Genomic DNA, 71,607 nt, shown 5'->3' on the forward strand with positions numbered 1-71,607 from the left:
TCCCGAGGGAAAACACAGCCCTCGGGACACTGCAAGGAGGGGTGAAGACAACCCGTGAAGAGCAACATAGGCAAGGAAACAGGCCCAAACGTTTCCGAGGAAGTACTGTAAAGAAGCCGCTGTGAGGAGAACATGGCGGGGCCGGGGGCAGGGCGGGAACACGTACCTCGCCCCGCCCCTCCTTCGCCCCGCCCCTCCAGCGGTTGCCCTAGCAACGCCTCGGGCGGTGACCGCCCCCGTCCCACCTCGCTACGCGAGTTGGGAAAGGAAGGGGGGCGGAACTTCCGGTCCGACTCGCTCTCCTCGGAAATGACATAGGAGTGTCAACATGCAAGATGGCGGCGCATCATCGGCAGAACACGGCGGGGCGGCGGAAAGTGCAGGTGAGGGCGAGGCAGCGCCCGGCGGGGGCTGCGGGGGGGCCCGGCGCGGCGGGGCTCTGCCAAGGCCTGGCCCGGCAGGAGGAAAAGGACGGCTTGTGGCGGCGAGGCGGAGCGCGGCCCGGGAGAGGGGCGGGGTCAGCGGGCGGGGGCGGCGGGCAGGTGGCGGGGAGCGGCGGCAGGGCGCTGGGCCGGAGAGGGCGCCGGGTCATGGAGGGCTCCCCTCGGGGACGGCTCCCCTTCGGGACGCTGCCGCTTGGTCCTGAGGGGCTGTGGCAGCGACTGCCCTCAGCTGGGGAGGGGCAAGGATTGGGGGTTTCTATGGCAACGCAGTCGCCTCCTTCCCTTTCCCAACAACACTGAGGGGAAGGGGAGACACCCCCCAACCCCAGTGGCGCTCCCACACCCCCACTAACGTCCGTGGAGGGGGCGAGTGGCTCCCTCGGCACCGCGGCCTGGCTGGCCCAGGGGGACGAGGTGCTGCTCGCTGCCGAACGGGGTGGGGTTCCCCGGCCCGGAGCCACCCGGGTCTGCCCTTCCCAGCTCCCGTCAGCGTTTCTTAAAGGAAGACCGTGGCCTAGGCAGTCTGGTGGGTGTAAACCTTCTCAACTCACCTCAGAGAGGATCTAACCCTGTGGTGTGGGCTATGAGCACATTGTTGTAGCCTTGGTGGAGACTGGAGTTACTGAAATGTGGTGAAAGTTAAGACTCTTTAACAGTAAAAGTCACAAAAATGGTTTCAGTATGGTCTTCAACCTTTTTGGTTTTGTTTGTGATACTGCCAGTACTGTAAACATTTTTATAGCTTTCACTATGGAAAAGATTTAATGCTTTGTCAGTGTGTAAATCTGCCTACCCCTAGTGGCAAGTGTAACTTTCAGCTGTATCTGTCCACTGTCATCAAAAGAAATGATCAGGGCCTGTGGAGACAGGCTGGGAGAGTTGGGCTTGTTCAGCCTGAAGAAGAGAAGGCTCCGGGGAGACCTTATAGCACCTGCCAGGACTTAAAGAAGGCTTATAAGAAAGATGGAGACAAACATTTTAGCAGGGCCTGTTGTGATAGGAGAAGGGGTGGTGATTTTAAACTCAAAGAGGGGAGATTTAGACTAGATATAAGGAAGAAATTTTTTACGAAAAAATTGAAATTCAGTGGTGAAACAATGCAGCAGGTTGTCCAGGGAGGTGGTAGATGCCCATCCCTGGGAACATTCAGGGTCAGGTTGGAAGGAGCTCTGAGCAACCTGATCTAGTTGGAGATGTCCCTGCTTATTGCAGGGGAGTTGGACTAGATGACCTTTAAAGGTCTCTTCCAACCCAAACAATTCTGTGTGTCTATGAAATATTAATTAAGCCTGAAATAGCACTAGGATCCTTCCAAACAGAGATGGGTTCAGTTTTTGAACATTTCTTTTGCATTTCATCACACAGAGGAAATCTGCAGTGCCCTTTATAGCCTTTAGTGTTTTTGATGGTTCAGGTAAGCGCTCGATCAATACTGTATAAAGAATTCCCTTGCCCTTTCAACCCCCTCCCCCCTTTGACATGCTTTAAAATACAAAGAATCCAAAATATAATATCCCTTTATTGATGTTGTTGCCTGTGCCATAAACAAGTTTTTGCAGGTTGCTCTCCTAAGGAGGGGGATTTTATGATAACTAGATATTTCTTTGATGTAGTCCTAGTTTTTCATGAAGTATTATTTCCCTGACAGCTACATGTATCAAAGGGTACAGTGTTTCCTTTTTTACTACTACATTCCTTTTCCAAACATTACTTAGCTCAAAAGTTTGTTTTTACAGGTGGTTTTTTGCTGGTTTATGATGTTGTCTTTTCCGCTTTCATTGATCACATGATTTTTTTAGTTCATATACTGCTGCACTGATCTGCGTCTCAGCCAGTATATTGTAAGTCTAGATCTGCAGAGAATAACTTTGGTTATATTATAAGCATATATAAAACCTTAAGTAGAAGCTAGGTGTTTTCTTGTGTTCTTATTATTTCACCTACTTGGTTTGAGACAGGATTTTGTTCATGTAATGGAATACTAAGTGGCTGTTGTATCCATCAGCCACTGAGCATTTAGGGTGCTGCTACATCAAGCTTTTGAGAGAAGAGGAGAAATTTTTCCCAAACCTCTGAGGCTAGGGGAAGAAGCTTTTTTAAAAAACTACCTCTTGGGCGTGGAGGAACTTGATTCTTTACATGGCAGGAGAGCTGGCTGAAGGTTATGGAAATCAGAACTGTTAATATCTTGGATGCACCTGTTTTACTGGTAAGCAGAACCATCCACAATAGTCAGTTTAGGGTGCTTCTGCATATAATTTTATAAGAGTTAAATGAGAATAGATGTTTTAGCCCTCAAAATAAATTCCACGCATAAAAAAAGGTAAGAAGTTTAATGATTTAAATCTCAGGTGTTTGAAATGTCCAGCGGCAGGCTATTGGTGTGTCTTAAGCTTAGCTATGCACATCTGAAGGTGCATGGCACATCTGAAGGAGCACGGTTGTCTGATTTGGGAAGGGAATGAGGGTGCAGAGGTGTGTCAGACACGGCTGTGATCAGAGCCAGTTGGCCATATGCCGTAGCTTTCAGATATGTGACTGTGAATTAAGTCAAGATGAAGCCAATTTTCAGCAGGTGGCTTAAAGTAGCTGCCCATGAGGGACGGCATTGTAACTGCTCTCCCAAACTGGCTGCCTGGCCAGAATAAATTCACCCCCACACTCAAAACCTATTGACAGAATGTGGGAATTTTGCCATAAGTGATCTGGATCAGCATTTTTATAATAAACTTGTTGAATGAACTTTAATTCTTTTTTGTCTTTAAGTCGTGTACAGAATAAAAATATCTTTTTGCACTGACTTTGTCATATTTATGCACTAATACTGCATTATGACAGCAAGTAGAAAGTAGTGAAACAAAAAACCTTTACATTTAGAAAATGTTTCAGCTACTGATTTTGTTAATAGTACCATTTATTAAAAGCACACTAGATTTTGTGTACTGTAACTTATTAGATTTAATATCTATATTATGTATTTCATATATGATAAATATATAAATTATATTTATAAGTTATATTTATTTTATCTGTGATACTTAAGCAAATGACTAGCCAGTAAGTTGATTCCATTGTAAAAAGATAAAATGAACTTCTTAATACCTTCCATTATGTTTATTTTGGAGCACCTGATAAAAATTCACATATCACTATGTTCTTAATTTTAAAACTATTTTAAGGGATATATCTGCCCTACTAAGACACTAAGGCAATAATTTATTTTTTCTTGGTGGTTGACTGCTGCTTCTCTCATTTTTTGATGCAATTTCTGTCAGATCTCATGGAATCCTTCCACTGATTTTGAGAAATATCAGGGTTTTAATTGCTCTACAATATCATTTGTCTTTGAAAATTTTCTCTGCTTACAAACAAGGAATGAGTGCCGTCAGAGCTGGCTTTTCACAGTTTCCTGCACCATGATGGGGTGGTGGTATTTTTAAAAGCAGGTTCTACTCATTTATGCAGACAAAAAATGTTATAAGACATGTAATGTAACAAGGGTAACAAGATTTCAGATGAACTGATAGGCTCATCCATGAAGGAGAGACATTGTAGATCCTGTAAGAAATTCACTTGTGTTTGTGCGGTGAAACATATCTGTTGACAGTAGCTTTATCTCTGGAGCTTTTAGATAGTCATTAGAATGATTAGTCCTGATCCATTTAGGATACTGAATCCCATAAATTCTTTATAATGAGGGTCCATCACCTTGTAATGTTTGTGCACTGCTGTAGTGAAAGATTCTTATTCGTTATGGGAGTTTATAAAAGCTGCAGCAGTATAAATGGAAAAAGCCTTGGCCATTATTAAAATATTTCATATCCCACAAATCTTGCCCCTCCCAGACCATCATGGCAACAAAACAACTATGATCTGTATCATAGTCATTATTATCTTTCTGGTTTGCAACTGACTTTGTGAATCAACGCAGTGAACAAAATAGGAATGTGCTCTCGGTCTGCTCTCTTTGAAGTGAATGCCGGTTGGTGCTCAGAGTCATAACTTCCTGGTGACCTTCACAGTCCTCTCCAGACAGAATACAGTACCTTATCTGGAGCGATAAAAATGTCTATGCTGTGGGTCAGAGTTGAATTTTATCACAGCAATTTCTTCTCAGCCAAAAACCTGTTGTTTTTACGTTGTTTAGATTTGTTTGTGTACACACATGCTTGAAAACATACTTTATATTTTTGTATTTACCTGGAGTACTGCATACCCAGTACAAGAAGGACATAGAGCTGTTGGAGTGAGTCTCAGAGGAGGCCACAAAGATGATCAGAGGGCTGGAGCTCCTCTCCTGTGAAGACAGGCTGAGAGAGTTGGGGTTGTTCAGCCTGGAGAAGAGAAGGTTCCAGGGAGACCTTATAGCACCTTCCAGTACCTAAAGGGGCCTACAGGAAAGATGGTGAGGGACTGTTTATCAGGGAGTATAGTGACAGGACAAGGGGGAATGGGTTTAAGCTGAAGGAGGGTCGATTCAGATTAGATGTTAGAAAGAATTTCTTTACTGTTAGAGTGGTGAGGCACTGGAACAGGTTGCCCAGAGAAGCTGTGGATGCCCCATCCCTGGAAGTGTTCAAGGCCAGGTTGGATGGGGCTTTGGGCAACCTGGGCTAGTGGAGGGTGTCCCTGCCCATGGCAGGGGGTTGGAGCTAGATGGTCTTTGAGGTCCCTTCCAACCCAAACCATTCTGTGATTGTATGATTTGTTTGTATAGTTACTATATTTAGAAATAGTTCTTATATTTCTATACTCAGTGACAGTGAAATGTAAACAAACAAAAACCACTTTCTGACCTTATCTTTTTAATTTCCCAAAAATAAGAATAGAAGGGAGAACCACACGTGGATTTTCAGCAGTCTTCCTCGGTTCATCTTAGTGAACTTTTGGGTTTAGTGAATTTACCTGTTGTCCACCATTCTTACACAAGTGTCAGGTCTTTTAAATCAAGTTGCTGTTGCTTTTATTGATCCATTTTAAGTTCCCTGTGTGAAAAGTGGCATTTCAAAACCCTTTCGACAGACTTTGTGGAACCCTTGTCGCTCTGTGTTAATAAAAATTAATGTATTAGAATACAAGCCTGGATGCTTCTGGTGTTATACCTCTCTTTCTAAAAGGTTCCGTGTGGTATACAGCTAATGTCTTGAGGTTATTTTTAGATCAGACACATATTCTGTATATCTTGCTGGTTTTTGGTTTTGTTTTTTAATATATAAAATGTTTATTTCTGTCTCAATGACTGGTTTGCAGGAGTGGACCATTTAATGTTTTTTGGTTTGGATGAGAAAATAAATTTATTAAGTATTTCCAATGTAAGCAAGTTAGCAGGACGTCGTCAGGCCTCCAATGAGAGTTGGAGAGTCCATTTTTGTTCCATAGTCGTCATATTCCATTCATATTCTGTTCATGAAAAGTGGTTTGTCTTGTCCTTTCCTAACTGCTCAAATAGCACTATTCATTTGAAATTTTGGTGTGGTATGCAATAAACTTGCTGATCACAAAATCATTTTCTTTCATCTTAATTTTCTCCCCTTACGCTTTCAGTATTGGAAATAAAAAGAATTTTAAGGAGCACATGCTTGATTTGGATTAGAATCATCTTTATCATTGAAAAATTGTTGTCACAGTTTCTTCCAGTGACATGCAGAAAATTATCATTACCTATTCTTTATACAGCAGGGATTTTTTTCTTTCTTACTCTTTTATCTTAATTTTTTAAGACAGTTTATCAGGCAAGGTATATTATTCCTTCTGTGGATGGAAAATAAAACTTTGTAAAATTGTAAGTCTGAGGAGAGACAGTAGTAACTGGTTGAATTCTATGGACAATAGCAGTCACTGCTGGGTAGTTTTATAAGTGTCAAGCTTTTTTTGTTGTTTTGCCATCTTTTTTTCCATCAGAGCTGTCATGTATTAAAAAAAAAACAACAAAAAAAAGAAACAGTAACAAATAAGATTTTAATCTTTTTTAATTTAGTTGTTGCAGCAGAGTTCCTTTGTCAAGTTTCTCACAGAAAGAAAGAAGGATGATGTTGTATTTAATGCTGAACTGGGACTGAGATCTAGCATGCACTCTTCGATCTACCACAGACTCATTAACCCTGAAACAATACAATTCCTCTCTTTGTCTCAGTTCCCTTAAAATATAAACAATACTCGGCAAGAGATATTTGACTAAATTCGTGTGTGGAAGTTATTAAAAGGAATAAAGGACGGTTGTCAGTCTTCCCCCAGTCATGTCTTTGAACGATGGAAAAACAGCACCCAGTTGAGCCGACAGCCGACAGTTTTCGGGGTCTTCTAGATGGAAATTTAGTAGTTCTGCAAATTCCATTATAGAAAGAAGTGAAAATTATTTTAATGCATCTAATCTCCATGAGCTTTTTTTACTGCTAGTTTCTGTGTTAAGAACAATATTTAGTTCTTTATTTTAGCAAGAAAATATTTTATCCATTGCGTTTTAAGAAATTGTGAAGCGACTTTAATTCTGTCAAGATTAACATAGAAATAATGACTCTTAATTTCCACAGTCCTGTGAAAGTATCAATTACATATGAAAAGTAACTTATTTACTCAAGTAAGCCACCATTTACTTTTTTTATTTTTAAAATAGTTATTTATGGCTGTTCTTTGCTTGAACTCCTGTAAATTAAAAAAGTAACATTATGATGAGCTCCTTAAAATGCTTGGGTGACTAACATAGTTTGACAGTCTTATTTGAGTGAAATAAAGAGATAACTCTTTTATACCTGAAAATATAACAAATATGGGGGGTGACTAAGAGAAGAGGAACAAATCCAAAAATTGGGGATTTGTCAAAAAATATTCTGCTTGCAGTTTAGAGAAGCAACAGCTGAAGGGCCCCCGCTGATCTTGAGTCTGACGCTGTATTTCAGGAGGAGATTGTTCTCCCTGGTAACTAACATCAAATTTGAGCCACTGACCTTTAGGTTTTGAATTAATTTAATTTGTGTCTTATCTGCTCACGCTTTGTATCTTTAACTGAATATTTTCATTGGATTTATTCAGAGTTTGAAAGCAGTGTGAATTTGGCCATGTGTTTTGTATCATGTTAGACCTTGTCTTTGTAACATTCTTTTATTCAAGTAGTTGTGCGGGTCTACTAAACAGTGTAGACATGATATGGTCAAGCCCAGGTGAGGAGTTGCACGTACATCTTTGCTCTCTGCGTCACAAAAAAAAATATAAAAATACTTCAAGTATTTGAAGTGGTTTAACATAACACTATTATGTGTGGTTGATGGTGTCTTCTCTCAAGCACGTCTCTGAAGCTGTGTGTAGGTGGAGACTTGAGCATGGATAGAAACAATATTATGGATGAGTCTGGGATGGGTGAGAGAAGCCGAGAGTGTTGGAAATTAGGACACAATCTGAAATTGGGTGGAAGAGCTGTGACTCTACAAGGACTGAATGGCTAACAAAAACTGTAAGCAAGAAGAGCTTTAAGAGCACTGGGACATAACATAATAAATGTAGTAAATGGACTCGTGGAGTGGTAATGGAGAGTATCAAGGCAGAAGGATTCAGAGGCTTTTAATTTTGATCCTCCATTGTTGGTCTATAGAGCTGTTGCTGCTGTTTCTAAAACAGAGAATAGGGCTGGATGCGTGTTTTCTAGAAGCATCAGTTCTCTTACTGTGCTGCACTGGGATGGGATAATTCAGTTGAGGTGTTGCCCACGTTTCACCAAATGGATCTGTCAGTTCTTGTGGTATAGAAACTGAGACGCTGTAAAATGTTTCTTCAATGAGAAGGACCACTGAACATTTTGTTTAATTTGTTGGTTTTATTTCATGTAACTGAGGTCTGATCTGGAAAACATTTTCTTTATACTGCTATAATGCAGTTATTGGAGTGAAAAATTATTTTCAGATCTCCAGCCCAAGACTACTACTTGAAAGCATTTTCAAAGCAGTGGTACTTAGGTATCCAAATTATTCTTGCTCTGGGCAGATTGGATTATACCAAGCCTGAAATTTTACCTTGTTGTTCTGATTATATTTTATGGAATCTGGGAAGGAGCATAGCTGTCAGCTTTCCCACCTGTACGTGTGAGGGCTTTCCTCATAGCAATGCATAAACCCTGTGAGCAGGAGCGATGCAGCACGATGTGAATGGGGTAGCTCTGAAGAAACTGCAGTGACTTATAATCATGTTTACTGAACAGTAATAATGGAGGGTCCTGTAGCTTTTGCAGTATGTCTCCTTAAATGTCCTTTTAGTGCTTCTGAACAAAACAATGAAATAACCTATACACACAGTACTGTCAAATACAGAAGGAAAGAAAGTAAAGGAAGAATTTATCTGAAAGAGCAGTAAACATTTATACTAAATATATTATAAAGTAGGTAGTATTTAAAAAATTGGTTTCAAAATAATAGTGACACCTGAAATAAATAGCTAGAATTTGTATCTGTAGTCTTTCAATGCTTTGTAATCCTTAGTGACCATATCCTCTGCCTCATGAGTCTGGGAAATGCTGTCATCCCAGCTATAGAAACTGTGAAACCTACTTAAAAAGTGAAACACAAACTCAGCGTGTTGTCTAAGGTCACCCAGAATATCTGTGCAGAGCAGGGAATTAAACTAAGGATTCTCTGGGTCTAAGCTTGAGTCGTAATGATTAAATAATCCTTTGGGTTCCAGTTCTAGCTCTGCTGACAGCTTCTTTTCTATGATTCTTCCCCATTTTGGGGAGGGGTGAGGGGCATGGAATTACTGAGGTGGTGTTGGTAACTCTCAAACTGACAGACTTACTTAATGCTTGTGAAGCTCTCAGTATTTTCTACCCAACAACCTCACAAAGATGAAATTAGATGCTAGCATTTTATGGCCAAGGCAGTATCTTAATACCATAATTGGATTTGTGTAAATGTATTTCAGGTCTCCTATGTGATTAGAGATGAAGTGGAGAAGTATAACCGAAATGGGGTAAATGCACTTCAGCTGGATCCAGCATTAAATAGACTCTTCACTGCAGGCCGAGACTCTATTATAAGGATATGGAGTGTCAATCAGCACAAGGTAAGTCAAGAGAGGATTCCTACATCTAAACATTTTAATGGATTGTTAACTTTGGTCAATGAGCATTTTGTATATTCTGATATTTTGGAAGAATCTTCAGTCATCTTCTCCCCTTTATTGTTATCCTTACTTTCAAGGAAAAAAGGAAACAGCGATCAGACTCTGTTGGTCCGCTTATTTTCACCTTTGTGTTTAATAACTAAAGAAAGTTTATTAAAAGACTGTGTTGTGTTGAGAAGAGAGAGCTAAGTTAGCAGTCACAGAATCACAGAATGGTTGAGGTTGGCTGGGACCTCTGGAGCTCTTCTGGTCCAGCCCCCCTGCTCAAGCAGGGACACCTAGAGCCAGTTACCCAGGACTGTGTCCAGACAGCTTTTGAATATCTCCAAGGATGGAGACTCCACAACCTCCCTGGGCAACCTGTGCCAGTGCTCAGTCACTCTCACAGTAGAAGAGTGTTTCCAGATGTTCAGAGGGAACCTCCTGTGACTGAGTTTGTGCCCATGGCCTCTGGTCCTGCCACTGGCCACCTCTGAAAAGAGCCTGGCTCTGCCTTTTTCACACCCTCCCTTCAGGTGTTTACACACATTGATGAGATCCCTCCAAGCCTTCTCTTCTCCAACAATCCCAGCCCTCTCAGCCTTTCCTTATAGGAGAAATGCTCCGGTCCCTTCAGCATTAGGAACTTGAGCAGATTAGTGGAAACCAGGGCTTCCATATGAAGGGTGCAGAATCATTAAGTTCATGACTTGGAGAGATCCTGAGAGAACCTTGTGTTGTGTTTTGATTGTTCTGTTCCTCTTCACAGCAGAGCAAGTTCAATCCCATAAATGCAGTAATAACATTAGCTTGGCAAACCATCTTGTTTTGGTTATAAGTTTTTGTACCATGGAAAACCACTTTAATGTGAATTTTTATATGAAATGAAACTGTGAGTTTAAAATGTATAGGAATTCCACTGAAAACTAATTTGTGGTATCTTACATAGCATAAAAAAAATCTGGAATAATGACTTCAACTCTACATTAAGCAACTTTTAATCTGTTTGAAGGTTGAAGAAAATGTCAGAACAGGATCTGATAGTCACAGTCTTTTCCATTTGTGAAGAGATCTTATATTTTTCTTTTCTTAATTTGCAGCAAGACCCTTACATAGCATCTATGGAACATCACACGGATTGGGTAAATGATATTGTGCTCTGCTGCAATGGTAAAACATGTAAGTACGTAAATGTTTGAAAACTACAATGTTCAGAAATTGTGTATATTATCTACTGCTTTAATTATTTTCCATCTTTTAGCAGCACGGAAAATGAATTTCTGTGATTGTATTGTAAATTTGGTAAATAATGTAAGATCTTTTACTGAAAATTTAAATGTGTTTAGATACTATTCTTTTAATCTTTTTAAAAAGAAAATTAGAGTAGTATGAATATGCTTTATAGTAATATATAAGTCATTAAAGTTTGCTCTTTATTCTTTCCAATTTAGTGATATCTGCTTCTTCAGATACTACTGTTAAAGTGTGGAATGCACATAAGGGATTTTGCATGTCAACACTAAGGACACATAAGGTGAAAAACATTATCTATAAATGCTGTATGTTGTCACTGACAACCTTTTAAATATTAAGATGTAGACTTCAAATGGATAATGTTGTTGATTCATGTTGTTATATTTATTGTAGGATTATGTGAAAGCCTTAGCATATGCAAAAGATAAAGAACTGGTAGCATCTGCTGGGCTGGACAGACAGATATTCCTCTGGGATGTAAATACTCTAACAGCACTGACTGCCTCAAATAACACCGTAACAAGTAGGTACCTAGGGAGGGGAGGCAAATGCAATGCATTTTATTGAGTAGCATCATCTATGAGATCAATATAAGACTGTAGGTGCCAGTTTCTGTGTGTATGTAAAAAGTGTGCAAGAAATGTTAAGGTGGTTTTAGTATGTACTCAGTCCGTTTGTTGCGTTATGTAATAGCTAAAAATGTAGAGCAGCCAACAGTCATGGCATTTAGAGTAGAGAACAGGTCTCTGAACATTTTCTCTTGAAATGTAATGTGCTGGTAGTCTCTGAGACTTGATAGAGCTTTAGCTTGAGAAGCTTTTTGGTCTTCAGCTAACCTATTATAGAAATCTTCCCTTGGTTATTGGTATGTTTTCTGTGTATTATAATTTGGTTGGTTTTTGAGGGGTTTGTTGTTGTTTATATAGATGCTGCAAAAAGTGCAGCATAGCTCCTAAAGCAGAGCTTGATAAATTTATCAAATTTGCCAGAAGAATAAAGTTACTAGATAAATTTAGATTTAAAAAGCGTGAAGTAATACTAAGCACTGATTACATGTAAGGATAGCACACTAGTGAGATTTAACGCACTAGTTAGATATTAGAACGCAAGGGGAAACTGTTCTAGATTCTGCTATCAGGGTTAATTCCTAATGTCATCATCATCAAGTGGTCTGTCCTGCTTCTCTATTCCAATAAAGACTTTACAATAAGTTATGAGATCTTTCCCCATTGAGCAATTCCAGCACCCCTTTCTTAGAATAGTCAAGATAGAGCTGGATGTTTCTCTTCTGGCAAGTATGACACCAGTCTTCAGGTTCAGATAGATTTAATTGCTTGAGTGAATAACATAAATTTGGGTCATCAGCATCCTGGTTTGTATTGGCTATTTTGCAATATATTTTTTCAGAAAGAGGTCTAGTTTGACCACAGTGTGTTTTGCTGCTTGTATGTAGGTTGGAAAAATAGTGTTCAAAGTGACTGATCTCTTTCTTTTTATACTTGTTGTTTGATACCTGTTTAAACAAACAGCAGCAGAGTCTCAGATGTATGCACTGGGAAAGAACGTACCGTCTTGCTACACTGCCACTCTTGAATTTTCTAAATAAGACTGCTTGCTTCCTCATTCATAGATTAGGAATGACTCAAGAAAGATCTGCAAAACTAAAATTTGGAATTGGCACAGCAGACTTTTAAGAAATTCCAGGAATATGTGATTCTGTAAATAAGAGACAGGCATATAGTTGTTCTGGTGTCTTTTTTTGAATTAATTCTGAAAGGTGTGTTAATTCTATGGATTTGGTAGCTACAGAAACCAAGGATGCATCTGGTAGGCAGAACTGTCAGTTTTGTGTTTGTCTACAGGACTTTTTAATTCAAGTATAGCCTCATGCTGGCATGTCTGTGTAGCCTTCAGAAGAGAGATGGCTTCTAGTGAGCTGTGTTGGACTGCCAGAATAGTATTGGGATGGCACATGATGGCACATAACTAAGTAGATTTCCCTTATATTTCCCAGAAGTTTTCTTTCACTGAAAGTAGAGTTATTTTATCACCAAACTTTGCTGATAACTGTAAGTTATGCTATCTTCTGGTTGAACAGGGAGTTTTTGAAGGAAGAATGTATTTGCTGGCTCACAGGAAAATTCTGGTTTGGGGGAAGAAGAAAAAAGGATCGCAACAGTGATGCAGATCCAAAATGATTCCAGTGAATCATAATTGGAAGACAGGGAGTACTGAGGAGCTGACGCTTGTTTTGAGCCCAAGATCAAACAGCATTGGAGGCATTACCTCTAAGATGACAGAAATAAATCTGCATTTCTAGAGTTAAAACAGTAATGCTTCATAAGGGGGAGGAAGGGGAAGCAGAGGAGTTGATTTTTTTGCTTTCTAGTGCTCCCAACTAATGTGTTTCTATTGGGAAGAACATGGTATATGTCCTTAAGCTGGTTTTCCTCTGTGCTTTCAAACAATATTGATTTTTTTCAGAGTGCAAATGGAGATTGTTCTTGTGCATTAATTTTCTGTCTGATTACAGGGAACCAATGTACACAAGCCAGCATTAAAAGGAAGCCTGTTTTTAAAGAGTCTCTCAGTCAGCATAGCCATAAATTAAGTGGAGAGATTTTGCTTTTAAGAGGTAGACCCTTCCAGAAGAAGGTGGAGTCGAGCTTTGCTCTTGTTAATGGTGTAAATTTTGCTTCTGTACACTTAAGATTCTGTCTTCCATTCCTGATGTCCACCCTGTGATAACTCTGTGCATTATCCTTTCATAAATTATTATGGTTGTTGAACAGTGTGCTAACCTTCAAGAGTTTTCAGTTCTGCTTTTTGCCTTCAATTCTTCTCTGGGGACAGTGGAAGACTATTGCTTTATTTTGCCTACAAATAATAGATTTCATTTGAAAGTTTACATTTGGATAGCCATAGCTAGTGGTTATGAGGACCCTGAAGTAAAGCTCCATAATTGTGATAAAATGTTTATGATATTGGGTCAGAAATTGTGTGTTAGCAACTTATTTCCATAATATACCTAAATCATGATGACAAGTTTTTGCTGGCAATACAGTTCGTTGCTGTTCTCAGCCTTTTTTGGCATAGTGATCGTATGGTTTTGAGGCTTGATGAAATCCCTAATGGTGCTCTTTGAATAGATGATTTTCACTTGCTGTGTCTGTGCTTTTCCTGATTGAGGGATTGGTACTTTAATCTGTCCAGAACTAGATTAGGCTAGAAGGTACAGGATTCCTGGACTCTGTTGGTAGTTGTGATGCTAAGGAATTGACATATGGTTTTCACAAACACAGAGGTAGCATCTGTCCTCAAGTAACACATTTCAGCACCGCAGTGTAACTTCAGTAATGCACCTCTGCTGAACTAATGCAAGAACCTTTCATATATAATGAAATGAAAGGTTCATTATATATGAACCTTTCATATATAATGAAATATATAATTTCATATGTAATTTTACTGCTACTTGACTTGGGGAAAAAAAAAAAATCCAAATGCTATGTATTATAAGATCACATAGAAGTATCATTCTCTACCAAAGTAGTTGAGAAGAGCAATAGTACCTTGATGATCCTAGCACTGAATTGTGGTATGAAGACGACACCGGGATGGTAATGACCATAAGTCTGTGGGATTACTTTGTTTTTATGCCATAGTAGAGTAAGAATAGGGATGGGGTTTTCCTAGCCGTATGCTGTCTATAGTCTGTTTGTTTTTTTTTTAAAGCAACTCTATATACAGGGTAGAGTGGCACTATTTTCATGGATCAAAGGGTATTTAAAATACCCTGAAATACTGGCTTTGAGTGAATAGGTATGTTTTTTTCAAATGAAAGCATTAAAATTGAAAATGTAAATTTTATTTTGAAATAGCTTCTTCCCTGAGTGGGAACAAAGATTCTATCTACAGCCTTGCAATGAATCAAATGGGAACAGTTATTGTATCAGGGTCCACTGAAAAGGTAAGCAAAAATCTGGTAAGGCTTATTCCACTTCAGTTCAAAGTTTAGTATAGAGAGACAATTTTATTAATTTTCAGTGTCGTGTCTGTAGCAGCTTTTGTGTTTTTAATAGTGAGGGTAGACACTTTTTTTTTAAATTGGGAGTGTAAGCATAGGATACAAATACCTGCCTCAATCTGAAGATGTGTATATATCCGTATGGCTGTAATACACAGAAGAGATGATCAGATCATCTTGTGTAACCCTGTCTCTATTAGAGGTCATTAGATTTCACCACAAGAGCTCTGATTCTGGAGACGTATTACTCAGATGATTATAAAAACCGAAGCGTGTGCCACAGGTAAGAAAAGTGGTGCCAGCAATTTAAGGCCCCTGCAGGGCTGGTAAACGAAGTGAGCTAATGAAGTTCACATGTTCCCAAGAGGTAGCCCGTGTTCTTTGTTGTAAAGGAAGGTGAAGCACCCTAAAGTACCCTGCAAGTTTTTGGTTTTTTGTTTGGTTTTTTTTCCTAATCTAACCTCAAAAGAATTTTATATCCAGGTCATTATGAAAATAGGATACACCAGTCAATCATCTGAGAGCATTCTCAGAATTTTTTTTTTCCCTTTCCACTTTGCTGTTTACTGTCACTTCCATTCTTTAATTTCTTAAGACAATAGAAAAAAGCCTTAACAAATGAAATTACAATCAAGGGAAGAAAATCCACTTGATTATGAGATGTATAAGATCTAGTAATGTCTATCTTGTTCTAATGAAGTATGTTTTTGGTGATGGACGTCTGTGTGTTGGGAATAAGGGTCAGTTTATTCAGAAAGGTTTACTTTTCTGTAAAGGAAATATATTAGCGGGAAGAACGATATTAATGCCAGTTCTCCAATGTCTTTTTATGTAGGTTCTCAGGGTGTGGGATCCGAGAACTTGTGCAAAACTAATGAAACTCAAAGGGCACACGGACAATGTAAAAGCTTTGTTGTTGAACAGAGATGGCACTCAGGTATGTGCTTTAACTTGAGACAGAGGCATTCTACAGACTGCTGAAATGTCATTAGTCTTTTTCAATATGATAACTATTTTATGTCATAGATTACAGAAGGTAGCTTAACAGGTATTTTACAGATATTTAGTGATTAAGGGAGGGAGGCTGGTGGGTGAAAGCTCTGTTTTATTACAGGTCTGTCTAGGTGTGGAGGGAGTGGTTTATATAAAATATCTGGAAATTGTGACTAGAGTTGTTAACTGCCAGTCTTCGCTTAGCACCATCTTAACAGAAAAATATAATCATAAGAATTATGAAAGCTCTTTATGGAAAATAATGATTTTAAGACTTAAATACTTGCTTGATTTAAGTATGATGGTTGTTGTTTAGTGTCTTTCAGGCAGCTCTGATGGGACTATCCGCCTGTGGTCTCTTGGGCAGCAGAGATGTATAGCCACATATCGAGTTCACGATGAAGGTGTTTGGGCTCTGCAGGTCAATGAAGCCTTCACTCATGTTTATTCAGGAGGAAGAGATAGGAAGATATATTGTACAGATTTACGAAATCCTGATATCCGTGTGCTTATCTGTGAAGAAAAGGCACCAGTTCTTAAGGTAATTGATTTTAATTCAGAGAATCACGGAATGGTTGAGGTTGGAAGTGACCTGTGGAGCTCATCTGGTCCAATACCCCTGCTCAAATGGTTGCCCGGGACTGTGTCCAGACAGCTTCTGAATAAAGATGAAGACTCCACAACCTCTCTGGGCAACCTGTGCCAGTGCTCAGTCACCCTCAGAGTATAAAAGTGTAATTGTATTGCATGTCATTTGATGAAATAGCAGCTTGAGGTATCAGTTGATTAAAAGAATGTGTTTTGGGTAACACGTATTTACTACACTACACCTTCAGTATATTGGCTTTGTCTCCTAAATTACTTCTGAAACTTAATTGTCTGAAGAATATAAATGCTACCTAAAATATGCAAATTGAAATACTACTGAAATTGAATATGCTTCAAACATGAAAAATTTGTTTTTACCGGGTGAGTACAGTTTTAAGACACTGAGCTGGCATTGCTGAGGCTTTAGACAAAAATGGATGTTTCTTAGCAGCGATGTGTATGCAGAGGACTGTGTTAGAATACGTTGCATACTTAGAGGAACCAGGAGTAAAATGTATTGTGGGTTTTTGGAACACCTAAACACGATGTTTTCATAACTGGAGAAAACTGCATGCACAAGTCTGAGTCTTCTGAAGAGACTGCTTTTTGGAGTTTTTTTGCTCTCTGTAACTCTAGATAACATAACCTTGGAACACGTAGGTGTATAAGGAGTGTATGACTGAAACAAATACCAGTATATAAGCAGTCTGTCTTTCCTTGTGAGTGAACACTGTAGGCTTGGTATGTTCAGATAAAATCCTGGATATGTTAATGTAGTTTTGAAAAACTCAGAATATGGGAAATTTCAGCTCAAAAAGGAAAATGAAAGTTGTGGTCAGCTGTACAAAGATCAGCAGAGGTCTCTAATGTTGTAGCTACAGTGATTTGTTGTTGTTCAAGAAATGTAACAGCAGTCCAAATGTATAAAGTTCTGCTTTTTAATTAGTACAGAACTTCTTACATTCTCTTTTTAACCATATGAAGTATTTGAATGCAAAGTAATTTGGAAAATACTGTATTTACCAAACTGTCCATTAGACAAGATTGTGTCATGCTAGAAGCAGCTTTAAATACTGGCTGTTTAGACACATCGCACTTAACTGTGGTCCATGTCCAGAATTTGTTTGTTGAATGTTTGAAACAATTTCTCTGGAGTTTCAAAAATTGCAGTTTAGTTATTTTTCATTTAAACTTTGTATTTCTTTAGTAAACTGAAAGTAGTGCTGTTTCTGAGATACATCCAAGTATGGGAGCGGGTCTACACAGAGCGAATATTGATTTAACAAAGGAAAATTGAGTTAAGCATGCCTGACAGTATCTGTGGTTTCATTATTTAGATGGAACTTGATAGATCAGCTGATCCTCCTCCAGCACTTTGGGTCGCAACAACTAAATCCTCTGTGAATAAATGGGTAAGAGATATATCTTACGCTCTGTGAATTCAATTAAGTAGTCATGGGATTTGCAGTCTTGCTTTGGGAACTGTTGGACTGTTACTTGGGATTTTACTGTGACTTGCTATGATCTGTAAGCTTTCTTTAGAAAAAAACATAAAATGCTCATATTGAAATTGATCAAAAGACATTAAGCTTTGAATTACTTCCTTTGCTATCTATTTATGCTGCTTTTATAGGTAAGTTATCTTTGCACTGAACGGTTAGCATCTAAATAGCAGCATGAACTGGCAGTTGTTACTCACAGATGAAAGCAAATTTTATAGATTATTATGAATGTGTCATTATTTTGTTTCTTTCTTTAGACTTTGAAGGGAATTCATAATTTTAGAGCATCTGGAGACTATGATAATGATTGTACCAATCCTATACCACCTCTATGTACACAGCCTGACCAAGTTATAAAAGGTAAGCAGCTGTTTTTCAGAGTACCTTATAAAATCTGTTATCATTAGCAGAAATGGTAGATCTTTAAGACTGGCTCAGGTTTTTAGGTACTTGATACTATGATTTCAGCCGAAAGAAAGACAAAGTGGTTATCATCTATCTAGTGTTAGTTACAGTTAAAACAGTGTTTAAACCATGGTGATATCAAAGTCTTGCATAAAACAGTGAAACCAAAGAACAATCACACTTGTCGTGTTACGCGGTTTAATTTAATGTAATATTAGAAAAAAAAAATCACTGTTGTGACCTTAATTCCTGTTTGTTTGCTAGGCGGTGCTAGTATTATTCAGTGCCACATTCTTAACGACAAGAGACACATATTAACCAAAGACACAAATAATAATGTGGCATACTGGGATGTCTTGAAGGTAAGTATATAATTTCAGGTTAAACATCTACTGTTGGATGATTAATTACTTTGTACTTCTTAATATATATTATTTTTAATGCATGAGATTCCTATGGCAGAAAGTAAGGCATCCTTTGTCCCAAGACATAACGCAAAAATTGCTTTTTGAAAGGGGAGGGGCCATTTCTGAGCTTTTCTGCATCTGCCTGACGTGAGGCTGGGTATTGACATCTTCATTCACCTGAATTTCAGACCCTAGAAGTCTCTGCTAAAAATAGTGATGTTTGTTTTGATTGGGTTTTGTTTTGAAGGTGGCTTTTAGAGGCCCAAGGCATGTCTGGCCAATGCGGAGTGGAATAGCATACGAAAGCTTAGACTGCAAAAGAGAAACCTGTGCTTCACGTCCTGCTACAAACCCACAGATCCCAAGCGAGTGTGCTGACTAGCAGTCGGTGGATTTTTCTGGGAGTGCGAACTCACCGCTTCCCTTGTTGGCAAGATAGCAGGCAGGACTGGAAGGAAAGTTAGCAGGAGGAGGCATGGCTCCCGCCTAGCGTTACTTGCTCCCGTGAGAAGAGGGAGACTTGGCGTGGCATTTCTTTATCTTGCTTTACCCAATGATTGCTCAGAGGAGAGGGAAAAGAGTACAAAGAGAAAGATCAGTGAGATGGTCAGCAATTCCTTCTCTTGCAAAATCCTGTTTGAAATTCTAAATCAATTTTTTTTCATCTTGAGCTATGCAGTGCTCCAGCCAAGATTCAGTAATGGAGTAAAGCACTCTCAGTGAACTTACTGAGGTGCTGACTGAAGTGAGAAAGAAGGGAATTAAGTTGGAGAATGTGGATTTGTACTAGAAATGATCTAGATTACTTTTGTGGAAAAGTGATAGCTTTTCTTTCTTTCAGTTTACAGTTGATAGACAATTAATTACAGTGTTAGATCTCAGGACCAAAGTCAAATGCTAATGTGTAATTCATACTTTTATTCAATTATCTTTTTCTTTTGTTACTAAGAATTTCAGAAGCATCTCTTAGATGTGTTTAAATACATATTCACTTTAGAGATGGGGTTACTCCCCAGGTCAAAGTGTCATGTGTAGGATCACTGAACTCTAAAGCTAAGACTATTTATTGAGGATGCTGGAAGAGGGAGGGTTTTTTACCTGTAGGTACACCCTGCAATCTTTGCTTCCTGTAACTTTTCCTGGATTTTGAGGAAAGAAGTCTTGCAAGGTTACAATCATTAGAGTTTGCTTAAAGCGTGTGTTTCAGGATGACTCTGCAAGTGGATTACAAGAATTTGGGTGTTAACAGACCTACCTGAGGAACTTTAAAAATAATAGTGTAAACTAAAACAGGAAAAAAGAATCTGCATACAGATTCACTCACTGCTGTTCCCATTGCACTAGTTGAGCTGAATTTGTTGCTAGATTTGCAACAAATACTGGTATTTGATGGAGAGAAGAATGACAGGATGCTAGAAGACAGCTATCAGTGATAGGAAAATGTTTTTTTATTAATGTGAAGTAATACTTCCATACATCTCCATTGTCTTGATGCCACTACCTCAGAAATAAATAATAAGTAAAAAAATAAAAATTACTTACCACATAAACTATTGTTCAATTTTTTTGAGAAAAATGTGGACCTTTAATGTACATGTTTCTGGACTACAGTACTCACGGAGAAATCATAGGTCATAATCATTCCAAATGTATATGAAAGTCAAGTAAAAGATTTGAGGTGTTGATATGACACAATACTCAGAATTTAAAAACTTGTGTATTTCTTTTGGTGTACAGGCATGTAAGGTTGAAGACCTTGGGAAAGTAGATTTTGAAGAAGAAATTAAGAAGAGATTTAAAATGGTGTATGTGCCAAACTGGTTCTCAGTAGACTTGAAAACCGGGGTGAGATACAACTCCTGAATCTGTTGTTCTAATGTCAGATTTCATATATTTTCATATACTGTTTGTTCACAAAGGTTTTAGTGTGTTGTAAATTTTGAAGAATGATCATAATTTATCTGATAGATTAGGTTTATTTTGAAGCAAACCAGCAATTTTTACCTCAGTTCTTAATTTGAATAACGGATTTTTTTATATTTTTTTTTCTCATCGCATGGTCAGTTTAAATCCACCAATACTAATTATGAACTAATACAGTTTGGTAAACAAAGTGTGCTATCATGCATTTAGAAATTCTTTGTTTTGTATTCCTAGCTAAGTATGAACAAAATTATAAATTTATAGGCTTCATTCCTCTTTCTGGTGGTCTTTATCCAACAGATGTTGACAATTACTTTGGATGAAAGTGACTGCTTTGCAGCCTGGGTTTCAGCAAAAGATGCTGGATTTAGCAGTCCAGATGGTTCTGATCCAAAATGTAAGTTTTAACTAATATTAGTGTTTTATTGAGACAAAAAAAAGCAGAATGAATTCCTGTATTTATGTTTGAAAGTATTCCAGTGCCACATATGTCAGTAGCTGGTTGAATTTTAGGGCTTATTTTCTTGAGACTAAATTCTGCAGAGAATTCTCCAATGAGGATGTTTGCTTTTTTTTCCTGAAACATTTCAGTCATGTTCATGTTTTCTATTTAACTTGGTTTTGAATCTTCAAGCAGCAAAAGGGAAAAAGTAATATTCCTAAACTTGGAAGTATTACCTAATCTACAGAATGTTATAGCATGCGAGTGAACCAGCACTCACATAGTTTAGTGAGTTTAGCAATTCTAAAATCAGCTTTTTTTGAGAGATTGTAACATATAGCTCTGAGACTGGGATAAGCAGATTTCTGTGCCCATAAATAGTTTGTTTGGGGACCAGAACTACACAAACTTTCAGGAAAACTTTCAGCTGTGGATCAAATGTTAGAATATCATGATGCTGGTGGTTTTTGTGTAGCTGAAGTTCTACCTCACTATGTCTTCACAGTAAACCTTGGAGGGCTTCTGCTACAAGCACTTCTGGAGTATTGGCCTAGAACACATATCAATCCAATGGATGAAGAAGAAAATGAAATAAATCACGGTTAATTTTTTAATATTTTCCTTTTTTTAGGATTTGTTCATACATTCTCTTGGTTTATATTTCTGTTTCTTTAACAGATACAACTTGACTTGCTGTGTTATAACTGTCTCTGTATGCATTATAGAGTAATGTTTTTTTAATGCTTTTAAATTTGCTTTACACCAAAATTTGCAGAGTAGCTTTCTTCTGAAAGTGTCAGCGAAAGTCTTAAGAACTCTAGTCCGTAAAAAAGTAGGTGAATAGATGATTCTGAAGTTACAGAAACATGACGCCTCAATGAAAAACAATTACTGGCAGAAATAAGGCTTGACTTGGAAAAGAAACAGCCTAGATAATGACAGCAAAGAGCAATAGTTCAGTTATTCAACATTGGCCAGTATTTTCTTGACATAATTCCAGTTTGCTTTTAGGTATTACGAACAATACAAAATTAAAAGAAAGATTTACTGAAAAAAAAATATTTTCAATGGATATTAGAATAATACATGGGGTAGGTCTGTCCAAAACAACCTTAAAGAGTGGTGTTTTAAGGTAGTAATGTAAAGTCTAATCAGGCATGAGATAAAAAGCACAGGTATGTAAAATGTGAGATGCTGGCTGAATTTGGCAGAATAAGAGAGATTGTATAACTCCTAAGTTTGTAGATTATTTTGAAATGAATTCAACCTAGATCAGAGTTGACTGAAAAGTCTTGTCTTTGGTGATTAAGAAATTACTTTCTACAGATAATGCAATTAAGAAAACTGTACGTTCAGCAATATCTTGCCATTTTGTGACAGAGATTGTGCCAAGAATTAGCTACTTTGTTCTTTCAAACATGACCCCCGTGGAGGGTTACAGCACTTGGCAGGCTTTTCTGGATAAAGTTGCTGATTCTCATACTTTTGTGTATTGGCAAGCTACAGCTTGAGAGCCAGACAATATATGAGAAATATAACTCAGGCTTTTGTGTTGTTGGAACACTGATGCTGCACCACTTAACTTCTGGGAATAGCTGTGGATGAATGGAATAATGATTAGGATATTCACTACAGAATCAGTCTTCATTTTCCCTTTCAAAAGTAACAAGAAACTGACCCTGAACAGTGACTTAAGAAGAAAAAATGTACCTGTTGGACAGTAAAATTTGTGTAAAGAGACAAGAACTTAAATATACATACATATATATATGTATATATGTGTAGTATTGTTCGTCTCAATTGTTAACAAAACTGTTATAAAGAAATCTTTCAAATTGTGGGATTTTTCACTTGCTCTAACTTCAGTATCGTATTCATCCCCTCTAACAGAGAATAGATTTTCTGTTTTGATTTCTTTGCTTGATACGATTTTTGACCTTTCTTTCACTACATGTACTGCTAGTCAGAAAGCTAAGGAATTACTCATCTCATGAGTAATTTCAATTTCTTACGTTGCTTGAATTCAACATCATGTTCAAATACAGTAATTAGATGCTGCAGTGTAATCAAGATGATCGTTCTCAAGTGAAAGGAAGGCATCTAAATGCTCCTATATAGTGTTCCAAGATATCTGAATGATGACTAGAAGTTGTGCTCTTTGAGGTGCATAAATAGTGCTGATTTTTCTTTAATCATATCCTAAGCATCTGATGCAGAATCAGGTTCTTCAGTGTTTGAAGACCATACTACTATAACTAGCTAAAAATAAATTGAATTCAGAATGCAGTAACTTCAAGGAAATGTAGGTCTGAGCTTTACTAGTAAACTGTTTTGACATCTGGCAAATCCAGGTAGAAGAGCAAAGCTAATACCCTTCAGAGTTCTGTACTGTCAATGTAGGGGGGGGAAATAGTCTCGTCTCAGCGGAATCTCTTGAGTTGGTTTCTAATATTAATATTGTGCAGTTTGACAAATCCTCAGAATTCTGTTAATGAACTAGAGAAAACTAGTGATCAGGTTTTGGCTCATGAGCTCTATTGCCCTTTTCTTAAAGGCTTTTTAAATAGGCCTTCCACAAAATTGCATTGATCTCATTACTCTCTAGTGTTCCTTTTAATATACTTGCTCTGTGTTGGAAATGGGGATTTTCTTGTTTTATATGAAGCTTATGATTTTGTTAATTTATGAAATACATTAGCTGTAGGTGGAAAAGATGCTTTTTAGTCTATGTATACCAGATTTTAAGGCCTAGCGCAGTCTTACTGTTGCGTATGTTTTTTTTTCCAACAGTGAATGGTGAGCAGGAGAACAGAGTCCAGAAAGGAAATGGGTACTTTCAAGTGCCACCACATACACCAGTTATTTTTGGTGAGGCTGGAGGACGCACTTTGTTCAGGTATAAAAACCTCAAGAGTGTAAATTCAGTGGCTTAACAATCATTTCCTTTATGAAAGGAAAAAATGTTATCAAAATGCAATACTTGAATATACAGTACAAAAGGGATGCAAGACACACGCTTGACAGGTAAAATAAGCAGCTGTTAGTGCTAATTTTGCATTGTCCAACTGAACATGCGAGTTTGAACATCATCAAGGCGTGGAGTTTTGTGATGGCAAGAGTTTTACATTGTTCTTAGTTGTGTGTCGTAGCTTTGAGATCTCTTTGGGTGTCCTCTTCCTGCAAACCGATTAACTGAACTTAGTTTTAGAATGAAATTGTGTTACTTCAGATTCTTGTAGAACTTCTCTTATGGGTATGTTATGCTGGTCTTTAAGCATTAATGACTCAGGAGACCCTACTCACTAGAGAGCTGGTTTCTGCTCCCAGAATTAGAGTTGATGACCCAGTAGAACGCGCTCAGCTCTGGCAGGTAGGAACACAGGTTCTGTATTGTAATGTGTATATACTGATTACCCTTCTATTTCTTTTCATTCTGCGTTGAAAAGCCTGTGATATAGGAGACGTCAGAGACCGTTTAATAGTGCTGCAAAACAAATGCCTAACTTTAAAATACCCTGAAGCATTTAATACTTACTGACATAGTGGATTTTAAATTTGAGGGGTGAGGGATGTTCGATTTGTTGGTTTTGTTTCCCAGGCTGAATAGGCCCAAAAACTGTAACTTTTGGTCCATGAATTGGTCAGTAAAACAGGGTAACCTTTTTCAGCTTTGAAAACTGATGTTTTTTTCTGCAGTGTCAATGTATTTACATTGTAGCTGGAGCTTAATATTTGCATCCAATCTGTACTGGTGGAAACATAGGCTTGTTCTCGAGCCTATGCTGAAAAGACACCATTGGAGGGCATAAGCCATACTTACTGGACCTAAAAGGTGGTTTGCAGGAATCTCTGACAAAATACTTGATTGGAATTTATAAAATTATGTCTGACTTTGTTTCACCATTGTGTGTGCACATTTCTTAAAATTGGTTTTCTTCTTTCCATTTGGTGAGAGCTTAGCAGATGCTTTACATGCAAAGCTCATTTTTTCCAAGCAGAAAAGAATTGCTTGCTTTTTTTTTTTTTATTGCCTTTCCCCTTCTTACGACAGTTTTGTACCTCAACACACAATATATGCAATCCATGAGCAAAGTATGTTGTAGGGTGAACAGAATTTCTCTGTACCGTAGCCTAGGGTCTGCTGAGACACCTCCCTGTTTGTGCTTTAGGGATCTGTCTTCCTGCAACTACTTTTTCTGGACTTCATAGAAAATATGTGATCACTTCCCCAATAAGTGTGATGACGTAAAGGGCCAGCTAAACAGGTTCAAGCTCCCTGCCCATTAAAAGGGCAGGTCTTCTCCTGAAAGCTTTTTAACATGCATTAACAATAATTGTTTTCATTCACAAAGTTTATTTCTCTGTGTCTTAGGTTATTATGTCGGGATTCAGGTGGTGAAACTGAATCTATGCTTCTTAATGAAACTGTGCCACAATGGGTAATTGACATCACTGTGGATGTAAGTATCACCTGTATAGAGTTTGCCTTTTTGTTGGTTTCTTAAGGTGAACTACAATATTTTTTAACTGTACAGAATCTGAAATGACACTTTAAATTCTTACTCTGTTGGTATTTAAAATAAGTGATGTCAAGGTCTGTATTCAAGACCCTTTGAGATTCATTATTCTTTGATGTATCCAGTAAAGGTATTTTTCCTCACTTTCTTTTGCCAGAAAGTCTTAGAAAAATAATTCAAAACACTGCATAATTGGTATCCTTAACAAATGTGGAGCTCAGGAACAGAGAATGCTCTTCATACTGCTGCAGTCTTTTGATACTATCTAATTTCCTTTGAAATAAATGATAATTTATATTCAAAAGCTAGATATAATATGTGCATCGTCTAAATTGAAGCATCTCAGGAGTATGAGTAATTTGGAAGTTGGCTGGGGTGGTTATGTTGATTAAGGATCTCTCTTGGTTTTTGATAATTAGGAGCTGAATATACTTCACATAACAGCTGGTGGAAATAGGAGCTGATAACAGTTCATCTTTAATTAACACTTTTCAAATCTGTTTCCTTCTAGAAAAATATGCCCAAATTCAATAAGATTCCCTTCTACCTCCAACCTCATTCATCATCAGGGGCAAAAACTTTAAAAAAGTAAGTAATGCATATTTGCATTTTTATTTGTTATTATTATCATTACTAAAATATACGAACTATATATATTTATATTATGTTTCCTATTTCTAACCGTGAGGAATAATAGGTTTTTAAAAGGAAAAGGTACAAAACCTGACAGTAGGGAATGCAAGACAGTCTGCCTGTCGCATTAGCTGTAACTGGGAGCTATATAGATTAGAAATCAATGCAGGTTCTCAGATAGGAAGTCAGTGTCATAGACAATGTGCTTACCTTTTACATGCAACATTTTGGGGTATCCTCCACAAATGGCTATTTCCTCTTTAGGTCTTGTTGAATTCTTTACAATTTGTGAAAGAGGAGCTTCATAGACTTTTTGTGTACTTTATGGAAAAACTGCTGCTGCTTATTACTTCAGAATGCCCTTCTGTTAATGTCGTAGGGTGAACAGCACCTTCTGGCTTACCGCTTTTATTATTCCATCTCCTCTGTCCTTCTTTTACTAATCCCCTTTCTAGTGAAAGAATGAGAGTTGTGTACAATACTCTTCATCTAAGGTTTGATTTTTAATTTGGTCTTTTGAATATTTTACTGCTTTTCTGTGTCCCTTCTGCTGTGTAAATTTTTGGATAAATACCTGTTGTGATCATGGTATTCTGGATGATCTCAATTATTTACTATTAAACTTATTATATAAAGAGCTTATCTGGGTAGTTGCATAGTTTGCTACGTATTAAGGTATTGTGAAGATAAGAAATATAGTTTGTCACGTTTTTTCCTGCCACACTTTGCTTACCTTTGTATAGAGACCGACTGTCAGCAAGTGATATGCTTCAAGTGAGGAAAGTGATGGAACACGTCTATGAGAAAATCATAAACTTGGATAATGAATCGCAGACAACTAGCTCTTCCAATAATGAAAAAGCAGGAGAACAAGAAAAAGAGGAGGACATTGCTGTGCTAGCAGAGGAGAAGATTGAACTGCTGTGCCAGGACCAGGTAAGTCAGTCGGGCTTTTTAGCCTGTAGACAAAAGCTTGACAAATGCTATAGATGATCTATTACCTTTTAAACTACGTACATGTTTTGATGTCATGTTAACTAACTGCTGACGCAAGTTCAGACGGTTGCAGATAGCTGGATCAAAGAATTTTGTATAGTGTGCCTGTTTAATTTGGTCTAACTAATAGCCTTTATGGGATTGCTTGCTCATACTCAACAAATTGATTTAATACCATTCCAGAGTTCCATTTCTAGCATTTTTGGAATGTTTTTAATTCTACATTTCTAGCAGAATTTAAAATTTGTCCAAAATCCTGAATGGTCTAGTAAGTGTAATAAGTACATGAAGATCAAATATTGAGGAGGTGGTTGTAATACGAAGTTATGTGATACGTAGTAATAATAGAATCATGTAGCTTGGAAAAGACCTTTAAGATTGAGTCCAACCGTTAACCCAGCACTGCCAAGTCCACCACTAAACCATGTCCCTAAGCACCACATCTACACGTTTTAAATACCTCCAGGGACGGTGACTGCACCACTTCCCTGGGCAGCCTGTTTCAGTGATTGACAACCCTTTTGGTGAAGGAATTTTTCCTAATACCCAATCTAAACCTCCGCTGGTGCATCTTGACTCCATTTCCTCGTCCTATTGCTTGTTACTTGGGAGAATAGCCGAACACATAATGCGCCAGTTTTACTTGCTAGTTGGAAATTCTGAACCTTTGCATGGTTCATCTTTGATGCCAATTCACCCATAGGATTGTTTTGCCCAACCAGAGTGTTTTAGCTTTGAATTTCTGGCAGTCTTGCAGATTTGTGGAATAAAAGATGAATTTTTACTGTTTAGGTTTTGGATCCGAATATGGACCTTCGAACTGTAAAGCACTTCATTTGGAAGAGTGGTGGTGATCTGACGCTTCATTATCGCCAGAAATCAACGTGAAGGGAGTGGTGGACCCAAATGGTTACTTATTTACTTGACCATACTGTACTGGTTCCAAGAATAGTACTATAGAAGCCCACTGAACCCCTAAGGTAGATGAGACTTCTAATGACTCAGTATGGACGGAAAGTATACATTTAATTGAAGTGACTAATAGATCTGTAATATAGAGGAAAAAAAAAATCTATATGAGTTAAACTAAAGTCTGTCCTAGTCTCAGCCAATGAGATGGGAAGTCCCTGAGTGGTTCGTGTTGTGTGAGGTGTACAGAGAATGGATGATAATCCAGTGCAGACTTTTGCTTCCTCCTTTTTGCTTTTGTTTTTCCAGAACATAATATCCTCATCTGCTCATGCTTGATATGAAGCTGTTTTGGCCATAGTAGTCGCTGTGTTCACAATGTAATTCAGAACTGCACACAAGGTAGTTTTAGTACATTCCATTCATAAAGTTCCTACAATGATTTCTCACACTCAAACATGTCTACCACTTAAAGAAATTTGGAAAAGAAAAACAACAGAAAATAGGAATTGCATAATTGAAAGAATCAGCCTGTTTAATTGCAAATGAAGGGTTAACATTAGACGTGTTTTAATACTGCAACTCAATTGTTGCTTTAGAGAGCTATTGATGTGCAGAGTAAGAACACTAGATAAGTATTGTAGCAGGGTCAGTCCAATGATGCTGTGCATCATAATAGAGTGAACATGCTTTGCAGCAACTTAAGGAGATTTTTTTTTTTAAATATATATAACTACTTCCTATAACTACTGTGTCCTAGCTGTTCTAAAGATGCAGTAGTCTAATTTTTGGTAACTGTGCTCCAAAACTACATGACGTTTTGTTAAAACTTCAGACCATTCTGAAAATAACTTCTTATGTTTAATGTTAAACTTTAGAAACTTCTCAGCAGATTTCATATTCATGATATAAAAATACTTATTCTTCTTTTCTGAAGTTTTATATGCAGTTGTTCTTTTGTTAGAGATTTATGCGGATCTTCTTTTCACTGTTATTTCTAAAAATCTGTGACTGTCATAGACTCATAGTAGTCTTTTATAGAGTTTAACTTATTGGGGGGAGGGGGTAAAGGCATTTCAACTTTTCATGAGAAAATGTAGGGCTGTCCCGGAAACCCATTTGTAGCCAGAACAAATTACAAATCCTCATAAAGAAATTGTGTAAAAATGACTCTTGTCTGAAGCAGAAGCACAAGTGCCTTCAAAGGGCAGTATATTATTCGAGTTTCTTCAGGAGACATATGCTCTTGCCTTTCCTGTATCTTGCTATCAAGATTTAGGTTGAGGCCTAAAGAAAGTCCCAATAAATTATATTACTGGGATTGTATTCGTCAAACAAAAAATAAAATATTTTTCATCGTATTTTATTTGAGAGAAAAAAAAAAAAGTCAAATTATTACCTTCTGCACTCTTAAACCTAGCTGAACAAACTCATTGCTTAAACAAAAAATACGGTTCAGAACGAAGCTAGCAGGTCTTTTCCCTGTCTTTTGAGAGTCAGTTTCAGTTTTTAATCCCCATTTCTGTGGATGCTCAGTTTGACATAACTGTGCTATAACTACACATATTTGTGAATTAAATGGTTAAACAGAACTGCAACTTTTATTGATAAATTGTCCTGACTTGTATTTATTAATAGCAAGGGTCTACACTTGTTCCAATAGGCATTGTTTGCTTTGGTTTTTTTTCCTGGTTGTCTTGCTGTCCCTTTGTGTACATTGGAATTGCTCCCAGTAATTTTGTTTGAAATCAGCCAAGGTTGTAATTTTTCTTCTTTTTTGTGTTGTTTTTTTTTTTCCCTAACCATCCCGAAACACAGTTTCAGGAAAGATTGACAGAAGAGTCTGCAATGCCAGAAGGGTAAATGATGTTTCACAGTTGTATAGAATAAAAGGCTTTAGTTAAAATATTTTCCGGTTGTTTTGTGTATTGGATCAATTATGCAATTTTAGAGCTTGGACCGTTGCCACTTAACGGTTCTATTACAAAGGGTTTGAGAGTAATGGAACAGCTGAAGAAGTGGCAGTGCCTTAACACCACCCCTTGAAGATGATCTTGTAAGAGGGTTGGATGTAAGAATTTAGCAGGCATGCAAGCCTTCAAATGCAAGCTCTGAGATCCTGTGGAGGTGGAGAACGTGCTGGAGTAATGTCATTCGCATGGGCAGTGCTTTTCTGCTATATAGATACTTTGTGCTAACACCAGTGTAGTGCGTAAGAAAAGACAGCCCTGCTACCAGCGACTCCTGCGACTTGACACTGAGTTTTATGGCTGTGGAAAGATTTTAGCCCTGCAAGAGACAGGTGGGAAGCCAAGACTGGGTTTCCTGATACTGAAAACACCAGTACAGAATACTCAAAGCCTTTGCTGTAGGGACAGTTAACTGAGCTGCTCTTGGAGAGGATGCGGTAATTTAATTCAGTGCTCCCAGAGACTCCCAGCATCCATCTTAGATGGAGGGGCAAGAGGAGGCTTTTTTGCTACTCCCTTTTGATTTGTCACCTTTTTTTTGGAATTGTGCTGTCTGTAGAGTCCTGAAGTCAAGAGCAGGAGAGGCCCCTGCACAGCATTCAGGAGTTGACATTGTGAAGAGAGTTCCAGTTTGCCAGAATGATAGGAAAGGCTGCTCATTTGTAGAAGCTTCCTTAATTTCCAAGTTCATATTAGAAAGGAGTTGTAAATCTATTATTTAGTAGTGTCACCTGGAAAAACCTTTATCTATGACAAGTCTTTTTTTTTTTTTTGTCTTCAGGTGGGGTAGTGGTAAGAATAGGAGAGCAAGGCTCAGTAGTTGCAGCCAAAGCATGAGTATCATTTTAGGAAGAGAAGACCTACTTGAAGGATTTAGCATTAACTTTTAGAATCACTAAAAAAGAAAATTACTTAAAATAAGCCCTAGGCAGGAGATAATGTAGTTCTACCTTATTGCCAAGCGGTGGGGAAAATAGGGGACGGGGGATGTGCTAGTTTGATTGCCCATATTGTGGAGGAGAGGGGACCCGTCCTGTGGCTCGGGTCACACAGGCTGGCGTGTGGGCATCTGTTCAACATGGTGATCTGAGAGTTGCTGACTGGGGGAGAGGGAAGTTGCAGAGGTCAGTTTGAGGTGAGTTAGTGTGGAGGTGCCAGGGAAGGAGAGAGAACACATTTGCCAAAGGTAAAGGCATAGAGCGACTCTTAATGGTGTGATTCCAGTTAGAGCACTCCAGATTTTGGCCAGCAGATTACATTGAGGTAATTACACTTCTTCTTTCACAGAGGTCCCGTTTGATTCAAACTTCATCCATAGAAATTTCTTGAACTTGACATTTAGCACCTATCTTTAAGCACATGATCTTACACTTGGAGATGTAAATTCAAGTTCAGCTGGAACTAGTTCAGCATCCATATTGCTGTTAAGACTTGCATGTTTATCTCTAGGATGGTTGTTTCCTTATCCTGATTTTTGGGGGTAGGATCATTCCTCCTACAGGGTTATTGCTCCAAAGTTCCCGTGAATAGAGTAATTTACTTGAGAACAGAAGGATGCTGAAGTTAGCCTTGCTTGGGGCAGGGCTTGCCCAAGTTGCTCCAGCCTTTGTTGAGCAGAGCTGAGTACCTGGGTGGGTGCCACAGCCTCTCTGAGCACCCATCCTGTGTTTAACCATCATCAGCGCCCAGTGCTCTGGCTCATTAGGGTTAGCGGAGGCGCAGCTCAGTGGAGATGAGCTTTGCCTAATCCCTGCTGTAATACCTGAGCTCCCACTGGCCTCTTTGGATTTAATGTCTGCCAGACTTGATTATCAATACAGGAGAGCATCTCTGGGCTGGAAGCTTATCCTAGCACATCTGCCTGTACCAAATGACGGTGCAGCATCTAGCTACACATCCACTGCACCCAAGCTCACAAGTTAGTACAAAGCACTCTAAGGCAACAGCCTCCTCCCGGTTTTGCCCTCCTTATGATACTGCTGAAATCCCAAATACAAAAGCCATTTCACTCAAAAATAGCTCTGTCTTCCACAGCCATTCTACTTCTTTTTCAGATCAACATAACGTATCTCCTGCTCTCTAAGTTTGCGGCAACAGCAGGAGGCCCGTGGCTCCAGGAGTGGTTCCTCTCTGGATCCAGATGCTCTCAGGGGCTTCTACCACTCTTCTTGGGTTATATTCAGAAACTAAAAAATTCTAATCAGCTTTCTCACTTCTGCACCCATGAGTACAAGCATACATTCTACTGCTCTGCTGCAGCAGGGAGGTAGCTTTGGGCATCTCAAAAGGTAGCGTCCCAATTGTCAAGAGAAAAGGAATGTGATGAGGAGGTAAAATCTTCACCTCATTTAGCACTTAAATGATAAAGTTACAGCTTAGGAGAATACAACATACTACTGCTAGAGGTTTAACTTGCTGTTTGGTTTTGTGCATGGGTAGGTTAGACCACTGTTCAAAGAAGAATCAAGTCTTCATAAATATAAACCAGGTTCCCCCCTCCCCTCCCAGGATCCAGTTAATACAAAGCAGGCAGGACACAGACTGCCATAAGTGTTAAGCCATTTATTACTGAAATAATTATTTGAAATTTAGTTTGACTTTTGACACTCCTTGCTCTTAAATTTCTAAAGGGTGCTCATGGTATAGCTTCACTTAAATAAGCTACTACCAGCTTAAAGACAGTTTTGAAAGAGGTGTAAGACTAGAAACAGTCCTAAATAAACAACAAAAAAACCCCCAACAAATAGATCACCTAAGATGTCATCAGGGTCTGAGACCAAGCTTACCCATAGCTTAATTTACATTTATTTTTAGTGTTTGGCTGTTCACCCTTGTAACAGTCAGCTGGGGGAAGAAAAGAGGACATTTGAGCAGTATAGTAAAAAATCTGTTCACTATTAACAAATGATTTAGAAGACTAGATTTCTTATCTCTTCTTAATTCTACTACCTGCAGTAGAGCTTAATACATTCTTTAATGCAGAAGGTATTCTGACCATCCTGGCCAAAGCTACTGCATTTTATGTGAACACTGTTTAAGACTAACAGATGAAGGGATACAGAGGACTGATTTTATGTAAGCATATACTCAGCTGAAGACTCTTCCTGTGTTGCAACTTCATCTGCGGAGCAGTGACAGGCAAATCAGTGTGACCCAGGCTCCCGTACCGCACTGCCACTAGGTTTGAGCCTTACCAGTCATTTCTGCTTACTAATCTCCAGTGTAGAAACAGGGTAAGAGAAAAGGAAATTAGACAATATTGTGCTAAATAAGTATACTCTGGCTTAAAAACACACCCAACATTGTAGTTATCTTAATTCATGGAAGATTTTCACCACAGTAACTGTAGCAGCTATAGCAAATTTATTCCTAATCAGCAGATTTAAGATTCCATCATAAATCACTGCCCTGAGGGGTATGAAAACACCCACATCTCTCTTTGTTCATTTCATGTTTGCTACTACATTCAGAAGCTGTTGCAAGACAAGTGCAAACAAAACAGAGAAGCTAGAAAAAGCAATAGATAGTGCTGCACTAGTGTGTTCCATCCCCATGTCTTAAACCTAATGATTTGTATAAAAACAGAGAAGCACAACTAAAGAAAAACTATTTCTGTTACTACAGAAACCAAGATATATTCAACTCCACCAAAAAGGTCAATCACCCTAAAAACCACATGGGCTTGACTTAAAATGATCTTTGAATTCAGGTAGTTTCATCATTTCTCCCCCCCCCCCCCTTTTTTTTTAACTGTGAGACTATCATGTGGTCCATTGGAGAACTGAAGTGACCCACCCACACAATTTTGTCATGTCTATATGCTGTGACTTCAAACCATGTGGTACTTCCTTTCCTGCAAAAGTAGTTGTAGAGAAGGTACATGAATAACGGTTACAGAGGAGGGACTCTAAAACAAGAAAAAACAGAGTTTGCAGAGTAATAAGTAAAGATATCTTGAGATAGGAAATGCCTTGAAAGTCACAAGACCTGTCAAAGTGAGGCGTACCATTAGAAAAGCTTTCTAGCAAGTCAAAACCATAAATAATTTTTTTTAATGCCAATGATACTGAGAAAGTCATCATTAAGTGTCACTGCTCAGGCGGAGTGCCTTCATAAATACATTCAGGAGCATCTGTAGGCAAATTCAGGAACTTAGCATTTTGCCAGTCTCCAACTTGTTTCTGCATTAATTTCTCCATTAATTTGGTGATTTTAGACAGCATTCAAAGTTTGAATACAGATCAACACATTCAACAATGATTGGAAAAGGCAACAGGATGTGTATTTCATACGATTTTTTTATAGCACTGTCTACACTAACAAAATAGAATAGCTGTAATTCTTTCAAAATCAGAAAAATACTCCAAGATGTAGTATTACAGCATATAGCAGTCTGTAAACAAAAGCAGCACCTGTTTCACTCATCCTTTTGTGCAGCTTCTTCCTCTTTCTGTTCACATACTGCTTCATCCTCTGGTTTCACAGGAGTAGTGGTTAACAAGCGCTCAACGCTGTTTGAGAGCAGCTTTGTTTCTCGGTTATCGGGATCAGTTCCTAGTATTGTTTTTGAAGAAATTTCATTAGGAAGAGTAAAAGAAGGTAAAGATGGAACTGAAGGCAGCAGGTTGTCCAACTCAGGCTGCTTGACTGAGCCTTCAGAATACATAGTTACATCTTCAGGGTCCAAAGCCGTAGCACTTTCTGGAAAATAGAAATAGTTTATAAAAACCCAAAAACTGTCAGGATAACAGACAGTGCCTCTGGTTACCATACATCTAGAAGAATCAGCTTGAATGAGACACCTTGCACAGGCACATAGCCTGGTTCACAACTGTCAAATACACAGGCTGCTTTTACCCAATTCTCCCCAAATCCAGAACACCTGATGGTGCAAGTAGCTTTCTAAGAGACCACAAACTGTTTGCTCTGCTGTATTCTCATGCTAGAAATGTTTTATTTTGTGTTACAACTCTTCCCACCCTGCCTTTTAAAAAAGAAAGGCAGCCATAATAGGAAGGTTTTGGTGTTTGGCATTTTTTTTAACTAGAGAAGTCATTATTAAGATGACTGCAATTTTGTTTTCACTTTACAACTGTAGAGACAAGGCTGTGGTACAAAAATGCATTTACACTGATTATAGAAAGAAATGCCTACTTTTAACGTCAGTTTAATTTGGATCATCAGCATTTTCATTTAAAGAAAGAGACACCCATTCTATAATCTTATAAAAAAGCCTATTAGTTTTTGTCCACTTCTGCACCCGATTTCTGCTACTTCTTCCATCTCATTTTAGCCAATCCTCTTTATACTTTTTCTTAAGATCGGCTTATTTCTAAAAAGCATGATACTGTTGACCAGTCATAAGTTGGTGCCGTTCCAGGAATTGGGTCAGAGGCCTAAAGGAAATCTTGAATACACTTACCAAAATAAGCAGAAGCTTCATTGTTTGACAGTAACTTTTCGGTGCCTACTACAGCATCTGCTGCTGACATGCTGAAGGAGGCAGATGAAGACGTGTTGGACACTTTTGTTAGGTCAGTGAGTTCAGGAAATGAGATACCAGACATATCTAAAAATCCTGATGGAGAAAGCAAATATTACAGTACTGGTTTAGATATAACACAAAATTCTAGATTGAAAAAGACATGTTCTTATCCAGGCTGAAGTCAATGAAGTCCCCTCCCTGCTAAATGCAAATAAATTTAACCTAAAAGTTAACTGACATCAGTGGAAAGACTTCTGCAGAATGTTGACCTCAGTCAGGCTCACAGTACCCAAATTCTACAGCTCTGAAATCCAGTGAAGTCAAAAGCTTTAAGGAAAACAACTATCAATTCTCATAGTTCTACATTTATTAGTTTACTCAGATGTCCGCTAAAGAATTGCTGAAAAAAAGCACCTAAGAAAATATACCTGGATCCATAACTCTCTGGAGAGGGGGGGGAGGAGAAAGGGAGCTTTCTGGTGAATAACCACTCATTTCTTGATCTGTGGAATGGTCCGTGTTCATAATTATTTCAGAGCTGTCACTCTGAGAAGCAGGTGCCATTAACGGAGTCTGGAATAACACAGGAAGAAGGAAAAGCATCTTTTTATACTGAAAGCTTCACCTGAATATGACTTTCCTATGAAAGCATTCTGCCTCAGTCTCCAGGTGCACCAATTCAGAGAGAATCTATGATGTCAAAACTGATAGATTCGGGCATGTTCCCATGGAGCTTTTTAAAGCCAGTACGTTCTTAGAAGAATAGTCCATACTTAATTCTTGTAGGTGTATTTTATTTTTTGTAATGAGCAGGGTATTCTTCTAATGTGATTCTCAGTGACTGACGCAGCGTTAGTATGCAAGTCTTCAAAATAAGATGAAAATACCTGGCAAAAATTTCATCAGCCAGCGCTGGTGAAAGAGTAGTTGTAATATATGTAATTGCACCCAAATACAATGAGGGATATGGAAGAATTCTCAAACTTTCAGCTGGTAAATAAAGGGTACAGCTCAGCAAACAGAGTTTCTCACTTATGCTACCCTTCCAGTCATCTGCTCAGCATCATCAGTGCTCATCTTCCCTTCACCTAACTCCATTCTGTTCAAGCAAAATTGTATGCTATACAAAAATATTCTGTATTATGAATGTTCCAACAAGTAGAAAGTTTTGAAACTCCAGAGAACATAACAGATTTCCTACATACCTCTGTGTAACCATTAGTAGATGGTACAGGAGTTCCAGCTTCTGGTAAGGGTGAAGGTGGTTTGCTTTCTGGCTTTTTCTTCGATACTACAGTCTGTGTTGGAATTCTGTGCAAATAGCCATATCCAATACCACATCCTAAACTGTACAAGAAAAGTTAAACAAGACTTGAAAAAAAAAGGTGTTCTTAACACAGCTAGTAAGTGTTTAAAATTTGGACTCTTTAAAACAAGAAGAGTTTGAACCTATAGCAAGAAACACCTACCTGTAAGAATCATTTCACTTAGAGTACTCAAGGAGCACTCTGCAGTTCACATTTAGACATACATAGCTGGGCTTTCAGTTGATTATTTTTATACCTTTACAAACTAATAATCTGACCCAATTTAGATTTTGTTCTTGCTTTAACCAAATGTTTGACTGTGAGAGCGTGGCTAGTGAATCTGCTACCAGGGACATCAACATGGATTTGCCATTGGTTTCAGCTCAAACAGGATTAGATCCAGAACATGCCTAATTCCTAGTTCTAAGCTATTTTTTCATGAAAACATGAACAGTTTTGTGTAACAAGTGTAGGGAAACAACGCTTAACTTGAAAACAGAAAGATAACAACAATAACAATAATACTCTTAACAGGAGCTCATTTACAGTGAGTATATAACCTGTCATCAGCCAGTGACTGTCCGGAGATCAGTACCTTCCTTCTCCACCCCAAGCTCCATTGGGAGTCACAACTACCTCTCGAATGGAATCTGCTTCAGTGTTATAAACCATCAGCTTCAGTGGCTTCCCCTCATGGGATTCAATCAGTGAAAAGAAATCCTCTGACTAAGAAAAAAGAAAAAAGTACTAGTTATTAAACTCAAATGTGTAAGACAAGAAGCTGGAAGCAAGTTAGCATTTTATGCAGTTATTTACTACAACACAAGATACTAAAGACCCAAAGACAGACTAAAAATGCACTACTGTAGTTTGATCTTTGGGGCAACTTTTTTATTGTCAGATTTAAAAAAGATGATGTTTATCTCAACCATAAAGTATCTTGCATAAACATCAAAGCCTATCCCATGCATGTACATGCAATTAGATTTATTTAAAAAAAAAAAGCCACCCTACAACATACACTTGGCAGGCACAAAGACAATCATTACTTGAAGGAACACACGCCCTACCTCCTGAAGAATCTGATCAGATCCAACAATGTAGTCAGTGTACGGCTGGAGACCAGCTAGAGCTGCAGGAGATGCAGGTTCAACATCCTGTGAAAGAACGACACATGTCATCTGCACTGGCAGCAGAATAAACTAACTCCAAAAACAACAGAAGGAAGAACATTTTGTTTATGGGATAAAATAGAAGTCCTCAAACAGCCTACACTGAGGTGTGACACCTTGTAAAACACACTGAATAAGAAAGACCGAGATACTACCAATGCAAAAGGAGATATTGTGAAGAAGTGAAGTTGCATTTATTTAAAAACTAGAAACATAACAAAAGATTACATCAGTCTTTCCTAGGCTCTTCTACACTTGCAGCTCTCCCTCTTAATTTTAAAGTAATTGTTGGTGCTTTTCACAACACTAATATTACTGTGAGGCTGTTTAGCCAACACAGAGACACCTATCAAGCCAAAATCTTTTTTGCTTTTGCCACTGATTCTTTAATGTAAGATGAAACACCCTTCTCCCTGTCACATGCTACTTCGTACTAACAGTCACCCACTGCTTGTCCCTATTCAAATAGCTCAGACAAACTTTTAAGACCACGTTCTCTTCTTCTGTGTGATTTCAGCATTGTACTTCTACATAAAAAGCATTGTACTTCTACATACAAATTATTTCTAAACATTACCCTTTAAAACAAGGTTATATGAACACTAACGAGCTACCGAGGAATTCTGTCTCACCAAAACATGCCACACGTGTTCATTGGCTCCCTGGAAACTGCAGAACCTCACGCTGGCTCCAAGAAGACCTTGTCCTCCCCACATGTTACTGGGGATCACCTCCACCTCTCTTATTTTCATTGTTTTGATATTATACACCTCCAGCTTCACTGCTTTTTCAGCATTTGCCTTCAGCAGATCTTTCAACATATTGTTTTCCTTATTCTGTAGAGCACAGAAAGAGATATATAGTTAATATTTTTTCTAGCTGAATACAAAGAACCAAAACTGTCAAAGTTTAGGTTTCACGATCAGTCCCAGCAGTTTAATTTTCTTTTATTGGAAAGAAGCCAGTACTGTCAGTACATGTCCCTTATACAAGTAATTACTGTTATTCCATTTCACCACTTACATTCCTGTTCTTCACAACTGCTATTAAATAACATCAGCAACATTAGATCTGAACTATGTAGTCATAACAATAAGCAGCAACATTTTACTTGGTGCCTGTGATCCCAGTCCTTACTCAATAACCCTTCGAAGTCATCGCAGTTGACTGCGAAAGGACAGACAACCGGGGAACAGGTTAGAGAACTACCATTATTTCGGTCATGTTAAAAGATTGACTGTGATCTTCCATAATTACAATTATCATTTCCAGAAAGACACCTCCACTAATAAATGCAAGACAAACTTAATGAATTCAGCTTGCATGTAGCTAGGATGAAGCATACAGCCAAAGCCGTGAGCCTTTTAAACCAAAAACCCAACAAAACAAAATTCAACACTTGTTTTGTAAGTCACTATACACGAACTGTGTTCCCAGGTTTAAGTATAAGCAGACAGGCCAAGATTCTTTTTCATGTTTTATCAAATGTTGGAATAAGCTTGTTTAAACAAATGTTGAGCTCTTACCATTGAGCTCTCCAGTTCAATATTCACCTTGTGGCGGAAAATGAGTAATATAATAAACATTGTGTTAATCTGTTAAGAAGTTATGGTGACTACAGGCATAAATAAGACTTTCTTCAAATTTGAATCCAGCCAGAGAGGACTTTGACCACCACCAAGTTTTACTTTACCTTGTTAATGTCATATACAATGTCCAATACGAAAAGCTTTTTTTACTGTGACAGCTTTGGCTTCTACCTTCCATCATTACAACACCCATATTTCATGCAGGGGAAAAAAAAAAATAAAATAATGTGAGGCTTACAAGCCTAGTGTGTCCTATTGCAATGATGAAATCAAAGAAAGGTTCCAGTCCTCCTTGTTGAGCTGGGGAGTTTTCTTGAACCTGCAAAACATACATTTTTATTATACATTGATCTCTAGTTACATTAAGTGACAATGTTAATCTTTACACTTGATTCAATATTTACTTTCGAGTTGAACCAAAGATGAGATACCAGATGACAGACCTCAGGAAGCAGTCCACAATTGTGAACTTATTTTTATAGAACTATGAACAACTAGTTAAGCTGTAAAAAACAGGCACTGAACCCCATACAAGACAAGTATTGTGACGCAGAGCCCACAGCATGGAATTATTAAATATTGAGGACTTTGGAAAAGGGCTTAGTTTTCAAAGTGCTGCTTCAGAATTTTCTTCTACTTATAGCCTGAGCACATCGGAAGTCCCTAATTACATCACAGCCTTTTTTTTTTTTTTTTTTACATAAACAAAATTTACAATTAGGTTACCACAATTTACAATCCATTAGAATAGGAACACTTAAGAGAGGAAACTACAAATGCATGGCTAACCACAAGTACTGGTCAAGAAGATTGCCACCACTTACCAAAGATTCATAAGAAATAAGAGTTGCAACATCTCAATTTCATTATAAGCAAGTTATCGTAAAGCAGATATAATAACAAAATATAGAAAATAGCTATTAAAATGCATTCATACCAGGGAAAAAACCACCAGAAATTACACAGAACTTCACATATGTAGAGTATATCAGAGTATACCAACTTCAAGGCATAATAACAAAGCAACGTATTATTAAGGGAACCATTGCGAACATGCCAACAGCTCACACTGCTTGTACCTTTACTTTTTGTGAACTCAGCAGTACAGCCCATAACCTGCAATATATTTGACTTCTGAAAGCCACTCCGCAATTTAAGTGCTAAGTTAGAACCCATGCATCATCTAAACTAAAAAGTTACTTGCTAGCAAAGTTAAAAATGCTACATCTTATATTTTGTCTTATGTTACCAAACCACTTTATTTTATTGTTTTAAATAAAGTTGTATGGGTATTGGGGTTTTTGCTGGCATAACTGTCTATGCAAGTTATAAAATATAGATAAGTAACAGCATAGTTACTTCAGCAAAACCTTTTAGGGAAAAGAAAAAAAAATCATGCTTTATTATTAAACAGTCAAGACTGACCACTGTAACCACAATTGGGAGTAGGAAGTATTAACTGTCATCACAACCCTAAATTGCATCAAAAGCAAACAATCAGCTTACACTGAACCAAGGTGAAGCTTGAAAAGAGTTTACCCTACATCCCAATTCTAAATAACATGCAAGAAGCCTTACAATGAAATTATCACATAACGCAATGTCAAGGATGAAAATGTACACGGAAAGAAGTACATGGACGTTACTACAGAGCTCATTACGTTGTTATTCGGAAGTCCAACAGCCATACAGAATCCCACACAAAGCTGTAAGTTGTAAAAAAATCCTGCAGTATCTGGTTTTCAAAATGACACCCTATCACAAGTTGCCTGAATTCCCTGGAGAGAAAAAAAAAAATTACTTTGTCCCCTGCCTATTGTAGGTCACTAAAATCATCATTCAGTACAGACAACTGACACTATCCTGCACTTAACATAAAAGGAGGGGGCATTTCGTGACCGAGTGTCATTTCTGATGGAGTTAACTCAGTTAAGGAGACTGACAAAAGCAGATTACCCAACAGCACTGGTACCCCAGACACGTCTTGTGATGTTGAGAAACACAAACGGCTGATGAACTGGAAAGCCGCATGTGGCAACAACATTTCCATTCTTATTTCAAGGAGGAATATCACCAACTACATGAGATGGTAACTTACACAACAACTGTTAACTTATCAGCGATACCTCTGCCTATCTAAGCTCCAAGATACACATTTAAACAAATGCATGTGCAGACAGTTTGCCAGAGGAGTTACAACAAATTTACATCTACGTACAACGCCGTGAGATGTAGCCCCTCAGGAAAACACTGGCTGGAGTAGTAATTAATTCCCAGCCAAGATGCTGTAAAAATCCGCAGAGAAGTTAGCCAAACCTTCAAGTCGTGGGAATTTGGAGGGGAGCAGGGAGGGAGGGCTACACTAAACTATTAATCTATTTCAAATTCCTCGAAAGAAGCACAGAAGGCTCCCCTCGGTTGTCCAGCAGCCAAGACATCGCAGGTGGAGGCTCCGAGCCCGGTGAAGCCGCCGGGGCGGGTGTGAGGTCGGGCCGGGCGGGTACCCGCTGCCTACCAGGAGCGGTGCGGCCGCTCCTCCCCTGCCGTCGTGGCAGCTCCCTGGAAGGAGCCGACAGGTGGGGAGCAGGGAGGCCGTGGCCGCAGACCCGCCGCCCCCAGCCCAGCTCCCTCTCCCGCGCCGGGCTCGGCCTCCCTGAGCCACCGCGGGCAGGAGGGGAGAAGCGGGACCCCGCGCCCCGCCGGGCCCCGCCTCAGCGCCCGCCGCCCCTCACGGCCCTCTGCCCCCCGCGCGAACCACCCCCGCGGGCCCGGCGGCGGCCGCCTCACCCCGTGGACGTGGAATCCCTCGGCGCCGCCGTCGGGGACCTCGGAGCTCGAGCCCAGCCCCATGCCCACCACCGCGGGACCGGACCGGACCGGACGGGACGGGACCCTCAGGCGGGGGCGGCCGCAACGAGCATCGCCCTCCCGCCGCTCCCTCAGCTGCGGGCGTCGCAGGCCTGAGCAAGCGAGCGCCGAGCGCCAGCACCCCCGCGCGGCGGAGGGGAACACGCACGCGGCTCTACTCCGCTCCCTGCCGGCCTGGCGGGGTGCGTCACTCGGTGACGCCCTTAGCGACCGGGGAGGGGGCGGGGGAAGCGAGGTGTTGCTGGGGGAGGGCGGGAAAGGGCCACGCGGCTGCGGGGTAGCGCTGAGGGGAGGCGGAGCGCGCGGGGGTCGCCGATCCCTGTCAGGGCCGGGCAGAGGGTCTGTCACCGCGCTCGGCCGGGCTGCGGCTCCTCACGGCCCCTCGGGCAGAGGCGGAGACCCAGGCGCCGCTCCCGGGGTGGGGAGGCCGGCAGTCGGGGGGGGTGGGTCCCCGGGCCTGCCCTGGGGCTCGGGGTGCCCTGAGGTGCTGCCGTTTGGAGTGAGGATCGGGGGGCAGCCAGCATGGCGGTTTGGGTCTCGCAGGCTCTTTTTGGGCAGAAACACACTTTTTTTTTTTTTTTTTTTTAACGTATATTCTTACAAATCTGTGTTAAAAAAAAAACAAAAAAACAAAAAAACCCGTTAACTACTGTTCTCATTCTAACAGCCTTTTGAGAATTATACTCCTGTTAGTATAATCCAGCAAGAGATGATTATTTTTTACTAATACCTAATTTGCGCATTGCAAAAGAGCAAGTGTTTCTGTGCTGTTCCTCCCCGTAGGCATATGTTACGTATCTCATTCAAGAAAAGTATTTCCACCGGCTGAGACAATTTGCAGACTTTGAAGAAGCAAATCAATGATCCAGTGTTGCTGTTTCAAGATACAGGGACCCTTGTGTTTGGGTAATTATTAGGAAGTGGTGATATTTCCATTCCCCTGAAATTTCATATCTGTTCCACTCTGTTTTACCTAGGATGAATTCTTCTGATTCTGCCGTTAGCTCTGAAAGTTTTCAAAGTCATAATTTGAAGCATTATTATATTAGTAAAGTGCCAGTTATATTTCCTGCATGACTACTTTCATTCCAGTATAAAAGCAGCCATTTTAGTAAAACTCCCTGGTAGTTACTGCTCGCCTCACTTCCGAAGTGTCATTTTTCCAAAGAACCTATCCACATAATTCCTGTGGTTCAAGTGTGGCATGTAAAGACAGAAGAGAAAAAAAGCTGCTTTCTCCATCCTCTGCCTTTGCCTCTAACTCTTTCATTTCCCGTCACTTCAATAGCTATTTATGCTTGAAAGCTGTACATACCGGCTGCTTTTTTCTCCAAAGAAAGACCAGGATATTCTCAGAAGCCTTTTTAAGTGACTTTTTTCCAGTGTTATCTCTAAGCTGTGATTGCAGATCTGTGCGTTGTATTCACTGAGCATGTGGTAGAAGTGCATGTAAGTATACATAAAAAATAAAATTGTGTCAAACATTTTTCTGTGTTTTCTGTTACTGATTTGGGAACCTTACCACATAATTATATTTTTTCTTAAATTCCTTTTCTTCAGAATGTCTTCTGTAACAGGTGTGCAAGTGAAGAACTGCAGTGTTGGTCATGTGATTGTATTTCTATAAATAATAGAAATAAGTAATCTTTTTTCAGACGTACCAAAAGTAGATGGCAGAGAAGAGAGTCTGATCCCAGTATAAAATGAATACCTAGGAAATACAAAACCCTAGCAAAAAAAGCCAACAGGAATTATTTGCGTTTGTGTTTACCATGGAAGATAGTGAGGAGGTTCCCACCCCCAAACCTTTCCTTCTAGGGAGCTCATCAGAGCATCTGTCTTAATTTAAGGTGAAGGTCAAAGAGATTATGGAGCGGACAAAATGAACGATAAGAGTTTGCAGGAATAGGTGGTACTTACTCGATCTCTTCAAAGGGACTCGGGAATGAGATAGCACATGTACAAACAGTTGTATTTAACTTCTTGTTTAAAAGCACATTGGCTGCAGCGGACTAGAAAATACCAAATACCCTATTTTTTAAAAAGGATTCTAGCAGAAGTCTGAAGGGGAGGTCTATACGCCTCTGTCATCAAATAGAAACTGTAATAAATAATTGTTTCAGAGGGTAACTGAGCAATAGATTCTTAGGAAGAGTCAAGGTGGCTCTGATAAAGAGATGTCCTGTCTCACACATCTACTGGAGTTTCTAAAGGTGTTAACAAACATACAGAAAGGAGTGATCTGGTTGCTCAGATTTCCAAAAGTCCCTTATCAAAGCTTTATCAAGGGCTTTTAAGGAAACTAAGCAGCAATGCAGTAAGATACCTTTATTTAGATGAGTGGTTAAAAGGTAAGAAATAGATGATAGGAGTGAATGATCGCTGCTTGGAAAGATCATCCTAAGAGTTATCAAAAAGAAAACGTTTAGACCCTGCTTTTCTTCATATTCTAAAAGTCCTGGAAAAAGAGAGAAGCAGTGAGATGACAAAATGTACTGATGTCATGGAATTATTCAGAATAGCAAAACTAAGATCAGTTGCAGAACGGCAGAAGGATCTTAGAAGATTAGGTGGGCAATAAAATCACAGGTATAATTAAGTGTAGATAAACATAAAATCTTACGTGTGGGGAAAAATCCTGATTAATTCCACATGTGAAATAGTGGGCGCTCAGCTGTTCAACAACTGTCTGAAGTCAGATCTAGAGTTTACAAAGACATTTCAGAAATCAGAAATAGTCAAAAAGCAAATCTATTATTAAGAACTATCAGGAAAACAATGGAAACTAGAGAGAGGACATTGTTGAATTACTCTGTAAACTCATAGTTTTCCCACATCTTGTCCTCCCATTTAAAAAAAGTAAATAGTAGAATGGGAAGGACTGAAAAAGGGCAGCAGCAATGATTAAAGCTATCACTAGTTACCGCATAGGGAATGATTAAGTAAACCAGGGCTTCTTCATTTGGAAAAGAGACAATTGAAGAGAGAATGTGCTGTAAAATCATTTCTGGTATGGAGAGGGTAGTCAGGAACGGAGCGTTTGCTCTCTTTAATAACAAGGGAACAGTTGAAACTATGAGGGCACACATTCAAAGTAAGCAAAAGGAGGTGATTTTTCATGTGACAGTTAATTGAGTTCTACAACCCTTTACCGCAGGCTATTGTGATGCCAAAAGTTTATTTGGACCCAAGGAGGCAGTGGGCAAGTTCACTGAAGAAGAATCTGAGGAGTGCCAATAATTACACAGAAATCAACACAACAAAAGCTATTTTCTAAGCTGAAGCCATCTCAAGGCTGGGAGACTGTTCGAGGGAAGTATCATTTACACTTGTCCTAATTTTAGTCTTCAAGTAATATTTTGTCTAATTTTCTAAGTAAAATAGTACGAAAAATAGTGCTACTGTTGCTAGAATTACTGAAAAAATCTAATCATCTGCCCTGGACCACTCTTTTTCAACACATTTTTGTTTATTTAGAAAAATAATTTAGCTCATGTTTATTAAACACTTAAGAAGTGCTTCCATATTCAATTTGTCAGCTTATACGAAGCTCAGAGACTTCAATAAATTATTAAACAACAGCATTGCATAGCAGAATTCGTAGTGGTCACTTTATAGCATTCTCATGAAGAGAAATCAAGTTTTATTTTCATGAAACTACCTTGGAAATGATTCTATGCTACACTAAAAATTTATTTTGACTAGCTGCATGCGTGCTTCTAGAACATTAGCACAAGAGTATTTCGGACTGTAGAGGAGAACACAAACTAGTAGCTGGTTTAGAGCGGGAAAACAAAAGAAACAGGAAAAATGCAGGAACTAAAGATTTATATTATGCAGGAATGTTTTAATGGATAATGGATAAAATTTATGAAGGACTTGACAGAATGCCAAAAAAAGGCTCCTGGATCTAGAGACGTGTATCAATGGTATGTCATCCATAACAAGACAGAAGTTCTCACTATTTAAAAAGTAAAATGAGATCATCAGACTTTTAGCCAAATATAAAAAAATATAAATATGCAAAACCTTATGTATACTATACCTAAGATTATAATTATCTAGATTAGATTTCTTGTTTAATATAAAATCTGGGGATTTTTTTTTTTTTTTTTACTGGGTATTTCTACATTAATCGAAAACACGTTCTGATGAAGAATGTTTATTTTTTTTCTACAGTGGTAAAATAAAATAATGGTTGAGGGTAAAACTGTTTCATCAGGTGTACTTACATTGAGTTGTAACTTTGAAATTACTTGGATGTAATTATATGCCAGAGGCGAGGAGTCTGGAATTAAAAGGCTTTCTGAACAGGTCTTACAGACTACTCCAGTAAGAGGCCAATCCTGACCTACTGAGAAAGAGGTGCAAGGAGTTTAAGATGACTTTCAAGCCTCTTCTTCCTTATTTCTGTCTGTGATTCTGCTTCCCTCATGAACTGTGTTATCCAGGAAACACTCTGCTTTTAAAAGAGTTTCTGAAAATATGTGAAGAGGACTGTCCGGTCACATCTGTGACACGGCAAAGGTTGCCTGCCTGCATACTGATGTCATCAAAACTGGCTGCTCCATAGCTGATGTTGAGCTTCTTAGTAAATACTTTCTGAAATCTTACTTTTTAAATCTTGTTCTGTTAATTGCATATTAGACAATGAAAATAGGATTGTGTTATTTTTAGTCAACAGCTAAGAGTTTTATTTTAGGTATTCTCCAAAATACTTTGTCAACAGAGGATTTTCCTTTTAGAATACAGTCAGTACATGATAAAAAAACCAGCTAAGTGGTAATGCAAGGTTAAAAACATGACAATTGGCAGGTCATTAGAAATATATCCTGATTGTCATAAGGCTTTAAGCCACTGGAAATAATGCAGTGTTATGGCATTTTCATGCAATGATTTCTCTATGAGGTCTTTGCTTTTGCAGATACTGAATTTTGAAAGAAATGTCATTTATCATTCATGGTAATGGAACTAAAACAATGTAATATGGAACTGTCAAATTCTGCGATTACTGTAAACTTTAAATGCTTATTTTTCAAAGCTCTTTGTATGCTTAGCAATCACAGTCTTTTCTAAAGATTCCTATGTAAATGGAAGTTGATATGTGAAAGTTGATATGTGTGCTGACCGTTCTAAAACACATTTAGATATGTAAGTATAGTATAAAAAGCTGCACCTGAATTAGTCACAGGTTCCTTTTTCTTCAGCCAGTGGAGAAAAACAGGTGCTTCTCAGCTGTAGCTTTTATAATTAAGGATTTCTCATTCCCATTCTACAAGTAATTGTTCAGTATGGCAGAAGAATTGTGTAGTGTGAATAAAGATCTTTGGCCTGTTTCAGAACTGCTTCCTGTAGAACTCATCAGAAATTATAATAGAGTAAACATTCAAATTCAAAATTTCAAAGGAGTAAATGTTTTCAAACATAAACCATCTGAACTCAGTAAGCTTCAGAAGCAAGTCTGCAATTCAGAGGAAATTCTGTGAATGAGTTTAATTAGTTAAAAAAACAATCAAGGGTGATGAAAAATGTTAATGGAAGGTTAGTTCTTCACTCATTATTGATAGAAAGTATTTGTATGATAATATGCCTGTAATAAATTTCAAGATGATCAAAGAAGTTGACTCTAAACAAGCAGTAATGTTTTGGTCATTACAAATAATTGGGAAGATTTTTGGGAGGATAGTTGGGAGGATAGATTACAGAAATTCATTATTCAAAACTAAGAGCAAGAGCATCTAGTAGATCAAACCTGTTTAAACTGCATTTTCTTAAGGAGATTAACTTCATCTCAAACTTGTGCAGATGATTTACAAGACCTTTATTGCCCTGAAAATGTGGTTTTGTCCATCTCTTAAAGATGCTGAGCTTACTTCCAAAGATGCATTTTATTGCTTGGTGTGTTTCAAAAAAAAGTGAACTTGACATTGAGTTGGAAGCTACTGCATGGCCGTATTACTGTCCTTGGTGGAATAGCTCTTATTAAGATGTCTACATAATGCCTGTGGTGTGAATTCATTCGCTGAAACGTGGGTTTTCAGTGCCAGCTGAGATGCCTGAAGGTACTTGAGGAGTCTGAACGAGTGTTATCACGCAGGACTGACGGGATACCAGTGCCTTTCCGGGACAGGACCGGAATGCAAGGCGAAATACTGTATGGCATCTCAGACGGTACAAGACAGCTACGTGCAGGTAAGTGACTTGAGCCTTGGCTGTCAAAGCTCCCTTTACAGTCAATGGAGGTCTAGAACACGGAGAATTAATTCTTCAGCTCACCTCAGGTAGACACCTACATTAAGTCAGATCGACAACATTGTAAAACAGCTCCCAAGGGAAGGGGGAGGCAAGCCCTCGCTTCAGATACTTTGGGGGATCTCCAGGGACATGCCAATGCGTCAGCAGTTTAATTTAGTCCTGAATGATTATGTATCCAACAAGATTATCCACTTCACTGGCAAATATTAATAAATCTGTCAAGATCTTCAGTCATATTTGTTTATACCTCTTTGACAACATGGACAGGATGCTCATGAACAGGAATTCTGAAAGCACTTCTCTCCATAACAACGGTAAGACAGCATTTTCATACATACATCATACATAAAAAATGTAAAAGATCATCACCTTGTTAAGAGTATCAGCTCTTCAGAACTTGTAAAGAACTGAATCTCACAACCTTGGAGAAGAATAAATAAAGATATTTCTACAGATATGTCGTGGTTTTACCCCAACTGGCAGCTGAGCACCACGCAGCCGCTCGTTCACTCCCTCCCCATCGGGATGGGGGAGAGAATTGGAAGAGTTAAACTGAGAAAACTCGTGGGTTCAGATAAGGACAGTTTAATAAGTAAAGCAAAAGCCGCACACAAGCAAAGCAAAGCAAGGAATTCATTCCCCACTTCCCATGGGCAGGCAGGAGTTCAGCCATCTCCAGGACAGCAGGGCTCTGTCACGTGTAATGGTTACTTGGGAAGACAAACGCCATTGCTCCGAACGCCGCCGCCCCCCCCCCCTCTTCCTCCAAGCTCCTTATAAACTGAGCATGACGTCATATAGTATGGAATATCCCTTTGGTCAGTTTGGGTCACCTGTCCTGTCTGTGTCTCCTCCCAACTTCTTGTCCACCCCCAGCCATCCCGCTGGCAGGGCAGTGCAAGAAGCAGAAGAGGCCTTGGCCTCGTGTAAACACTGCTCAACAATAAGTCCATAGAACAAAAACATCTCTATATTATCAATGCTGTTTCCACCACAAATCCAAAACATATCCCCACACTAGCTACTATGAAGAAAATCAATCCTCTCAGCTGAAACCAGGACAACATAGAAGTTGCTATGCAGAGGCAAGGGTTCAGCTGTATCCAGTTTTGTGGATTTTGTTGCACCAGTGTGTTTCAAGCCTCCTCTTGTATTTACAAGAGAGAATTTCCATTTAGTAAAAATAACATATTGATGTTCACTGGTAAAGAACATTTTGGTGTTTCTAAAGCCCTAGGGTGCAACAGAAGTTAGTACTGTATAGTTATACTGCTGTATAGCATAGCATGTCTTTAATAGTCTTATTTTTCTTATTACTGAGACTTGCAGAAAGTAAGCAATTTATTCTTTTATCTCTGTTACCGTACCAGCATGCCAGTGCTATCACAGCTGCTAGGGTTGGTAGGCAAAGGTATTTCCTGTACCAACAGAGCTCTTGGAGGTGTTCCAGCACTTAAGCTGCACTGCTTGAGGAAGGAGCAAGCTAACTTTTTCCCATTGATCCCGGTTTTGCTACATCCATAACCTAATTTGGTGTTTCTGATGCCATTACCTAGGCCTTATGTGTCATCACTGATACACTTAACTCAATGTTGTTGACCTTCCAAGATTCTGCTCCGCAAAAAGGTCCTCAGTGCTCCCCTCCAGGCATCTGAGGGTCACCTATTTCTCAAGTAACTCCCTGTGAACACCCTGCAAAATCCAGCCGTCCCTCGTGGCATTATCTGTAACATTTGTCAGCCTCTCACACTTACCATGCTTGACAGTTTTTAATGTCATGTCCAGTCCATGTCCAGATGTGTTCCATGCACCTAACTTTGTTAGGTTATGTGATATGGCAGGGCAACCCCAATAATGCAGTCTCAGAAACAGCCCTCCTACCCTGGCTCCTTCTGGGGCTGTCACAGGTGAGCCATACCCCTCTGTGCTAGGGGTGAAGCCTGACATCACAAGTCAATGCAGAAGGTTCTCCGGAGCATCTTTGGACCAAGGGGGGCTACTGCCTGGGGGATCTGGGACGCATAATCATAGAATCATAGAATGGTTTGGGTTGGAAGGGACCTTAAAGTTAATCTAGTCCCAACCCCCCTGCCATGGGCAGGGACACCCTCCACTAGACCACATTGCCCAAAGCCTCATCCAACCTGGCCTTGAACACTGCCAGGGATTGGGGCATCCACAACCTCTCTGGGCAACCTGTTCCAGTGCCTCACCACTCCAACAGTAAAGAATTTCTTTCTAACATCTAATCTGAATCGACCCTCCTTCAGCTTGAACCCATTCCCCCTTGTCCTGTCACTACACTCCCTGATAAACAGTCCCTCACCATCTTTCCTGTAGGCCCCTTCAGGTACTGGTAAGCCACAATTAGATCTCCCCGGAGCCGCCTTTTCTCCAGGCTGAACAATCCCAACTCTCTGGGATGCAGAGGAAGAGCATTGGGGGTTTTACAAGATTTACGAGATGTTTAAGCAGAGGGACCAAAGCTGGGGAAAGGGAGTGTGGTGGGTTGACCCTGGCTGAGGGCCAGGTGCCCACCAGAGCCGCTCTATCACTCCCCTCGTTCACTAGACAGGGGAGAAAAAGTACAATGAAAAGCTTATGGGTTGAGATAAGGACAGGGAAAGATCATTCACGAGCAAAACAGATCGAACTTAGAGAGGGAATTCGTCTAATTTATTACTAAGCAAAACAGAGTAGAGGAATGAGAAATAAAACCAAATCTTAAAACACCTCCCCCCACCCCTCCCATCTTCCCGGGCTCAACTTCACTCCCAGCTTCAACCTCCACCCCCCCAGCGGCACAGGGGGACGGGGAGTGGGGGTTACGGTCAGTTCATCACGCGGTGTTTCTGCCGCTTCTTCATCCTCAGGGGGAGGACTCCTCTCAGCGTTCCCCTGCTCCAGCATGGACTCCCTCTCACGGAAGACAGTCCTTCACCAACTTCTCCAACGTGAGTCCTTCCCATGGGTTGCAGTCCTTCACAAACTGCTCCAACGTGAGTCTCTCCCATGGGGTGCAGACCTTCAGGAGCAAACTGCTCCAGCGTGGGTCCCCCACGGGGTCACAAGTCCTGCCAGCAAACCTGCTCTGGTGTGGGCTCCTCTCTCCACAGGTCCACAGGTCCTGCCAGGAGCTTGCTCCAGCGTGGGCTTCCCACGGGGTCACAGCCTCTTTCAGGTGTCTCCACCTTCTCTGGCATGGGGTCCTCCACAGGCTGCAGGTGGAATCTCTGCACCCCCTCATCCTTCCTCCATGGGCTGCAGGGTGACAGCCTGCTTCACCATGGTCTTCACCATGGGCTGCAGGGGGATCTCTGCTCCGGCGCCTGGAGGACCTCCTGCCCCTCCTTCTGCACTGACCTTGGTGTCTGCAGAGTTTCTTACATCTTCTCCCTCCTCTCACCAGCTGCAAAAAGCTCACTCTCTAGCTGTTTTTTTCCCTTCTTAAATATGTTATCACAGAGGCGCTGATTGGCTTGGCCTTGGCCAACGGCAGGTCCGTCTTGGAGCCGGCTGGCATTGGCAATATCAGACACAAGGGAAGCTTCTAGCAGCTTCTCACAGAAGCCACCCCTGTAGACCCCCTCACTACTAAAACCTTGCCACACAAACCCGGCACAGGGAGGGACCAAGGTGGTTTGAGGAGGAACAAGTGTGGGAAAATAGAGGTATAAGGAGATAAATGGGGTTGGTCACCTGTAAACAGGCTACTGATCAGTACGCTTGTCTAGCCATGTGTTACGTGAAAGGGTACAAGTCTGATGTGTGGCTGAGGGAGGCCCTCCCGTTGAGTCACGAGGTTCAGAAAGGACCCCCTTGCTTTCTAAACTCCTTCTCAGAGAGGAGCCTAGGTGCGGCTAGGTCCAGTCTTGGTCCCAGACTTGGTCAACGGTTTATGTCTAAAGGATTATGTGTGTAGCCACTTATCAGAGTCAATGTTTGCCTGGCAGAGCCCCACTAAGGACTTTCACTGAAACAGTTTCGCAAAGTTGAAAAGAAAAAATAGGTAATTTATTAAAGCAACAGATATAAAAGTTTGGAATTGCCATTGATAAATGCACTTACTGCAACAATTTCGAGCTCAAGTTAATAGTTCAGCGCTTTTGTTAATGATAGTTTTCCCGGGGTAACATCCAACATAATCGGAGGCGCAAGTCTTACCAAAGAGGCGTCCCTGCTTGGGGAGGAGAGAGGTCCAGGCCCGTCGGCCCGTCCGGATAGTTGGAGTTCTCGTCCTCAAAAAAGAGGATTCTAAATGCCAGATTTATACTTTTGGTGAGGTGGGACTAAGTCAAGTATTGTGTGTCGATTGGCCCTTAACAAGGCTTGTTGTGCAGTTGAATGGCCCTCTATTTGGCACCAACAAGCCTGGACAAGTCCGGCATCCCACACCATGCCCCGCTTCTCATCAGCACAGCCTCATTCAACTCCATCTCTAATGATTCTCCCGGATGAGGGGGTCTCTGCCATGTCTATATGAAGGTCTAAGTGCCAGCAGCTGGGATGGGGACAATGGGTCACAGGGGCTTGTGTGTCTGTGGTCCCAGCAGCTGCAGCGAGTGAGGGTGCACATGTCTGTGCGTGGCAAATGTGAAGCCAGGGTAGTCAGTCAGGGGGTAAGTGTTTCTGTGAGTGAGTAACCAATTTCATATTAGAACTACATTTATGAATCCATCAAAAATAGAGCAGGAATTTTAATGTAAACAGTTCTTTTAATACAGTTCACCTGTCTGCAGAGACAGCACCATCCCAGGCACCATTTGAAGCTCATACTGACTTTACTGTGACATACTGAAAAGGGGTAAATTTTATATACTGAGAATTATCCCTTGATAAAAAGCAGTGCTAAAAATCAGGGTGAGTCACTGCAGGGGTGGAATTCGTAGCTGCATCTACCCCCATCAGTCTCCCATATACTGCACTGGAAGAGTTAGACATTTTAGGAAAAGAGTTCATTGAAGTGAACGTAAGAGACGCAAAGGGTCAAGCCAGGAGATGAGGAGAACCATCTATCCATTAGGAAAAGGCATGATACGTCAATGGATAGAGAGTTATTTAACTATATTCTCAGTCTGGCACATGCTTGGAAGAAAAAAATATTGACATTGTAGTCCAATGGCCATGCCCTCCCCACAGGCCCAGGTCAGGTTGCACAAGTCTAGTTAATGTTTGTGTAAATGGAAGAGCTTCACTGGGCAGAGACTGAAAGAGATTTATCTTTTAATACCAGTCTGCCTTTTAGGACACAAATCTGGTGGTAGGAGAAATGAACTGAGTTCTCTGTTTCAGACCAAGAAAAGGTGATTTAAAGGCAGATGTCCTCTCCTTAGGTGGATGGCCAAACAACACACAGACACCAAAGAAACTGCTCTGAAAAACTATCAGAAATTGTTGCAATTGTTATTTCATTGTCCTGAATCTCTCTCATGTTGTTCATCATTGCTGCAGGCTTTTGAAACACAACAGAGAACACTGAAACGTGTCCCTCTGGAGCAGCCAGGATCAATTTTTTTCTCAGAAAAAGCTGGCAGCACTGATTAATGGCCTGTTTGCTGAACGCTGCCTGAGTCGGAAGGACTATCTACAAGCTATAAAAATGCATTAACATACACTCCAACAGATAGTAAAGAAAGTCTTTTTTTTAAAATCTCAGTCAACATCTCATTCCTAGTATCTGTATACCAGGTAAGTGAGAGAAATTGTTGTGTTAGTGCCATGTCTTCAAAAATACTGAAAAGAAAATATTTACTGATTTTTCAAAACCATAGAATTACCATGGGTGAATTCTTAAATCATATTTCTGACATTTGAATGGAATCAGAGCCAAAAAGGAACATGAACATGAAAAGGCAATACAGCCATGTTAGCCAGTTTTGCACTTATTTATCCATTCAAGAAAATGTATCAAATTCAAAAATATTTTAAAATTCATGTGTAATATAGTAAATCATCAGAAAAGAGTATCTTATTACAAATGCAAAAATCAGGTCACGCTTACAACAAAGAAAATTGTTCAGGTATGGTTTTCTGCTTGCAGTAAAAGCTACTTCTTTAAGCCCATAAAATATTGGTTTGGAAAAACTCCCATTTACATTTGTGAATATTTGATTCTCAGGGCCATTAACTGGCAGAAAATATCATTGAATTACATATGAATTCCATCTATGCTTTTACTGAGAACTAATGATAGGCAACATATTACAAGCTTTAATGTCTATAAAGCACATGCAGCTTCATTTAAATAGAACTATTAACGTCTTCCAAGATTACACTGATTTTCGAAGAGTGACCATCTTATTATTATTTGTATTTGATTTCCTCCATATTTCCTCTAGTTGTTTATTCATAATAGAAATAATGTTAGCCCTGTCACTTCAGATAAGTAATGATGCACAAGAAAAATCAGTAAAGAATATTCTTTGCTGATTATTCATAATTACTTGGATACTGCAGTAGTTGTGCTAATGGGGAAATCTATCTGTGTTGTAATTATAAAAGTAGATTGAAATTGCATTGGAAAAAAAATTTATTTACTCTGTCTTCTATGATAGAATGCAGTAGGGAGAAAATAAGAGGCTCTTGATACTTATTAAAATTGTTATCTAATTTCTTCATGTTTAATTACTTCTTGTTTTCTCAGATAATTCTGAAGTTGGCTTATTTTAATTTGGGTGATTGATTGTCAAGATCCAATAACTGTTTTCCCAGTCTACACACCAGCACACTATTTTTACATGAGAGTATTCATAATGAAATTGGTGGCATCACCAATTTTTTTCCGGAAAAAGTTGTAGAAAAGGAGTGAAGTAATGGAATGATGAAAATCAGAGAGCCGTATCCCCCAAATATAGTCTTTATGGGACACAAAAAATATCCACCCTACACACACGTATAAAAATTGAAGAAATGTTTGCTTTTTGTGGGTAATTGTATGCCAAAGTGGTGACATTGATCAATTCATTACAGTGTGACACCAAATGATGGGTTTGGACCTCTCTCTTCCTAATAAGTGGAAATGTCCCACATGGTTTTTGGTGTGGTAATTATTAGGTCTTTTGTTATGTGCTCTATTCAAAAGAACTAAATTTGAATGTTGTTGAATGCCAGTTCATATGTAGGGCTTTGTGCATCTCCTTTTATTTTTACGTGGTTTTGTCTTCTAGATGATGGCAGATCTCATGTTCAGGCGACAGAAGTATGAACAACCCATAAACATTTATCAGAACATTGTGGAAAAATCACCAGGTAAAATCACATTAAATAAGCTTGAAGATTGTGCGTTTGTGCAGATTTCTGCTCTAGGTTTTAAAAAACTAACTCATGAAAATGCAAAACCTCTGTTTTATTAACTTCACCTACAAAATTGTCCCCTTCTGAGTAAAATTCAGGTTTTCTCAGGACTTTCTGTACTGTCACACGTAGAATATTAACAGAACTGAAGTTTTCTGGAAGAGCTTTCTACTTCAAGAAGCTGGAAATGTTAGCAGCGTCTGAATTCTTTTTGGCTCTACTTCTGCCATTTTTTCTTTTAAAAAACCTTACCCTCTTCCCAAGAGATAAACAGTATTGCTGTATCTTATTAATTATAGGCCCCAAAAAACCTCAAAAAAATTCTGCATGATTTAAGTCAATATTTAAATTTTTCCAGATTTGAAAGCATCTGAGTTGTTGTAAGGTAGAGATGAAATGCATTTATTGCTTTGTAATTTTTAGGTAAAATTTCAGCCCTGGAAAGATTAGTTGATTTGTTGAGAAGAAGTGGTAACCTTGATAAAACTACATTTTTCTTTGAGATGATTACTTGTTGGAACCTGGATATAACTACTGCAAAGGACTCCACTGCTGGTAAGGCATTCAAAGGAATATTTGTGGATTTTGGATTTTCAGAGCAGTGCTGCAGAACTTCTCTGCAGTTTATGTGATGGCTTTAAGGCGCAGTTTGTTAAATGTTATTTCTTCGTGTGCACAGAAATGAAACTACTGTTTTCAGATTTGCTTATAAGTTAGAGCTGGTAAAAATAGAAACTTCTTAATAGGTCAAGGCTTCTTTTGGAAAGTACTGGAGCATGAAGATGGGAAAAGCTGTATGTATAGTGAAATAGGGTACTCCAAAGAGAAGAAAAATATGTTGATTTGACTATATCAACTGCAGATACCTAATACAAGAGCTTTGATTGTAAATAGTCCTCCATCTGCAAACATTAGGAGACAAATCCTGGCTTAAATTATTTCAGTGAGCCAGGATTCTGACCAAGATGTCTTTCTATGATGTAGTCAGTAAGAGAATTCAACTCAGTTCTGTAACATACTGTAAAAGTCACCTGTTTATTTTCAGGATCTCAAAACATTTTCTGTATTTTTGTGTTATACACATGACCTCTATATTCTACAGATGTGAGGTTTTACCCATTTTCCAGCTGTATATGTAAGTCCAAGTAGTTGTTAGTCTGTTTTGGGGGTTTAGATCTTTTTGGCATTTGGCTTTAAAATAAGAGATTATAATTGCAGAGTTTACATCTAATATGTATCTGTAAATGATATATCAAAATCCAATTAAACAAAATTAATTTGAACTATATAATCAATCTGATATCAAGAAGGTGGGTTATTTTTTTTTTTCGTTTTACTGAACAATGCAGTATACACAAACTGAATTTGTAACTAGAATCTGTTTAGTCTTTAGGGATTTCTTAATGACTTGTTTGCTTAGAGCAGGTCTCTGCAGGCAGAAGCGACTGGAATGTGTTCAATACGTGAAGACACAATAGAGAGTGTATGGCACAGGTCTTTCAGCCTGCGCTGGACGTCTTTGCAGCGCTGAATGAAAAACTTAGTAAAATGTTCATTATTTAGAGGTGCAATTTTTTTATTTCTAAACATTGATGTCTAACTATATGATACAGATTTGGGCACTTGCTGTGCTGAAACGGGAAGGTCCTGCTCTTCCTCCTGCCTTGCTTCTTGCCGTACGGTCTCACCTCCTTCTTTGCACAGGATCTGAAAGTCATCTAATTCTGAACCTGCCTGGTTCAGCTTTCTAAAATGACCGAGAAATAACCAGAAAAAATATGAATATATTTTCCCTTTGAAAATATATTAGTTAGTGAATCAAATCATTTTATCATGTGAGAGGAAAAGTTCCAGAGCTCAAGGCAACTGAGGATCTTCTTGCCAGGAGCAGAGTGATAACAAGTCACTTTTTTTTGTAAAACCAAGCTGTTAGAGCATATTTATAACTATATGTGTAACATTTACCTTGGCACACCTGATGGAGCTTGCCCTATCATCAGGTTTGAGCTATGTAAGTAACAAGAGCATGTGACCCTAATGCTGTATGTAACTCTAATTATACATCATCCTTGCCAGTTACTCAAAGGGATTCTTCCTAGATCTCATTGTTAAAGGAAATGCTTTCCTTTACCAATGTTGCTCTTCACTATTTTATTTGTCATCGTCACTGTGGTACAGGTGTATCTTTGTGAATTGTGTTAAACACAGGTAACATCTGGCACGACCCATCTATTCTCTTGCTCGCTGTTTCATAAAGGGACCATTGTGCATGTAGTAGAGCTCGTGGTTTTGCTAGGATTTCGGGATGAGAGTAAAAGCATCAACTTTGACATTAAAGTATAAGTTTGGAGAAATGTAGATATCTGTGTCCCAGAAATAGATTTGAATTGGCAGGTTTCCAGCAACATATACATACCATTGACAGAGTTTAAATTCATTCAATACCTAAACAAAAGTACTTCATTAATTACAGAAGCACTCTTTATCTAAGCATATAAGCAGAAACTAGGTACTTAAGCAGTCATGATTCAATGCAAGAGTTGTGGTACTTGGGGAAAAGTAAACAAACTCATTCTCCTCCGGAGCTAACTTCCTCCTTCCTTGGCAGAGTTTACATGGTTGGTGCCTGATTTGTCTCTTTTTTAAATGGTTGATTTTGCATTAATCTGTGCATCAGAACTGGCAAGCACGTGATCTGTAAAACTGTAAGAACTGTGAAACTATAAATGAAAGGACGGCATATGTATGACAAAACCTGTACATCCAACAATACATTATAAAATAAATTAAACCTCTATCTGAAGAAATTTTTGTTTCAAAACAACCACTTATTCTTTATAGGTTTGCATACAGATGTGTGCTTACTGCAAATATTTCAAATTTCTCTTTTTCTAAAAAAACTTTTCTTTTTTGTGGTGCTTTATATAGGTAAATATAGGAACTTCATATTGAGAAGATTGATCACCCTCTATTCTTTTCAGGTAGGCACATGGGACAATCTAACCCAGCTCTGAGATACTTTAACAAAGCTAGAAAGAGCATTGACTGGGGTCAGAGAGCTATCAACAATATGATTCAGATTTGTCTAAATTCTCTTGGACTTTGGATCTTCATGTGCCACATGACCACAACTTTTCTGGCAGACTTTTTATAACTTACGGAAATTATTTTTCTGCTCCAGTGAACTTTGTCATTCCTTCCTTTGTTTGGATTAAGACTACATTCCTGAGCAATGCTTTGTCTCTATCAAATCCAAGACTTCTACCTGTAGGGATGTCTGTAAGGTAGGTTGGCTGCTGTCTTAAGGTTTTCCTGTGCATTTTCATTTAATTGTGAAGTACAGCACCTTTTGGAGTGTCCTTTTCAATGCCTAAACCAAGTTCTTACACTCTGCAAAAGACTCATTTGATTCATCACTTTCAAGGAGTTATCCCATTATTCTCCAGGGAGAGAACAATGTACCATCATTGCCTCAGCTCCTTTAAAGCTCCAGTGTTCTCTTACCTTCAGTCACCCGAAGCTCTTCAAGAACAGCATGAACCTATTAGAAGCTGGCGGTACTGACAGTAGCTTTCTGCTTGAGGACCTTGGCGTAGCCTTTAGCACCAAAACAAGCATTTTGAGTTCTTGTTCAAGACATGAAAGCCACTTTCTCTTTCCTTTCCGTTCCCATCTTTCCACATCAGCACATGTTCAGTGAAAAACTGTCAAGTCTGTTACTCCCAGACAAGTAGGTGCTCGGCATCGTATCCTAAAGTTGCACAATTCAACACAGTTCGAGCGTCTGTTCTTCAGTCCTTTTCCTTGAATTTCTCAGGGCAGAAAGGAGATTCCAATTAGAACCTGCTTCTGCTGCAGGTGAAAATCTATCTCACCCAGAAATATCAAAACCCATCTAAAAATAATTCGAGGGCAAGGGTCCTAATAGCTATTTGCTAGTGTTAAAGAACAGAGGAAGCTGGGAAACCACTCAAGATTTAAGGAACTTGAACACAGTTCTTAAGAAACTGTTATTAAAGTTTGTTATTGATAATACTCATTAGGGAGATTGGCTTACTATCTTCTTGTCTCAGGCTGAATTATGTTGGTTTACCATGGGTTAGAACCACGTCCAGTAGAGAGCTCTATTGCTCAATTTCTTTGCAGCGTCCAGACTTCAAAAAGGTGATATTGCTGTCACATACGTCAGGACGAAAAGAGTAATTGCTTCACTTTGCATCAGCAGCAGACTTACAAAGGAGGCATCTGAACAGAGTTTCAGATGACAAAAAAAATCATTCTATTAGTAAATCAAATGGATGGGACCCATTCTTTGTTCTCGAGTCCAACTGGCAAGACATGGCTCACGTCCATGTGATTAAAATCTTTCATCTCTAAAACAGAGTGTGTGCATCCCAGTTGCCTATTGGAATAGTTCTTGGCCCATATTATGCACCAAAGTATGACTAAGAATTGTCTGAGACTGTGGTGGCTGACATGGGGCAAAACCACACCCAGAATTGTGCAATTTTGCAATATAGACAGCAGAAGGAAATACCAAGCCCTTAGCTCTGGTGCAATTTAGTTCTTGGCATAGAAGGAGCTCTGGGTCTCAAGATAAATGTAGAAAAGTTCCCTTTGAGCCAGCTAAACCTCTGGAGTTCTGGCTTTGACTTGGGCTGGGTGGTATTGAAGATGCAGAGCATGGAGTTGGTCAGTGATCACTTCATCAGTTGATCAGCATGAATATGTCACTTCTGTAGAAAGTCCAGGAGGTTTTTTATGGCAAACATGGAGAAGGGATGTACCAGAATGCCTTTCAAATTATCTTTACTACCCTAGTCAATAGTCACGGCTGCCTCCTTGCCTGGTTGGAAGGTTCATCCCAGTGATCTGAAAGCTCAAAGTTTGTCATGCTTGGGAATATCCCAAAACCCTGCATGAAGAAGATCCATCAACCACACATAATGACAGCTATAATATCAATAAATAAATAAAATATCGCTGCTATAATATCAATAAATAAGGTGCTGCTAGATTCCCATCTTCTTTACCAGCAAACAGCATTTAGCATCAAGTTTATCAGTGAGTGACTTGCCAAGAGCTTCAAACACACTAGTGAAAGTCCTAATCTGTTTTAAGGTGATGACCATGAAATGGGAAGTGGGGGAAGAAGGAATGGGGAATTGTGTCCTAAGAAAGGACCAAGAGCAAGGACCTGAGCAGCAGGCCCAATGGGTATGACTCCAGATGAGGTTTGTCAGGGTTCTTTTTCCTCATTCAGCATTTTCTCACAACGTAGCAGTTTCCACAGAAGTCTGATCCAAGGTTGCAGCTCCAGTATATCAGAGCTGACCCTGAACACAGCTGAACACCCAGGGGATGTGAGAACGGGCTTGCAGCACCTGCTTCTGCACTCAGGACCCTTGCCAAGTGGAGTTTGCCAGTGGAGTTTCAGCTGATCCTACTCTTGGCCAAGGACATTCTTCTGTTTTGAAGGTATGCAGTGAGTCCAAGAGCCCTGCCCTTCCTTCCACATCTTCTTGTAGTTGTTTCAGGCCAGAATCACTATCCCAGGCTCTGCCGTCCCTGTTCAATGACACTGGTGTTGGTTATCCTTCTGGATGAGAGCACGCCTGCAACTTCTTAGCAAGAAAATTCTGATCCTCAGTCAAAAATTACTCCGCTGTGCATCCGAGTACACAAAGTTTGGCAATTGTTGTTATCTCAGGTGCTTTTGTCAGCCTGGCTGAAATACTAGGCACTGCAAACATGGTTATGGACGTCTCCATCAATGTATTGTAAAAATTTATCCACCACCTTGGCATCCAAAAGTGGAGGCACTAGGCTCTTTCCTGCTCTTTATGTTTAGTTTCCTGCAATTAGCTGAAATTCTGTTCCTTAAGATATGTTTTTGTATGTATCTCTTGCTTTGAGACCATAAGTATTTTTCCAGAAATTCTAATGTTGAGAGAAACAGATATTATAGGGTGTGTGCCTTTCTTTTGACATCAACATGAATTACATAAGAAGAAATGAGGGAAAACAGGAGGGTGCCTTATAGGTATCCCCTGTGCATAAAAATTTGTCACTCTCGAGTGCATGAATTTATGTACAGCAAAAGCACAAATGTACATATTGACAACACACCTAGAAATACAATATTAATATCTAACCATTCTTTTAAAACGTCTTTTCATTTTAAAAATAAAGGAAAATGTAGCACTTCTGAAAACTTCCATGCACGGAAGATCTGGAGTAGGATGAAATTAGCTATAGAACAAATAATAGCAGTTTAATGTGATTAATTTCTAGGCTGTGAAACAGTGTGATTTATGAGATACTTAGAAAAAAATACATAGCCACTCTGTTAACATATGGAGTAGTTACAATTTATAGACAAAGATGCATATTGCTTTATATTAGTCACTGTTTGATAAACTAGGAAATACCATATAGAATTTAATGTTACAGTAATTTAGATGAGAAGAAGGAAGCTATGCAACAGGGTGGAAGCACAGCAGAAAAATTGTTAAAGGAGTTTTGTCCTTGTTCACAGGAGGGCCCAAATCAGCTAAAGATGTTACAGAACTACTGTTTATTGTCTACTACAGGCATACTCAATGTAGAAAAAGCTCCCAGTGTTTTTGTAGAAATGGCAAAATATGAGGTAGGGATTCTTAAGATCTTTTCATACACATTCCTTCCCACTCTAAATTGCTAGTAGACTCCTGCTTTGCTTTTTTACCTGTTTTTTCTCCACAATGAATAGTATTTCCTTCTTAACTTTAAACTAAAAGCTTAGAAACTAATAAGCATATTAAAATACTTATATATGAACGCATTTACTACTTTTTTCCCTGTTGAGTAAGGACTAAAAGAGACAGAATGTAGGCTATTTATCGTGTACTTTTTACTCTTTACTTAAGGTCAAAGTGAACTTATCCAGTCAACACACTGGGTGAGATTCTGATGTCATTGATACTAAACTTTTCCATTGATTTCAGTGGAGTGAGGAGTACCAGAATTTATAAAGCTTCATAGACTATTTTTTCTAAAGCAAACAGTTTATTTACATGTAGCAAATAACACCCCTAACTCTTAAAAGTTGTGAAAACTGTGGATTTCAGTGAACTGCTTACTAGCAGTTACTTAAAAAAATGAAACGAGAGGGCATTATGTACTGAATGTTCTGGAGAATCTGGAGGCAAGATCAAGCTAATCTGCTGTTAAAAGTAAATAAAAAGGACATTATTTCTCAAGACTTACTCTTTCAGTTCTGTAATGTGCATAAATAATTTGAAATATTGACATTTTGCTCCTTTCCCAAGATAGTTATTCAATATAGGCAAATCAATATTGGGAAACAGCAGTGTGAAACTTCAACTAGCAGAACACTGTGGTCGTCATCCAGCAAAATATTTAATTACATGCTTCCCCTGCATGAATATGTATACTTAAGGATTTTAGCAGAGCTATATGAATGCGCAAAACTAATCATCAGTCATTAAACATATTAAAGCAGGTAACATGTTTTGCTACTTAAAGCAAAGGAGCCCTTTGACCTTGATTTGATTAAGCAGTGTTTTGAATAATTAAGAGTTGACTCATCCAAATTCTTCGTTCTACATTGAGGAAACACATTGTCATACTGACATCACCCAGTTGTAAAAGGTTATTCCTGGAAATTTTATCTTAGCCTGTAACACAGAAGTTGTTTTTCCTTTTGGATCTTCTGTGCTCAATGTTCAGACAAGCTGAAAAACTTTTGCAGGTGTTTTAACTGTAAGAACTTCTGATCCATATATTCCATCTAGTTTGTCAATAATTTGTTGCCTTAGTCTAAAGATTTCACATATAAATCCCTCTATATTATGAGATCCTAAAAACCTGTCTGTAGTAATTCAGGTGCAAGATAAAAAGATAGAAGCGCAGGTATAGGTTCAGGGTTTTTTTTATGCTGTATGGATGTTTACTATAAATGGAAGTACCGAGGTTTATTTCACAATCTGTTAACAACTAGTTTGGTTTTGCATTAGCTTTTTGTAATACGACAGTGCAAGATACGGTACTATCACTAGCATATGAAGGGAGATTGCTGTAATTCGTGTGATTTTTATTTTCTCAGAAGGAAAGGCGTTCAAAGTATTTTGGCAATGGCCCAGCCCCCTGTGATGCCTAAAAAAGACTGCCAAGGCCAGAATTCAACTAAAACAATTAGCAAAAGTAAACTGGATGTTGTCAGATGCTGAAGAGTCAAAAAAAAAAAAAAAAAAGCAGAGTGCTATTTGCCTTTACTCATCCCTCAGTTCATTGATCCTTATGTACTGGTTTACTCTCCAAATACGACATATACCGACGGATTTCCCTGCAGTCCCCGGGAGCTGCGTCAGCATCTGGGCTCTCACAAGCGCAGCGACGTGACCAGCTCCTTTCCCGGGGCTGTGATGGCTGCGAGCGCGTTAGCCCTCCTTTCCCTGCCCTGGGGAGGGTGAGCCCACCAAGTGTTCAGCACATTACCTGCAAACGGGACCAGGATCCAAGGTGCATAAAGCCTTATTACCTAGCAAAAATTTGTCCTTGAATCCCTCTTTTTTGGGGGGATTCCTAACACAACGTACACATGAATCCAAGTAAAATGTCCAGATAGAAAAAAAAATTGTACCACGGGTCACATGTCCGTTATCTTAATGTTTTCTAGGATATCCTATTTTCACTCTAAATCTGTTGTGATATTTGGTCCGAAGTGCTGTTTTAATCTCAGATTAATTCTTTCTGCATCCCTTGAAGGTTTCAAACTTCCTTTTTCGTTACCTAAAGGATGAGATATGTGGAGGCAATAGAACTTTGTCATGATGTAACTCATTCACAAAACTTTGAATTACGTAATGAGAAAAATAGTTTTTAACTTCTTATTAGCTGTCTTTTTTTTTAACTATAGTTTTGATGCTCTCTCCAAGTTAGCCAAAGATTCACAAAGATTTTAGAAAAGGCACAAGCAGCAATCGAACCCTGAAAATAAGATCTTAATGCAAAATGTTTAGCTATGAGAGACATCAGTAAACACTAGAAATAAAAAAATGTTGAGTAAATATGTATTTTAGACTTTCTAATTAGCATAAAATTAAAGTTTTCAATTTTTTAGAAGAATCACATGGAAAGACAACTGTTTAAGAGAAGAATAAAATGACTCAGACATGAACACTAAAGTCTGTGTGTTCAGCAAGGGAGAGCTTTAGGTTCGCCAACAGGGGACATGGCATTTATCATACCTCTAGTATAAAGGTGATTCAATTTAAAAGACAGTGAATATCAGATCCTCTCTCTTGCAGCCACTTATATTATTTGCTCAGACTGAAAGAACCCTAAAGTGGCAGTAAATTGGATTTATCAATTTTAAACATCCTTTACCTGCCCGGATGGTGCAGAAAGGTTTTAAATAAAACCAGCCAGACTGTCGTATGCAGTAGTCTGTGTTAAGGACATTGTAAGACCTGCCATCTCCAGCAGCCTGCAGCACCCAAGGTCTCTCCTGCCCAGCGGCAGGAGCCCAGTCTGGCGCACCCTGGGCCCCCGTACCTGCTGTATGATCACCTGCTTGCCAGCTAGCGCAGCTTGCTCGTCCTGCACAGCCCCCTGGAATACCCCAAATCCTCAAGTTCATCTTTTCCCCTTCTTATCAGTTGCCCCATCCAGGTTAGCTCTCTCCAGAGCTCAGCCTGTAGTTCCTTAATGGCCCATCAGTTACTGTCTGGAGACTTTTGGTCTTTGCCATCGTCGTAGTTATCCCTTGTCTACCAGGTTTGTGGTTTGTTTATCCTGTTCCCTTTTACTCATTATCCCCTCTGAACTGAAAAGGTCCTCGATCTTATAACCTTAATGAAGCAGATTCTCTCACATTCCACGTACCCTCAACAGTCTGTATATCCAACTTCTTTACAAGTCACTTTCAGAGTAGAGTTTATGTGTGCATTATAACTTGCCGGCACCTCAGCTGCCTAGTAAATTTACTAGGTAGCATTTTTTCACGTAGGTGTACATCAGAGTGTATAGTAACTAGTGTTACTCAGTCACTTGCCCTTTCCGTCAAACATCATCATATGAAACGTCAGTAAATATGGGCTAAATGAGTGTATTTTGTGAGACTGACCTTGAATTTAATAAGCATTTTTAGCCTTAAATTGAATGTGCAGACATTACCTCATGTCATTTTATGATTTCCAGCGTTGAAATGTGAAGTTTTCTCAATTATTGATTTTATGTTTCCTTCTTGCTAAGAATTTCTTTTGAGTCAGATATATTTTAGATGAACCTTCGGAGATATGCTTCTGGATACAGAAATAAATGGTGGTCTGACAAATTAGCCACTTCGTATCATGCATCTGTTTTCACAGCTCAACTGTACCCATACTGAAATAATGACTTCATTCCATAGCAATAAAAAGAGGAGGAAAAAGTGAAGTCATTTGTCCCTTTATCCTCATTTATTGTTGGTTAAGGCCACTGTAGTATATTTATAAAGAACTTTACATTAAATCAAGGGTTTTTTCAGTCTTCAGGATAATGTAGCCATAGATTTTTACTTAAGTAATAAAAGGGTTTCCTCTCATGTTGTCCTAACTTGTTGCGAAATGATGATAAATTACGAATATTTATGGGTTTATTAGTGTGTTGATCAACTCAAACTCAGTTATGGAAGAGAAGTAATACAGATTAAAAAAAGATAAAAAATTAAATACTCTGTGTGCATTGGAAGGAGTCTTCTCCTGTCCTGCTTAATATGTTTAAAACCATCTCTGTTGAGAAGAGGAGCATGTGCTTTACATTAGCACATACTTAAGTTAACAATGTGCTTAATACTGTCCTGCATAGAGATGTACATTAAATTGCTGCTATAAAGAAGAAAGGAAACCTTGGCATTTGCACTGCAAAATTAAATCTGAGGCTTTTGTTTCTAGAAACATCATCAATACATAAAGATATATGTACGGCTGAACTGTGTCATGCCAAAGATCCATCTAGCCAAAATCCTAGAGGCAATGGGTGACAGCAGATGCTTAGGAAAAGCATGTAAGAACAGAGCAACCATAAAGCTACACAATAAACATGCACAGTAAACCACCCCAATGTCTGGGAGTCAGTTTGTGCTTTAGGACCTCCCTGAAAGATGAATATAGCCTCATCTTTGTGCTCAGAGATCCCAAGGGATCTCATCAAATCCTCCCAAATCTCCTTGTTGCTTGTACGGCCCTGGAATCTTTCCCCACCACCCATCCTATCCCTCACAACCTTCCTTATCCTTCCCATCACTCCTAAAATGATCTACTCACCCAGAAAATGCTGCTGTCATCAAAATATTTAATTCTGATGCTCTGAGTACAAGGACAAAAAGGCTATACACTAGTAAACTAAACAGTGCTAGATCCCTAATTAACTAAACAATCCTAGAGCACCAATTAACTAAACAGTGCTGGAGCACCAAATTATTGTCCTGCTTTTTCTGCACAGTAAATGTTAGCACAGTCGGCATAACACTGGTTTGCACCAGCCATAGTGACGCTTACACACGGTTTGGAAGGTTAGTATGGACAAGAGACCATACTCCATCAGCAGCAGGAGTGAGACCTCTCTGGTTTAGAGTATAGAAGAGTTTTGCCATAATGACATAAACAGGGCCATCTGGATTGGCTTTGTGGTGTGAAAAATGCCCCATTTTGTTTACTGGTAAAGACTCGGAGCACAGAAATTCATTTGTGCCTACACTTGTCAGACAGAAACCCTGAGATGGCTCTGGCTTGAGATGGTTCCTCAGAAAGGAAGAGTCCTGGACTCTGACTCCAGGACCGTTCATGTTCTGAAGCAAATTTCATAGCTTCTGGAGGGTTATGGGCCTCTGAGATTTAGCAGTAGGTGAGATATTGTGTTTCGGATGGCAGCCTTAGGCGTTGGCATCTCAAGCCAAGCTTCACAATTGGAGCTCCATGGTAAGACTGTGTTAGCAAAAACTAATCATTCTTCTCATTTCCATTACTGCCAGTCTCCATGTTTTTTCATTTCCTTCCCTTACAGTTAAAGTCCTAACTCCTAAGTTCAAGGTTTTTTCACCCTGCCAAGTGGTTGTACATGGAACAGCTTCCCAGCCCCAACACTCCAACTTCGCTCTCTCCATATGTCCTGAAGGTTCACCTCTTCTGCAGACCATATATGCAGAGTCCAGAGCAAAACACAGACAGTCCCTGAAGAGCTCTATGCTTAAAAAAAAATCTGAAGTGGAGGAATTCTGAAAACAGCTGTAATTCATCATCCTCGGTGTAATTTATTTCTCCTTTGGGCATTACAACACAGCCCAATATCAAAGCCACTCAGCTGCAAAATGAGTATGATACCATGCACATTGCTGTAGAGTACAGATTATGGACAAACAATTACTCAAGCTAAATGGCATGATGTCCAAAAGGAGAATAAACAGACAACAATGTTTTCAACAAAATTGTGTGTAGGGAACACATAAAGTCTTTGGAAAAATAAACTAGCAATAGAAAATGAGTGAGTTTGCCAGGTCTAACGGGGATGATGAATGTAGTGAAAGTGAGTGAAGAGACTGTTTGGCCACTTTCTGACCTCCTAGCCAAAACTACCTGGAAGATAAAAATGATCTGTGATGTAAGGAGGAAAAAGTGTTCAATGACTTAAAGACAGCCTCAGTGCTTTCTGAAATATCACACTGAACTTTTTATGGCTTCCAATAAAATAGAAAAGATTTGTTAAAGAGGACTGTTGGGATGATATGGAAAAGGTCCTGGTCCTACCGTATCCATTCCATGGACAGTGGATCCCATTAGCATACTCCTGTCTTCTCCAATTCGTTTCCTTAGCTCTTCCTTTTTTACTTGACAGCTGGTCTCTGGATGCAGTTGAAGTTCAAGGTGAGCTTTAGTGCCCACCTGTTGATGGCCTGTGTGTCCCAACGGGATTTCCTCTGATTGTGGAAACAAGTCTCTGGGTTTCCACCAGCTACAGGCATTTCTTGTTTTCTTCCTCACTAGATGCATAAAGCAGGGCTGCATTTTACATTTAACTGAAGAACCTGTGCATCTGCTATGATCCTAATAGATGCTTTAAATCATTAAACTGATATAAATCATGCTCCACAAGTATAAAATGATCAGGGGACTGCAATTAATGGGGATATAAAAAAGCAAAACATACCTCCCCCTAGAACAAGATCATCCATTTCAAAGGCTTCTACATTTTCTTCTGAAGTGCTACATGTAGGCTGCTGTCAAAGATGGGATGCAGGTCTTGGCAATATTGCCTGGCGCCTGCCCTACCTACTGCCTGTCCCAAGCTGCTGGAAAGTAATGTGGCAGAAGAGGATCTGGGGATCGTGGTGGACACCAAGTTGAACATGAGCCAGCAGTGTGCCCCTGTGGCAGAGAAGGTGAATGGGCTGCATAAGGCAAAGCGTTGTCAGCAGGTCGAGGGAGGTGATCCTTCCTCTGCTCAGCACTGGTGGGGTCACACCTGGCGTCCTGTGTCCAGTTCTGGGCTCCCCAGCACAAGAGACACATGGACGTACCGGAGATAATCCAGCAAAGGGCCACAAATACAATGAAGGGACTGGAGCACCTCTTCCATGAGGAAAGACAGACAGCTGGGACTGTTCAGCCTGGAGAAGAGAAGGCTTGAAGGGATCTCATCAATGTGTGTAAACACCTGAAGGGAGGGTGTGAAAAAGGCAGAGCCAGGCTCTTTTCAGAGGTGGCCAGTAGCAGGACCAGAGGCCATGGGCACAAACCCAATCACAGGAGGTTCCCTCTGAACATCTGGAAACACTTTTCTACTGTGAGAGTGACCAAGCACTGGCACAGGTTTCCCAGGGAGGTTGTGGAGTCTCCATTCTTGTGGAGATACTCAAAAGCCGTCTGGACACAGTCCTGGACAACCAGCTCTGGGTGACCCTGCTTGAGCAGATGAGCTCCAGAGGTCCCCTCCAACCTGAACCATTCTGTGATTCTGGGACCTTTTTCCTTCCTCAGAGACAGCACCTGTACTTGCCAGCTGCACCATTCCCTTTTTTCCCTGTGGGCCATAGCCCAGCTCCCTACCTCCCCTCCTTTCTTTCAGAGCCAGTGTTTTGGGGCAGGCAGAGGAAAACTCTTTCGGCAGGGAGGAGAGAGCAGAAAAAGATCCTAAAAAAGGATCAGCATGTCCAGCCAAGGTCAGTGTAATATGTTCAGCCAAGGTTGAACCACCCTCAGTGATTGCACTTCTCCCTGTTTACTATTGCTCTTATTATCTAGTTGACAAGGATCAGTTCATGTTACATGGAATAGCAGACAGCTGGACTGACAGATAAATTTCTAACACGGGAATACAACATGTGCATCAATAATTATTAGTCCAGAGTGTTGGCTTGTTGAGCTTGGGTCTGTATTGTTTTGGGTTTGACTTGATCTGAGCTCTCTCCAAATTTATCAAGTGTTTTTCTGCTTCATGGCCCTGTGGGAACTATGCAGTGTGGAGGTCTTTGTGTAACCTTGGGCTCTACCTTGAACAGGTAGCTGCTCTCCCTTTTTTTTCCACCTAGAGAACATTTCTGGTCAGTTTAATGAGTTATGAGTATAGATAAATTGTAGTAATCACAAATTTAGATACAGCTTCTTATCAGATATTTTAGTATAAAAAGAATTTCTCTTGGTAAAATGCTGTCACTTCATTAAAGATGCTTCAGTATCTGGTTCTTCTTAGTTGCCTGGGTAAGTTGGAATTGAAGTGTTTGCGCTGGGAAAGGGTAAACTTCTCAACCTCTGACTAAGAGGTGCAGATTACAGCAGATCAATTTTTTCTCTGTGCTAGGGCAAAACTTATGTGGACACAATTATTCTGGCTGGAAGGGGTTTTCTCTAATGAGTGAACAAGATCTCCATGAGAAAGATCTGGTGGTGGTCTGAGGGAGGGGAGGGGAAACCTACACCCCAAAAGAAAGGGGATTTAGGTTGGTGCACAACCGACCTGGCAGTTCTGGTGGGGTTGTAGGGACTATGGGAAACAGAAGTCAATTTATATGACAGCCTTGCATCTTGAAGCCTGTTTATTTTTCAACCACGGGGGCTTTAAAGACAGCCTTCAGGATGGAGAGCGATCACAGTGTCACCATGTGCAAGTGTCAATTTACTTCACTGGCTGCGCTGCGCAGCCCCAGTTTGTTGCTGGCAGTAACCCGCGATGACTGACGCTCTTTAGGAATCCACATGACAAGCTTCACTCCTCTTTTTGTGTGGTTAGGGGCAATCTCTGGAAGTCCCCTAATTGACGCTCTTCAGAAGGATGTGCTGACTGGGCGAGTAATTGGAGGCCACGAGGCCCAACCAAACAGCTGGAAGTGGCAGGTAATGCTGGTGTCTTATACTTGAAAAAAACAGGGAGAAAACAAGAGCTTCCACTGGCCAAGCACACCCTTTCTGCAGAGGCACAGCATGGCTCGGGTGTAAAATATGTTGTTGTTTGATCCAGGTATCGCTTCAGATTGCCTATGATGACTACCCAGGATACTACTCTCACAT

The 71,607-nt window shown here is 39.5% G+C and overlaps 3 protein-coding genes across 5 annotated transcripts in view; 2 read left to right on the plus strand and 1 right to left on the minus strand.

Moving 5' to 3' along the window:
• Window positions 1–205: 205 nt before the first annotated feature.
• On the plus strand, window positions 206–30,029 carry WDR48 (WD repeat domain 48). Its single transcript, XM_075746741.1, has 19 exons — window positions 206–383; window positions 9,348–9,488; window positions 10,628–10,706; window positions 10,979–11,061; window positions 11,175–11,304; window positions 14,663–14,751; window positions 15,644–15,745; window positions 16,118–16,342; window positions 17,727–17,801; window positions 18,149–18,251; window positions 18,561–18,658; window positions 20,441–20,548; window positions 20,927–21,023; window positions 21,574–21,669; window positions 23,859–23,964; window positions 25,441–25,528; window positions 26,097–26,173; window positions 26,962–27,154; window positions 28,007–30,029. The coding sequence occupies exons 1-19, from the start codon at window positions 336–338 to the stop codon at window positions 28,100–28,102; spliced, it is 2,034 nt and encodes a 677-aa protein (XP_075602856.1). The 5' UTR covers window positions 206–335; the 3' UTR covers window positions 28,103–30,029.
• A 2,611-nt stretch (window positions 30,030–32,640) lies between these two features.
• GORASP1 (golgi reassembly stacking protein 1) lies at window positions 32,641–42,653 on the minus strand. 3 transcript variants are annotated; one of them, XM_075746748.1, is made up of 10 exons: window positions 42,434–42,578; window positions 41,308–41,424; window positions 39,885–39,965; window positions 38,690–38,893; window positions 37,956–38,042; window positions 37,481–37,611; window positions 36,784–36,925; window positions 36,007–36,151; window positions 35,516–35,671; window positions 32,641–34,794 (listed from the first exon to the last, which is right to left on the minus strand). In XM_075746748.1, exons 2-10 carry the CDS (start codon window positions 41,332–41,334, stop codon window positions 34,511–34,513), a joined length of 1,257 nt encoding a protein of 418 aa, XP_075602863.1. In that variant the 5' UTR covers window positions 41,335–41,424; window positions 42,434–42,578; the 3' UTR covers window positions 32,641–34,510. The 3 variants fall into 3 exon arrangements, with proteins under 3 accessions (XP_075602863.1, XP_075602866.1, XP_075602864.1); XM_075746751.1 differs by lacking the exon at window positions 41,308–41,424 and having other exon boundaries at window positions 42,434–42,653; XM_075746749.1 differs by lacking the exon at window positions 41,308–41,424 and having other exon boundaries at window positions 39,751–39,965; window positions 42,434–42,579.
• A 28,093-nt stretch (window positions 42,654–70,746) lies between these two features.
• LOC104632550 (elastase-1-like) overlaps window positions 70,747–71,607 on the plus strand; it is a 5,852-nt gene continuing 4,991 nt past the window's right edge. The window contains exons 1-3 of the mRNA XM_010298448.2: window positions 70,747–70,800; window positions 71,330–71,433; window positions 71,558–71,607. The exon at window positions 71,558–71,607 is cut by the window's right edge and continues 60 nt beyond it. Of these exons, the coding sequence (XP_010296750.2) occupies window positions 70,767–70,800; window positions 71,330–71,433; window positions 71,558–71,607 (188 nt within the window). The 5' untranslated portion in view covers window positions 70,747–70,766. The remainder of the gene's footprint in view (window positions 70,801–71,329; window positions 71,434–71,557) is intronic.

This window comes from Balearica regulorum, chromosome 2, assembly GCF_011004875.1.
Source record: "Balearica regulorum gibbericeps isolate bBalReg1 chromosome 2, bBalReg1.pri, whole genome shotgun sequence".
Taxonomy (NCBI): Eukaryota; Metazoa; Chordata; class Aves; order Gruiformes; family Gruidae; genus Balearica; species Balearica regulorum.

Coding starts and splice junctions, on each gene's coding strand:
- WDR48 (XM_075746741.1), top strand. CDS start 336: ATGGCGGCGCATCATCGGCAGAACACGGCGGGGCGGCGGAAAGTGCAG. Junction 14,752..15,643: donor TATCAGGGTCCACTGAAAAG/GTAAGCAAAAAT, acceptor CTTTTTATGTAG/GTTCTCAGGGTGTGGGATCC. Junction 27,155..28,006: donor AACTGCTGTGCCAGGACCAG/GTAAGTCAGTCG, acceptor TTTACTGTTTAG/GTTTTGGATCCGAATATGGA.
- GORASP1 (XM_075746751.1), bottom strand. CDS start 42,496: ATGGGGCTGGGCTCGAGCTCCGAGGTCCCCGACGGCGGCGCCGAGGGA. Junction 39,966..42,433: donor AGGGATTCCACGTCCACGGG/GTGAGGCGGCCG, acceptor TATGTTTTGCAG/GTTCAAGAAAACTCCCCAGC. Junction 36,926..37,480: donor GCTTGGGGTGGAGAAGGAAG/GTACTGATCTCC, acceptor TTTCTTGTACAG/TTTAGGATGTGGTATTGGAT.